Source organism: Capra hircus, unplaced genomic scaffold (assembly GCF_001704415.2).
Source record: "Capra hircus breed San Clemente unplaced genomic scaffold, ASM170441v1, whole genome shotgun sequence".
In the NCBI taxonomy this organism is placed as follows: Eukaryota; Metazoa; Chordata; class Mammalia; order Artiodactyla; family Bovidae; genus Capra; species Capra hircus.
The window spans coordinates 28,024-100,112 of NW_017190142.1; the positions used below are offsets into that span (position 1 = coordinate 28,024).

The following is a 72,089-nucleotide window of genomic DNA, read 5'->3' on the forward strand; positions in this document are numbered from 1 at the left end:
GTGAGGTGGAATACATATTCTTACAATGTAGATACAACAATTGATTGACTATAGACGAATGTAAAGGAGAAAACTGGCATCTTTGCTTAGCCAATAAGATGCTACTATTTAGGTGTATTTGAGAGGTAGCAACAGGGGGCACAACCTTCTTGTTCTTCATGGTGAAATTAGATGGAGGGCTGCACTAGCAAGCTGGGTAGGTTGTATGAAGTTTGTTCATAGATTTTCATTTTGAGGCTATGAAAACTGTCAGTTTGGAGGAAGAGAAATGGCATATCCTATGCTATTTATTCTTTCAGATTCGGTTTTTGATTGAAATTCTAGGTTCTTAGCAGCAGGTAGTTAGCCACGACAGGAAGTAGGAAGGAAAGTAGAGGCCTTGCTGGTCATGAGTGGTCAGCTCTCCCATGTCCCTCCTACTTGTCTGGTCACTTCTTAGTCTCTGCTTTTAGGCCAGACCTAAACCTAACTCCACAGGTGTGCCTTGCTTGGGTTCAGATTGCAACTCGGAGCACAGTAACAGATGAACTACTATAGGCCTGGAGTGTGGGAGCTGGTGGGTGAGTAGAAAGCACCCAGAATTCTCAGCTTGGTTGGTAGGGGCCTCTTAGACATGAAGTGCCAAGATTTTAAACAACTCAAAGCAAGTGTTTCATTCAAGGAGCACTTCCTGGCTACTTGGCCCTGGAGACGCGGGCACAGATGAGGTATAGCATCCTTGCCCCTTTCCTGAGCCACAGTGTTCTGCTCCAGAATCCACAATGTTCCTGTTGCCTCTTGGGCCAAGTTAAAAACTTTAGTAAGGCTCTTCATCAGAGAAGGCGATGGCACCCCACTCCAGTACTCTTGCCTGGAAAATCCCATGGACAGAGGAGCCTGGTAGGCTGCAGTCCATGGGGTCGTGAAGAGTTGGACACGACTGCTCGACTTCCTTTTCACTTTTCACTTTCATGCATTGGAGAAGGAAATAGCCACCCACTCCAGTGTTCTTGCCTGGAGAATTCCAGGGACGGGGGAGCCTGGTGGGCTGCCGTCTATGGGGTCGCACAGAGTCGGACACGACTGAAGTGACTTAGCAGCAGCAGCAAGGGTCTTCATATCAGGCTTTGCCTCTAGACCAGCTTCATTTACTCATTCATTAACATATATTTTCTGAGTACCTCCTGGGTGCCAATTGCTAGGCTTGGTACTGGGAACATAGCATTGAGTAAGACAGACATGGTTCCTCTCCTCATGCAACTAACAGTACAGAGGGAAAGACAATATCATTACAAAAATAATATCATTACTATTAAACAAGAATGATTGTGAGGAAACTGTGCAGGAGTGGAGGGGTGATGCGGGAGCATGGGGCAGAATCCTTCACCTTAGCTGCTTGCCTGTCCCAGACAGCTTGGCTGGAGTGTGGTACTTCTAGAACCCCAACCCTCCCTCCACAGACTGGATCCAGGCCCCTGTGCTCCTTCCTCAGAGGCTTTCTACATGCAGGCCTGCTTCTCACTTGAGGTCTCACCTTTCCTGTTGGGAAGAGACTGGAGATATGAAGGAACATGGAAACGTATGTGTATTCCCTTTACTTCTTCCATGGGATGTGCAGTGTGCCTCTGGCCCTGGGAAGGGAGGAAGGGCTCTGTTCTGAGGTGGCCCCATTGCAAGCTCTTGATGTTTCCTTGATGAAAACCAGGGCCAGCGCTCTGAAGAGGCTGGAGTGAGTAGATTCGGCTGGGGGGAAGGGCATGGGGTTAACGCTGATTTGCTTGCAGTTGAGCTTGTTATTAGAGAGCTCTGAAAGATTCGGGCAGCTTTAGGAACCAGTGTAGTGAGCGCAGCTGACACCAGGCCTGGCCCAGGCCTGCTGCTCTCTGGCAGCGAAGCTTTGCCCACACAGTCTCATTCAATCTGCTGGTACCTCATTTCTTTTTCTCCGGAATGGAGATCAGTTTAAACAGCCCATAGGTTAAGGAAAATTATCCCTGGAGAGCCCAGCCAAGTCCCTACTTCCTGCCAGTCACTGTGTTGGCTCAGATTTAAGTTTGCTGAACAGAGAATTTCAGGTCCTCATTCTACAACTTGATTTTATGGTTCAGAAAAAGGACTATCTTTTGCCCATTTGTTTATTCTTCTTTGAATCAGAACCCAACTTTTCCAGTATCCATGTTCCAATTTACTGAACCAGGGATACCTATTTACTGAAAAGGGTAATCAGATTACTCTTTATTTATTATTTTGGCCACCTGGCATGCGGGAACTTAGTTTCCTGAGCAGGGATCAAATCTATGCCCCCTGCAGTGGAAGCTTGGAGTCTTAACCCCTGGACCACCAGGAAAGCCCCAGATTACTCTTAACTAGTAGTAGAATCTTAAACTGCTTAAGGGGCAATTCTCTGAAAGGAATGAATAAAAACAGGTCACATTCAGGATCATTAGTGCAGACACACGTATTCTGTTCAAGGTGTTTTGCTAAAGGATTATAAGAATGGGAACATTTTTTAGGAGGAAAGACGAGGAGAGAATTACCAGAAGGAAGAAGTGGAACCACACCAAAGTCAAAGAAGTGAGAGGAGAATCAGATGGGAGACTGGGTGTGTTGAAAATAAATGTTCTGAGTGGAAACTGCCCCAGTGCACAAGGACATATGCACACTTGGGGATTCTGATTTTCTGAGGATGCCACTATACCCCACTCTTCTACCTTCTAGAACGGAGAGAAATCAGGACATGACCACAGGGTTGCCAGTACTGAAAGCACACTCCAGGTCCTATACCACTTCCTCAGTGGGCATCCTAGGAGTGCAGGTGAGGCCAGAGATAGAGGTGGTCTCAGCCCAGAGGCCTTACCAGGAAGAAGGGGCCCTGCCCCCCCATTTTTTTTTTTTTTTGCTTAAAATATGGATCTGTGTCCCTCTATCTGGACGGAATCTGCTGTTCCAGAGAATGGGTTTGTTTTCATTCATTCATTCTTTCATTCACTCACTCACTCATTCCAGAGCCTTAATAGTAGTCCAGGACTACTCCCCAGAAACTCTGACCTCCTGAACAGTCGAGTAAGATATTTGGTTCTTTCCCCACTCCTTTCCAAGCTCCTGGGCGGTAGAAGGCTGTGCTCACAGTCTAGTCGTCTAGTCTGTGTGTGGCACTGAGTACATGTTTGGGAAAGGGAATCTTAGAGGAATGAGGTCAGAACTATTCGGCGGGTCTCCGCTGGTTACTAGCTGCTGTAGGCACGGGTGCGCTTGAATTTCTATTATTTACGAAGAAGAAGTTTCAAGTACACACACACTGAAGCAGAAAAGAAATTTAACCGTAAGTACTGGGACTGGAGCTACAACAGGAGGACGTGGGCACACAACACCGAACGAACATCATATACACACCCCACTCTCGCAGACATTCCTTCTTTCGCCCTCCAGCTCGATCTTCTTTACTCCCACTTCCCTTTCCCTCCTCTCCGGGATCAAGCGTTAATCTGTGAATCTCTGACCGCAAAAAAAAAAAAAAAAAAAGTGGGTGGGGGGATCCCGAAGTAGCAGACTGAGGGAAGAGGAGGTGGAGAAAGGCGGGGAGGAGGAGGAGGAGCCCAGCGAGCCAGAGTCAGAGAGACTGGTGGCTCCAGCGAGTGTGCAGCCCTGGGGGGAGTCGGCGCTCCAGGCTGGGAACCCGCCCGCTCGCCAGCCCGCGCCCAGGGGCCTGCTTCACCCGGAGCTGAGGCCGCCGCGCAGGGGCGCTCGGGTCAGGGTCGCCGTTCGGGGCGAGCCGGCCGCGCCGCCAGACTGGTCCCCCGCGCCCACGCCCGGGATGCCGTTCTACAGGCGCACGGTGGTGCCCCAGCGCCTGTGTCCGCGAAACCCGCCACAGCCGCTGACCGAGCTCCGCGACGTGAGCCACCTGGCCGCGCTCAGCGTGCTCCGGCAGCTCGCCGACCTCTGCGGCCACTCGTTGGCTCTGCTCGAGGACCTCGAGGGGCACCTGCTGGCCCTGGGGCGCCGCACCGACAGTCTGTTCCGGCGCACCGTGCGCCTCCGCCGCCGCCTTCCCTACCGCCTGCTCGGCCGGGAGGACCACGAGGAAGAGTTAGGTAAGCCGCGCCAGGGCTGGCGGCCCCGCTTGCACCCCGCCTCTGGGGGCGCCAGCACGCGCCCGCTCTGCGTCCACCCCTCCCCCACCGTCCCCACCCCTCCGCGGCCCTGCCCTCCCTTCCCCTCCGGGAGCGAGGAGATCCCATTTCCCTGACTCCACGCTCGCCGCACTCTGGCTGGAACTTCCTGCCCCTGGACCCGGTCGCGCCGTCCCGAGTGGCCATGTGTCCTAGGGGTTCCCCGCCTTGGGACTGGCGGCCACCTTCTGGGGATTTGGGGAAGGAAGGCAGGGGACCTGCGAGGGTCCCCGGGAGCCGCTGAGTCCCGACCGCTTCGGCGCCGCCCCCAGGCCCGAGGCGTACTCGTCTTCGCGGCGTCGGGAACTAAATGGCCGCGCCGCTGGCGTCTTTGCTCCAGTCTAGGAACTTGGCCACTTCAGAAAGCGCGCCGCAGCAGCCTGCCACCTACGCGGCGGTAGGAGCCCTGCCAGCGGTGCCTCCCGACTTTAAACCTGTACAACTTCGCGCTGGAGCGTGATCGCCGCTCTCGCTCCGAGAAAAGTCTTGAGAGCCCGCCCGCTTCTCTCCGCGAAATAGGGCTGGTGCTCCAGGAGAGGCTGGAGAGGGTGGCGAGGAGGGGAGACTCCCCCTCGCAGCCGGCTTCTCTGACCCTTTACCCCTAGGGTCCTGTTGCACAGACTTGCTTGGGAGAACCGTTTAAAGCAACTGTCATCAGTTTTGTGTTGGACACGACTGAGCGACTTCACTTTAGAAATCACCATGCCTGAGAAACTCGGTGGTGCCCTTACTGAGCACACAGGGCCCGTGAGAGGGCAGGAGGGCAACGCGAGCCCTTGTGCTTTACTATTTTGAACCCCAACACTTTAAACGGGGAATCCTCTGTCCATGGAAATGCCGTGATCCTTTAGAGTGTGGGACTTTTGGTGAAAGCAAGGGGATTGAATGTGTTGGAAATGTTGACCTCAGCTGGGGCATGCCAGGTACCAGGGCCAATTGACAGCACCAGAAAGTTAAGGAGAGAGAAGGAGCAGTGTGGAAAGAAGTTTCAGATGGGAGCAGAATGGCTACTGACTGACTTGTGATTGCAGCTGCTTTGGGAAAGAAGTGTCTGAGTCAGCCCCTCTCCATTGCAGACCTCACCTCGATCCCACCCCTTCCATAGAATAAGAGTCACAGACCCTGGCACCCCTCTTCCAAAAACTCTCTGGTTTCTGAGGTAGATGGTGGAGGTCACTGGGTCCTGTAGGGCAAGGAAGGTGGAAGACACAATTGACTGCCAGATGGAATGTAGACATGGGGCCAGAAACCTCTTCCTGGCAGGGGAGCAGGAAAGCTGGGGCCTTAGGTCTGGTTAATTCTCACTTAAGAGAGAGGGTAAGAAGGTCACTGTTGATTTTTTTCTGGGATCCCACTGACTACCAAGATTAGCCTAGGAGGAATTTGAAAAGTCAGTTTGGGGAGTCATTTTCAAAATGCCCACCTGGCCTGCAGAGAGCCACCTAATGAGCACATCAGGGTGAGTTAAGGACAGTGAGGAAGCTCTGTTTTTCCAACTTGCACCTTTCTGTCTGAGAGCTCTTTCCGTGTGAGGGAAGGAATGGCTTCACCAAGTTGCCTTTGGGCCAGTGACCTGCTGGGTTAGAAAGAGATGGCTTTATGCAATGACTATTTTAAAGGAAGGGAGCAATTTCTTCGGAAAAATTGCATTGGGTTGGCTTCCTTGAAATTTGTAAGAGCTGAGAGAGTGGCTCTCTCTCATCTTTGGGGCAGCTGCTTGCCTTTGAAAGTGTACCTGTCTCTAGGCTCAGAGACATTGAAGGGGCCTGCTGTATAAATGGAACACAGCTACCTTAATTTGGCAAGAAGGTCTGGTTTTCCATTTTCTGGTCTAATGCCCTACTCTAGACTCCCCTTGAGGTTCCCACTGCACACTTTTCAGGAGCTTTGATTGTGCGACACTTAAATTAGGCCTTCTCAGCAATGATCTGAGCACAAGTGCCAAATGCAGAGGGAGTTGGGGAGCATAATCAGTGCACCATCTGGCCACCCCCCATGTTGCTCGGACATAAGCTTCAATAGTGTTCAGCAGATGTATATTATATATTTTGACCCCAACTAAAAATGCTTTTCCCCCCATTGTTGTCAGTTCAGTCGCTCAGTCGTGTCCGACTCTTTGCGACTCCATGAATTCTTCCCTGTTTCTTTTCCTCCTAGCACTCCTACTCTGTTACTGACCATTTTGCTGGTGGTGGGCACTCCCAGTCAACATTTTACCCTATATGTCCTCCATCAGGCTGGATTTCCCCCAAATTCTTGCTCTAGCTATTTTTTTTTGGCCATGAGGTCAGGAAAGAATGGGGAAGGAAAGTTTGGAAGCAACATGGCCAGAGTGAATGACACCTGACAGGCCAGCAGCTTGTAGCCTCCCTGCAGGGACAGTTTGGCTGCCACCTCCAGACTGAGTAATGACAAGTCAGACTGGCCCATAGCCTTCCGGCTTGTGGAGATCAGACTGCAGGCTGAGCTGGGCAGGGAGGCCAGATGGGGGAGAACAGGGAGAGGAGAGGGAGAAAGATAGAGGAGGAGAAAGTTGATGCTAAAGGAGTCCAAGGTGTTCCTTCCTCTCCACAATCAAGGATCATGCCCCCACCATCTTCAAGGTTACAAGGGTGGGACTGGACTGGACTGGTTGCCTGGCAACAGCCTCTCCTCCACTGAAGGCTTTTCTTTGGTAACTTGAACCCCTTTGGGACTGCCCCAGAAGCTCTTGTAACTGGGGGATGGGGTTTGGAAGGAGGAGAGGATGTGCTATAGGACTGCACCAGGTTCCTCTGGTTGTAGATCTGTCGCTGTTGCTGCACCCTTGGCATCACCCTGCGTATAACTTGCATTTTTCCTCACATCTGGCTTTGAATGTGACCCTCTTTATTGCATTCGTGTCCTGGACTTTTTCGTCTCAAGAATGGCATGGTCAAAGCCAGTGGGAAGTCACTGGGTCAGAGCCAGGCATATAGCTCCATGTCTTCTGCCATGTGCTGAGTCAATTCACGCTTTCCAGTTTCTCCCTCAGAGATCTATTTAATGTATGTAGGTGCTTAGCTGCTAATTACAAAAGCAATCAGGCCATTGGCCTGGGGATATAATATCTCCTGTGCAAGCAAGGAAGTCACTGAAGCACAGGACAACACTAGGTATGTTTAATAACACTGGGGAGGTATCTTGTTACACTAGCTGATGAACTTGTGGGAAAGATGCTCTATTCCTTCTTGCAATGATTTTGGCTTGAATACAGCCAGTTGGGTCAATGGTGGAAACTCCCACTTCATCTTTATGTAAAATTCCTGCCTCATGATTTTCCAACTTTGTGGCAACTCTGGCTGCAAATCAGAAAGGACAGCAGGTTTATTTATGTTTAAACCATAATTCCAGCATGAGCAGAGACTGTTGTAAATCTATATGGAGATAAAAAATGAAAACTGAACCTCTAGACTGCAGCCAGTTTACCATTAGATGAAGTATGGTAGACCTTGAATCTGACCATCATGGCTACTGAGGAGGGGCTATGGCCTGCTTGAGAGTTGGATGGAGCAGAGAGAACTTGGGGGACTTGGAAAAGGCACTCTACCAGGGCTCACTTTTGTCTCTCTCCTATCTGTCAGCCCCAGAGACTGTTGGGACAGTTGGTTTGACAGGGTGGGGAGGGGGAGCAAGCCTATTTTCTTTCAAGTAAATACCGTGAAATTCCTGCTTCATGGTATTTCCATGTGTTGAAAACATCTTCTCTGGAAATTTGGACACCAAAATGTCCACTAGAATTTCCTCCACTTTAGAAATGAGAAATTTAATATTTTCCCTTTTTTTAGACACATGAACAGCTAAAGTGATAAAAAACATCAGAATGATGGAAGAGTAGAGTAATAGGAGAGGATTCAAGTTATGGCTCTTGGGCTTAATGTTTATCTTTATGGAGTTGATTAGGTGACAGGAGAAGGGTGGTGAATTTGCATCATTTGTCCCTGTATTTCTCTGGCTTGGGTGGAGTGGAGTTTATGCTATGTGGCATGAACAATTTGGTCATTAACCGTTATGGGCACCATAATACTTCTCTATTTTCTTCTCAGGAAAGGGTAGGGACTTATCTAAAGGCACCCAGATGGATCAGGATCTTTTGTAGCTTTAAGTGCTGGAAAGATCATAGTGCCTCTTCGTACCTAATTCTAAATGAAAACAATACTAAACCTGCAAATAAAATCTTATTTTGAAGGATTACTCAGAGCTCCACTTGTATGTTGAAAATAAAATAGCTTCTTATTAGATTCTTTCATTCTCTCTCTCTTTTGTACTCCTGTTTTTGGTGCCCTAAGCATGGACATAATCTGCTTCTTGGGGAATGTGGCACTGCTTAGGTCACAGTGCAGGTCAGTGGCAGGAGGCCTTGATCTAGAAGCCAGGGCTTCTGCCATCCAAACCAGTACTCTGCCTTCTGTAAGGATGCTAAGTTCAAAGTCAGCTGTTCATTGAGAGTCACTGCTGCGGCATTTTTTTCTAGCTGGGACTAGTTTAGGATGAGGAATAGCTCTTGCTACCTTTGGGAACTGAGGGATCTGGAGAACAGGCCTCCTGGGGTTTCTACAGTTGGGACTTGGGGGTGAGATGGAGGCAGAGGGGAGAAAGGAAGATCAACCTTGCATCATGTAAAGAATAGATGTGAGGCAACAGGATCCCTTGCTAAAACAGTCTTCGTGAAGTGTTCAGTAGGAAATAGCCTTGGAAAAAGGATCTTTAGTTGGGAAGGGATGGCTGGGCCAGTGACCTGACACTGTCCTCTGAAGGTCACCTTTCCACTGAATCTTTCCTTCACAATCCTTCTATCATCTCTATATCTTCTATTTTCCCTAATAGCTTTTAATCCAACTGTGGACACTTCTCATTGCATACCCACATCCTATTTTCTGTTATCACAGCAGAGTCTAGTTGGCATTTCCAAAGGTACTTTTATTAAAAGCCTAGGGGAATGAGAAAATAAAATTATTACCAAAAATGTGTTTAACATACATGTTTCTAAAGTATGAATTTATTCTTCTTCAAAGCTTGAGTAGCTTAACAGACTTACTAGCTTTGCTGCTCTATATATTTTTTCTGAGGGACTCAAATCACCTTTTCCTCAGATCATTGCTTTCTAGCTTTGAAGAAAGGGCACCACTTTGGGTACTGTTTCCTTCACCCAGCACTCACCCTTGTGCTGGGTTTTAGAGACCCACAGATAAATGAGACACAGTCTGTCCCTTCAAAGAGCTCTCAGTTTCAGGGATAGATGTCATCTTGTTTGCCAGCATATCAGCACAGGATGCCTGGGTACCCAGTGTTCTCCTCTAGGTTGAGGAGAGCTGATAACCAGAATCCGGACCCCAGTTAACACGCCATAGGATTTTCCATTCAATCTGGTTTGGGATCCAAGGATGGAATTGGGGTTTTAGAATTCCCTATGGTAAGGGCATGGCAACCCACTCCAGTATTCTTGCCTGGAGAATCCCCATGGACAGAGGAGCCTGGTGGGCTGGCATCCATGGAGTCACAAAAGAGTCGGACCCAACTGAGCGACTAAGCACATGGTAAAAAAAAAAATGATAAGAGTGCTACTGTGAATTCAGCAATGCTTTTACATGAATTTGTAGATTTAAAATTGATTATCTTCTCTTCATACATAGGCTGCTGCTGCTGCTGCTAAGTCGCTTCAGTTGTGTCCGACTCTGTGCGACCCCATAGACGGCAGCCCACTAGGCTCCCCCATCCCTGGGATCTCCAGACAAGAACACTGGAGTGGGTTGCCGTTTCCTTCTCCAATGCATGAAAGTGAAAAGTGAAAATGAATTTGCTCAGTGGTGTCCGACTCTTAGCAACCCCATGGACTGCAGCCTACCAGGCTCCTCTATCCATGGGATTTTCCAGGCAAGAGTACTGGAGTGGGGTGCCATTGCCTTCTCCGTCATACATAGACAGAATAGTGCTTATTCAGTAGATGAATAATACTTGGTGGATCTGCAGACTCATAGACGTCTTGTGATAACTCCTCTAGAGTTATCTGGATGGCCTTCTAGAGTCTTCTACCCTCCTTTGGGAAGCACTGACCTAACCTTCCTGGTTCAAGCTGTCAGCTCTTTCCTGCTCTGGAGAATTCCATGATTTCACTCAGATAAGCCCTCACTGAAGTTTTCAAGTTATAGTACACTGGATGGCAGTATCTTTTCTTCCACTTTATTTATTTACTTTCCTTTCAGTTTTATTGGAATATAATTGACATACAGCACTGCATAAGTTTAGGTGTACAGGATGATTATTTGACTTACATACATCATACAATGAGTAGTATAATGTTTAGTGAACATTCATCGTATCATGTAGATACACAATTAAAGAAAAAAGTATTTCTTCCTTGTGATAAGAACTGTTAGGATTTACTCTCTTAACTTCAGATAGAACAGACAGCAGTGCTAGTTATATGTAACAACTCTAGTACTTATAATTGGAAGTTGGTACCTATAGACCACCTTCATCCAGTTCTCCCTCCTCTCACCCCATCTCCTCTGGTAACCACAAATCTGATCTCTTTTTTTCCTGTGTTTATTTGTATGTTTTTTGAAGTATGATTGACTACAGCACTGTATTAGTTCCTGATGCACAATATAATGATTCCATTTTTCTATACCTTACAAATTGATCCCATGGTAAGTCTAGTTACTATCTGTCACCATACAAAAAAGATATTACATTATTATTGACTCTATTTCCCATCCTGTACATTTTATCCCTGTGATTCCTTTATTTTGTACCTGGAAGTTGGTACCTCTTAATCTCCCTCATCTATTTCACTCATCCCCCCACCTGCTGCCTGCTGGCAACCACCTGTTTATTCTCTGTATCTATGACTCTGTTTCTGTTTCATTACGTTTGTTCATTTGTTTTGTTTTTTAGATTCCACATATAAGTAAAATCGTCTGATATTTGTCTTCTTCTGTATGACTTATTTCATTAAGCATAATATTCTCTTTGGAGAAATACCCAGAAGTGGAATTGCTGGATCATATGGTAGTTCTATTTTTAATGTTTTGAGGAACCTCCATTGGATGGCAGTATCTTAATAGACAAGACTATGCCAATAATGCCACAAACAGGAGATGTGCTGACTGTGTTTGCACAAGGAGGCTTGCAACAAGGTGCTTTGTATGTGAGGCACTGAGTCTGATTGTGTATAAGACCACTAGGCTCAGTCCTTTAACTTGGAAGGTTTGAGCAACCTCTGTCTATCCCTCCTCTATTCCTGCTGTCCCTCCCTCTCTTTCTTTCTAAACTGTAAGCTCCTCAGTAGAAAGTAAGCATCTTCAGGGTGGAGATTTTTCTCTGTCTTTACTGCCCTATCTCCAGTCCCTAAAATAGTGCTTGGCACTTAATACATAGCTATTAAGTTTAATTCCTCCCTTGTTTCTAACCATCACACATGTATTGAGGACCTGACTCTGGGTCTGGCCCTGTGCTGGTCTCTGAGGATATAGAGCCAAGTTAGAGTGCAGCCCCATGGTCCAGCAGAGAGAGCCTGGAGTCATCATACTGTCCAATCATAGGCAAGCCCGGGGGTCATTGGACGACGAAGGAAGCTCACCTAATTCAGCTCAGAGTGAGTTCTGAAGGATGATCTGGAGCTGGCCAATTGAAGAAGGAGGTGGAGGGAATTCCTGGCTCAGGAGGTAGCCTGTGTGAGGCCCTGGATGTGTGAGAGGACTAGTGTGGGGGAGGAACTAACTCAAGTGATTTAGGAGGAGCGGGTACAAGGCACCTCCTGACTCAGAGTGAGCCCTCAGGTGGAGGTGGGGTGGGGAGGTGCTAACACCCTGTTTGCTGACCAAGAAGCTGGATACTGGAGCGTCCTTAGGAAGATTCAAACACAGTTGTAATAGGAACTGCAGATTTTCTTGATCTACATTCAAGTTTTCATTATCCTTGGGCAGATGAGACCTAAGTGACCTTGGCCCTTCCCTGCTTTGCAGAGCCAAGTCCTGGTTCCCCCTAAGACATCCAAGCCAGGAGGCACCCCATGCCACAGTGAGATAGAAACAGGGAGAGAAAGCAAGAATCTACCTGCTTGTTATATCACCAGCTGTGTGGATCCAGTTGCATTCCAGAGCAAAATATATTATTCATGCTCCTGCTTTTTTGCAAGTGGGGACATTTGATGTTTCACTATATGTTTTATTTTATTTTCTTTCTAAATTCTTTCTAGATTCTTAAGAATGGTCTGTGATTCATCTAGGGGAAAATCAGAAAAATATTTTTTTTCCTTTGGAAAATGGATTCAAAGAGGAGATGAGTTTTTAAAATGATTCAGCTGTTTTTATTTTAAGTGCTTTTTTAAAAAAATTTGCTTCTGAGAACAGTGTAATTAACTGCTTGGTAATTTATAGTTTGATTCCCTGTATCTGCGAAATAGTCAAACTCATGTTGTTTCCCCAAACCAGCAGGCCCTAAGGGGAGTGAGGTCTCCTCCACCAGCAGATCTTGGGCGTTCTCTGCTCTCACAGGAGGCTGTGCATCACAGTTTTCAGCAATCCCAGTAGTGTCATTATGTGCTCTTATCGCCCCAGATCCAGTAATTCCATTTCAATGGTAATCCACTCCAGGACTATTGCCTGGAAAATCCCATGGACAGAGGAGCCTGGTAGGCTACAGTCCACAGGGTTGCAAAGAGTCGGACACGACTGAGTGACTTCACTATGCTTAAAGAAATGATCAGATATTGTGGGGAAAATGTTTGTAGATCCTCACTGCATCTTTTGGTTATTTATATTAACCCCCAAATGGAAACAACTTAATGATATGGATATGGTTCTATGAATGGTGACAGGTCGATGTGGTAGAAAACTAGACAACTAAGAAAAATAGTGCTCAAAACAAAAATATGAGGATATGTGGAAATGTGCAAAATGATGCTAAGTGAAAAACCAGGGTATTAAATTGCATGTATGATATTATCCCTTCTCCGGGGATGATAATATCTAAAATAAAGTGCATATATAAAAAGAAACTGGAGAGGTATTGCCAAAATGTTAACAGTGGTTGTTATCTCAGGATGATAACAATGATAGTAAATGATAGCAAAGATAGCAATGGTTGAGATTATGGGAGTGGGTGGATTTTTTTTTCTCATACCTTTCTGTATTTTTTGAAATTTCCTGAGTGAACATGGATTACTTTTAATGACAATGAATGACATGTTAAGGAAAAGAATCTTGGGATTTGAAAGTAGCACCTGTAGTTTTAAGACTGACTTGCCCAGCACTTATATTATTAAGCTGATTTGAGTGTCTCAGAACCACAGTCCCTCATCTGTAAAAGGAGGTTAATGCTCCCCAGGTTAGAAGGCTGTCGTGAAGATCCAGAATAATGTATGGAAAATGTTGGGCCCATATGCCACAATCCTGCACACAATCACTAAATACTAAGAAGATGAAATTCCACAAAACCTTTTGAAATCCCTGGATGAGGATACTGTCAAGATGAAGTTATAATAAAAATATTTCCTAGACAGCTCCGATTTGCAGCCATTCCTCCCTTTCGCAGAATATGTAAAGAATGCCTGCCTGTGTGCTCATGGAGGAGCAGCATCTAGCTTTTGAAGCTCATCTCTCCCAACCCAAGGATTTTCCTTTCCTTTGACTCCTCCCTTCATTCTCCCCCACTGACATCTGTTCACTGCCTCGCCAACCAAGGGGAAAACAGTCTTTGGAACTGAAGCCGAGGCACCACTGAGGGTCTTGGCAGATCTGAGATGTTTATTATCATGGAATATGTGGTGCTGGCTGACCACAAGGACCTGCCAGGCTGGGATGCCAAGGAGAAGCTTTAATGAAGCAGCAGAGGACGGACGCAGGTCGCACAACTAGACAGCATCCCCTGCCTTGGGGCAGAGCCCTTGTCTAAATGTCGAGCTTGCTCCCTGGTCACCTCTTCCCTCAGGACGGCTTCGTGGCTTCTGGCTTGGCTCACCAGTTTTACAGAACCAGCTTGATTTATGGGTGAAGAGCCACCTTCTTCTCACAAAAACTTCTGGGGCCTCAGGATATTTCAGTGACATATTTGGCAACTTGCCTGAGGATCTGTTTCTCACCAGCATGGAATTAGAACCAGTAAGCCCTGATCTCGAAGCCATACAGCTTCAAGGTCATGGGCATACCTTGGGGCTGTCTGCAGCATGCCCAGACCACCAGGCAATTCAGTCATCTCCCTGAGTAGAATCCTTCACACTACTTGTCTGGTTGCATTTTTCACTTTTAAAACTACAGCCAAGAATATAGACCCTAACTGAATTACTTGGAGAGCTTTAAAAAGTTACTAATGCCATGCATGGCCATACCTCATACCAATAAAACCAGAATTTCTGGGAGATGAGGCCCAGGAACCAGGATTTTTAAAAGACCCCCAGGTGATTCTAATGTGCAGACATGGTGAGAACCACTATTGTGGTAAAGATGGTTAAAACTGGAAGGGACCGTCCAGCGTTTGAAAAATTATAATGTATTTGTGGATAATGAGCATGAACTATAATACAGGATTATATTAAAGTAAATGACAAAAATGACCTCATGGATGAACTCATTGTAAGCAATAATAATACCAAGTTAGTACACTTCAAAAAATTTTTAATAATGCATTTTATTTAACCCAGTATATCCAAAACAGTATCATTTTGCCATGCAATCATTATTAAAGTGATTAGCGGTATCTTACATTATTCTTTTGTATTAGGTCTTCTAAACTTAATGTGAATTTTGTACTTACACAACATCTCAGTTCAGTCTAGCTGCCTTTCAAATGCTCCATAGTGCTATGTGGATAGCGCCACTCTAGGGCATGGACTTGCAGACCAACTGGTCTTCTGTATGAATAAAGTATTTAACTCCTAAAAATTGGATAATACACTTTTTTAACTTCATAAGACAACAGAAGAAATTAGAAAAATGAAGCCAGTTAGTTTTATTAATAAAAAGAATAAGTATATGTTAAGGCAAAGTTAAGCATCTTTAATTTTACATTTTTTGGTTATAACATGTCATTAACAACTATTGACCTTCTAGATGAGAACAGTATATTTTATTTTATTTTATTTTTACTCTGTTACCTTTATTTTTTAAAAATTTTTATTTTTACTCTATTTTACTTTACAATACTGTTTTGGTTTTGCCATACATTGGCATGAATCCACCACGGGTGTACATGAGTTCCCAAACATGAACCCCCCCTCCCACCTCCCACCCCATATCATCTCTCTGGATCATCCCCGTGCACCAGCCCCAAGCATCCTGTATCCTGCATTGAACATAGACTGGCGATTCGTTTCTTACATGATAGTATACATGTTTCAATGCCATTCTCCCAAATCATCCCACCCTCTCCCTCTCCCTCAGAGTCCAAAAGTCCGCTCTACACATCTGTGTCTCTTTTGCTGTCTCGCATACAGGGTCATCATTACCATCTCTCTAAATTCCATATATATGTGCTAGTATACTGTATTGGTGTTTTCCTTTCTGGCTTACTTCACTCTGTATAATCGGCTCCAGTTTGATCCATCTCATTAGAACTGATTCAAATGTATTCTTTTTAATGGCTGAGTAATACTCCATTGTGTATATGTACCACCGCTTTCTTATCCATTCATCTGCTGATGGACATCTAGGTTGTTTCCATGCCCTGGCTGTTACAAACAGTGCTGCGATGAACATTGGGGTACATGTGTCTCTTTCTATTCTGGTTTCCTCAGTGTGTATGCCCAGTAGTGGGATTGCTGGGTCATAAGGCAGTTCTATTTGCAATTTTTTAAGGAATCTCCACACTGTTCAAGATGAGAACAGTATATTTTAAAGATTTGTTTATTTATTTAATTAATTTATGGCTGCACTGGGTCTTTGTTGCTGGGTAAGGGCCTTCTCCAGTTGTGGGAAGCAAAGACTACTCTTTAATTGTGGTGCACAGGCTTCTCATTGCAGTGGTTTCTCTTGTGGAGCATGGGCTCTAGGAGCCGGGGCTTCAGCAGTTGCAGAGCATGGGCTCAGTAATTGTGGTACATGGGCTTAGTTATCCTGAGGCATGTGGAATCTTCCAGGACCAGGGATTGAACTTGTGTCCCCTGCATTGGCAGGCAGACTCTCAAGCCCTGGACTACCAGGGAATAGTATTTTTGTTTTCTTACATCATAGCTATTTAATATCACTCTTGATGTTACTGGGTTGGATCCCTGCATCAAGTCAACCTCAACTTGCCTGTCTTTGCAAAAGAATATTAAAATTCCACTCTGCAGAGGGTTGTTGGAGTACAGGGAAAAGGAAGGAAATTTCTACTTTGTAATATTTAGTGTTTCAAATTGGGCTATGCTAGAAATCATAAATAGAAATTGAAATGGTTACCTCTGAATCAATGTCTAGATTGGACTTCATGCTTTCTAGAAGTCTCTTATATTATGCACCATTTCATGCAGGTAGATTATTAGAGCATAATAGTGAGAACAACTGTATAGATTGTTGTGTTTAGTATTTTTCATTTCTTTTTTGCATTTCACCTCACTGCAGGGCATGTGACCTGACCTAGGATTGAACTTGAGTCCCCTGAACTGGCAGCACAGAATCTTAACCACTGTACCACCAGGGAAGTCCCATGTGTTTAGTATTTTTAAACCCATATCTACTCCAGCAAATGCAATTTAGAAGAAAAAGTATTTCTCTTTTTATCCCCTCCATTATCCCAGTAGAAATAGTTTTAGAATGTGGATCTAGGCCAGCAGTTGCCCAGAGAAAGGAAGAGGACTGGTCCAAAGAGGTCCCAGGGTTGGTGGTTGCACTGGCTTCAAGTAGAGAACCTCTCCTGTGGCTGTTCTGAGATCCTGAGACATCCATTTAGGTGACCCTATCATCAGCCCCTGAGAAATGCTGGGACAAGGGTGACAAGTGAGAGGAGAAAACTATGGGGGAGGGACACTTTTAGTGTCCTCTCTCTCTGCTGTGATCAGAGGGGAGAGATACTAAAGGCATCCCCTCTGATTTGTGTCCCCAACAATAGCTGATGCTGATTATGACAAGGCATTGAGAAGAGGCTGCAGCATCTTCAGAGGAATCTGTTTAAGAAGACTGAGGAAAAGTTTTCAGGAAAAGTTCCACTCAAAACGATGCAAATTAAAGGAATGATTCGGTATGAAAAAGTGGAGGGGCGGGGAGGGGAAGAGTAAAACGCCTGGGAAACTTTGCTCTTGAGAGAGACTTGGGGCTTCTGGATAGCAAAGTTTCACTGTATTCCAATTTATAACCTGTTTCACCTTTTGAAATAATGAGTTACATAAGGTTACTCCCCATTGTGAAACAGCACGATGAAATCTTTCCCCCCATAATTCCAAATTACCGAAAGTGGTAGATTTAGGAAACAAATGTTATTGACTGACACAGAGGCTTTACACTTTGTGCCTGTAGTTTCAAAACTGATGCACGTGAGGAGGAGATGGTGGGTGGAAGAGCCAGTGAAGATGAGGAGTCCTTCCATTCCAGTTAGCATGTATTGAGCTGCTGTTAGATGCCAGTGGGAGCTGGTAGCATACATATGGCACATAGGTGTCCCCTCCAGGTAGAGGGGTGACAAAAAGGGTGCCACCTCTGGATGGATCAATGAGGAAAACCCACCCCTTTTGGTGGAACAAAAAGACAAAAGCACATTCTTTGAGCATAGCAATTAGAAAAGATCACTTGTTCTGGTCATAGCTATTTAAAAACAGAGCATCTTCTGGGTGGACCAATTTTGAAATTAATAGTTAAAGTCCATGTGCAATCCGACAGGGCATTGGGTTTGACTTGAATTTTGTCCCCAACTTGAGATCCCTTGGCGGTGCCCTTGTAGGAATACAACTTGCACAAGAGTACAGGTGGTTCTGTGGTGCCTGGGACCAGGCCAGACACCAGGCATACAGATACATGTGAGAGCTAAATCCTGTTCTTGAGAAATTTATAGAACTCCCCCTCCTAACCCCCATCCTCTTTAACTCACTCCATCTGCTGCCAGCTCCACCCATGCTGCATCCTGCTTGGCAGAGCTTCTCTTTATGGTGACAAAACGTCTCCCCTCCAGATGCACAGGCTGCTGTCTGCTGTTAGTGGGGGCTGTGCTGCTCCTGCCTGAGGCTCCAGACTAAATGTCTACTTTCTATGATGAACAACTCAGGGTAATTGTTCGTTGTGAGGGCTTGTTGCTTCTGGGTTCTAGATGGGAAAATATAGACAGCATTTCTTCAATATCTGTTTTAAAACTTGGCTGTGTTCTGTTTAAAATGTGTTTTGAAATGGTGAGTTTGGGTAGAGCTGAGCTATTTTTCACCTTTAATTTTAATATTCTTTAACAAAAGAAAGCAATTTATCGCTAATATGGTGATTTAGAGCCGGCTTCAAGGGCTAATTCCTACCTAGCTCATTGTACTAAGATTGTGCCAGGCCCTCTGCCAAGTACTGGTGACAATGAATTGATAAGACCTACCTTTTGCCCTTGAGTCTTGATATTTAGTTGGGAGGACAGTGGGGAGGGAGATAACCTTACTGCAGGCTACTGGGTATTAGGTGAAAACATAGAGCAGAGGCGAGGGAACCTTCCATAGCCCTTTTCCCTCTTGTCTTTCTGAAAACTTCTGCTCGTACATCCAGGCAGTCGCTCCCTGTTACAGCCTTCTCTGATTCTGCTGTCCTTTGTTTACTTTTGCGACCTTTGTTCCTCCATGTGGCCCCGGTTGGGAGAAGATGGTTGAGGCAGAGACTGCCCACTATGTACTGAAACCTCTTGAATTCATTTTTATTTCCTTTCCTTTACCACCTTTTGAAAGTAACATAACCCTCTTCTTTGAAACTTAGAAGAACTGCCTGGCCATTCCTGGCTCCAAGATGAACTGGAAGCTAGAAGTTAGCATCCTCTCCTGGGAAGAGTAAGAGCCTGTTTTAAAGGTTGTGGGGCTTTGGAAATAAGATAAAACTACTGAGGCCTTCAAATCCTAATAAGTTCAGATGAGTTTGAAGGGTTTCCTCAACCCTAAGGGAACTCAGAGTTACATTATATGGTTGTGGGCTAGTGACATGCCTTTAGAGGTAGGAAGAGGCCCTGGTTATGAACTTGGCTAATTTTGCTCATTTTGCCAAGGGATAATGCCCAATTTCGGTATTTTCTAATGCAAGTAATTTCAGTGTCGAGCCTGTTTACTTTTTGTCGGGAGGATCAAATAAAATCCTATGTGGAAAAGGCTTCACAAGCAAAAAAATCACCCCAAAATATTATGTATTGTCATCCCTGAGAACAAGGACACTGGCCAACTCATCCCTCTTTCCCCAGCATCTAGTCTGGAAGTAGGCACACTGCAAATGTTTGCTGAATGACTAAGTGCTGTAGTAGGAGATAGGTGTTTGTATTTCTCTCTTTTTTTCCTAGGAGTCTACTTTTAATACCAGTAATAACTTTAATGATAATTTCCCAATTATAAAAATATACTTATTTGATGCAGAAAAGTTGGAAGTATAGAAAGCACAAAGAAAAAAATAATAAAACAAAAATCATCCTTGGTATCAACCAGATTGACTACATTCTGATGTATATTCTTCTAATATTTTTCCTTATGAATGTTTCATTTTTGCTTTGTAAGAAAAAGTTATGGTAATACATCCACCCTTTTATAGCCCCTTTCAAATTAATGTATCATTTAAAAATGTTTATATAATATAAATCATATATCTGCTAAGGAGTTATTCAGAATACATAAAGTACTCCCCATAACTCATCAAAGAAACTAAAACCTGTTTCCTTTTCTTTAAACATTTCTATATTGTATAATAAATCTGCTATATTAATGCTTATCTTCAGCTGTTTCATAATTTCTGCCATTACCAATACTCTGAAGCCTGCAATCAGGATGTACCACTGCCAGATCGGTACCTGCAATATGGCCTTTTCCTTAAGGGCTTAGGTCTCCCACTAGACCACTCAAGAGTTGTGTCCCCCAGTGCCTTGGTCGGAGAAGGCAATGGCACCCCACTCCAGTACTCTTGCCTGGAAAATCGCATGGATGGAGGAGCCTGGTGGGCTGCAGTCCATGGAGTCACAAAGAGCTGGACACGACAGAGCGACTTCACTTTCACTTTCCACTTTCATGCATTGGAGAAGGAAATGGCAACCCACTCCAGTGTTCTTGCCTGGAGAATCCCAGGGATGGGGGAGCCTGGTGGGCTGCCGTCTATGGGGTCGCACAGAGTCGGACATGACTGAAGCGACTTAGCAGCAGCAGCAGTGCCTTGGTATCCAGTAAGTGCTGTATACATCTTTGCTGACTGCCAAACAGGGAGAGCTAGTAGAATGTTTTTTGCACTTCTATTTGGCCAATCAAATTACCTCTTGATACCAGAAAGTGACAGATATCACAGCTAGATTACCCCACTTTACTTTTACACTGAGGTGACCCCCTGTTTTTTCTAAATTGAAGAACTTTTGGACAAAAAAAGCCATGGCTTTTATTGTTACTGTTAAGGGCTTACTATGTGCCTGGCAATATGTGAATCATCAATTCATTTATCCTCACAGTGATTTCATAATATAGTTGCCACTATTATCTCCATTTTCTGGTCAAATGAACAGGCTCAGAGAAGAAGAAATAATTTAAGAGTTGTAGAGCCCAAGTTAGGGTAGGATCAAATGGGGGGCTTTCTAGGGAAACTCAGGAGATTCAGCAGGACTGTATTTGGTGGGACTAAAAGGAGAATTAAACTTTGAGGAGTGAGACAGGAAGAGAAAACAGGAAATTGATTTTTTTTTCCTGTGAGATTAACTAGCAGTTTTTGATTTCTTCCTAAATTATGAAGCACTTTTACATATGTTGTCTCATACAGTCCTCATGACAGTCTTGTGAGTTATTACTTTTATTTAAGAAATGAAAGGGGCTTCCCAGGTGGCACAGTGGTAAAAAATCTACCTGTCAATGCAGGAGACACAAGAGACACAGGTTCGATCTCTGGTTTGGGAAGATCCCCTGGAGTAGGAAATGGCAACCTACTCCAGTATTCTTGCCTGGAAAAATCCCATTGACAGAGGAGCCTGGCGGGCTACAGTCCATGGGATCACAAAAAGTCAAACATCATTGAGCACACACGCAAAGATATGAAAATAGATCCAGAGACATTACCACTGATTTCCCTATGAAGACCAATAAACCATTCATTAATTTAATAAAAAACATTAATTGAGTATCTGTTGTGTTCCAGGCACTGTTTTTGTGCTAGAGATACAGCAGTGAACAGACATAAAATTCTTTGTCCTCATGGAGCTAACAAGGTAGATAAACTATGATTTATCTCTTTTCAGTTATCCTCTGTCAAGTAATGGATATTGGTTTGGGTTTTCAACCTTGGCTGTGCTTTAGAATCATCTAGCACATTTTGAAAAAAATCACTGATGCCTGAGCCCCACTCCAGACCAATTAATTCAGAATCTCTGGGAGTGAAGCCTAGGCATTGGATGTATGTGTGTGTGTGTGAATTTATTGTTTAATTGAAGGATAATTGCTTTACAGAATTTTGTTGTATTCTGTCAAACCTGAAAATAAATCAGCCACAGGTATACTTATATCCCCTCCCTTTTGAACCTCCCTCCCATCTTCCTCCCCATCCCACCCCTCTCCCTCCCCATCCCACCCCTCTAGGTTGATGTAGAGCCCCTGTTTGGGTTTCCTGAGCCATACAGCAAGTTCCTGTTGGCCATCTATTTTATATATGGTAATGTAAGTTTACATGTCACTCTCTCCATACATCTCACCCTCTCCTCCCCTCTCTCCATGTCCATAAGTCTATACTCTATGTCAGTTTCTCCATTGCTGCCCTGCAAATAAATTCTTCAGTACCATTTTTCTAGATACTGTATATATGTGTTAGTATGCGATACTTATCTTTCTCTTTCTGACTTACTTCACTCTGTATAATAGGCTCTAGGTTCATCCACCTCATTAGAACTGACTCAAATGCGTTCCTTTTTATGACTGAGTAATATTCCATTGTGTATATGTACCACAACTTCTTTATTCATTCATCTGTCGATGGCCATCTAGGTTGCTTCCGTGTTCTGTATGTGTGTTTTAAATCTGCTCCAGAGGGGTTTTATGTTAAGTCAAGCATGAGAAGCACTGGTTTAGAGCAGTCTTAACTTGCCTTATTAGAATCACCTTGAAAACTTAAAAATATGTAAACCAATGTCTGGACCTCACCTGTGTGCGTGTGTGTGTGTGTGTGTGTGCGCTCAGTCGTGTCCAACTCTTTGTGACCCCATGGACTTTAGCCCGCCAGGCTCCTCTGTCCATGGAATTTTCTAGGCAAGCATACTGGAGTGGGTTGCCATTTTCTACTCCAAGGGATCTTCCTGACCCAGGGATCAAACTCACATCTCTTGTGTTGACAGGCAGATTCATTACCACTGTGCCACCTGGGAAGCCCACTTCACCTCTGGGGTGAATTAAATTAGAATCTCAGTGGTTAATAAAATTATTATTTTATTAATAAAATTATTATTTTATTAATAAAATTTTTATTTTATTTTGTTATTGAAGTATAGTTGATTTGCAATAGCATGTTAGTTTCAGGTGTACAGCAAAGTTATTAAGATATATATATATCTTAATATATATATATCTAGGTTCATCCACCTCATTAGAACTGGCTCAAATGCGTTCCTTTTTATGACTGAGTAATATTCCATTGTGTATATGTACCACAACTTCTTTATTCATTCATCTGTCGATGGCCATCTAGGTTGCTTCCGTGTTCTGTATGTGTGTATCTATGCAACACAGATGGGCATAAAACACATGAAAGGGCAGGATCAGAGGGGAGGACTCAATGGGTTCAGACTGCAAAATTCAACCAGAAGGAAGAAGAAACAAAAATGTCTGCCTTGAAGTTCAAAAGTACCCAGGAGCAGCAGAAAGCATGCTAGAGGAAGGCAGGCTACCACTTGGCCTAATCTCTGCACCTATAATTTGTCTGCACTGGCAGAAGAAAGATGATAATGCTAGTATAGGTAGCATAGTGGCTAAGTTCAGGGACCCTGAGACCACCCTCCCTGGGTTTGAGCCCTCATTCTGCCATTTGCCTTCTTTATGATCCTAGGTAATTTGCCTGACATCTCTTTGCATGTTTCCCAAGCTATAAATTCCATGAATATTATAAGCTTGGCACATAGGAAATTATTTATACAAATATTATAAAGAATTATTTTGATAAGTATCCAGCACTCTGCTTGTATTTGTTCCTTAGTCTTTACATGAAGTAGTCACTTGGTAGATCATGCCTGGTGCCCAGGAACTTCAGAGAGTAGTAAGTGACAGCTTTGTCTGTCATAAAACCTGGCATTGGATTCCATCCTTGACAGGCACAAGGAAGGACAGAGGGAGTGGCATGACCAAAGGCAAGGAGGTAAGGCTGTGGATGGCATTTGGAGGGTTGGGGAAAGCACCTTTTCTCCTCTACTACATTGTAGGGAATCCTTGGGAAGCCCCTCAAACTTAGTGCCAAGGTCAGAGGGCACTTAGTGCTAATGAGCTTCTTTCTGGAAATGTCATGGAAGCAGACAGTGCAGAGAAATGTAAACTCAGGCTGTCATAGCTGGTCAGGCCGTAAGAAGACTATCCAGTCCAAACGTTCATAGCCAGATGGGGAAACTGAGGCCCAGAAAGGTGAAAGGATCAGCCGCAGCAAGCTAGAGGAAACTGTGCTTGGCTTTGTCAGGCTGATATTTCTGCCATGTGGTGATGCATGACAGTGCCTGGGCTGGTTACTGGAGACATCACTCAGTAGTGTCCAAGTCTACTCCTCTAGTACCCAGAAGTCATCTTCAGAACTTGCTTCCACTGGGAATTTGGGTTTAACAGATATACACTACTGTATATAAAATAGATAAACAACAAGGACCTATTGTATAGCACAGGGAACTATATTCTATATCTTATAATAACCTATAATGGAAAAGAATCTGAAAATTATATATATATATATATATATATATATATATATAAATGAATCACTTTGTTGTATACCAGAAGCATTGTAAATCAATTATACTTCAAAAAAATTTTTTCAAAAAAGAAATCCATGTTATTACTGAAAAAAAGAACTTGCTTTCAAGTTTTCTGCTTCATTTCCTTTCCTTTAGTGTCATAGATTAAGACTTGAGCATGAACCTTGGCAGACCTACCAAGGAGGCAACACAGGGTAAGTTGAGAGGAAGACAGGGTAGGGAGAAGGAGAGTCACCCTCTATGACCCATTGGAGTTGCTGATCTTTTTCAGAATATTATTTTTAAATGCATTAGGTAAAATAGACTTATCAAGGAAAACAATTATACTGAAATACAATTATCAAAATATTTTTAAAAATTGTGATATGATAATATGCGTGCTTCTTTGCTAACACATTTTAAATGACAAGATCTAACAGCAGGTTTAATAATTACTGTAATTTTGTAAGTGAAAATTTGAGATTCCTTCAACAACTGTAGATTGATATACAAATCTCTGTGATTTCTATCACAGATATAGTCACAGACACTGCTCATACTTCTGTGATATATTGCCTATAGTCATCATTTCAACAAGAGGGTAGTGGAAGTAAAGAGGTAATTTTTTCACAGACCTCCTAAACTCTCTTCATGTAACTTTTGGGGATCTGTGGACCCCAGGGTAAGAATCCATGCCCTGAGGCAAAGCAAAGCTGGAGAACCAACCCAGTGTGGGTTCTTTATCCTGCTCTAAGAAGTCACTTGGAAAAGAAACTTGACCACCTGGAAACTACATTCAAGATTGTATGTTTTCCCCTAAATTAAAAATACATTAAAAAAAGAATGATATTAAAAAATTGTATGTGTATGTGAACACATAAGTGGGTGGTTGTCATCAGTGCTACTCTCCAGATAGTTCTGTCTCTCCTTCTTCCGGGTACATAGCAGGACTTCCCCTTCCAGTTAAGTGTGGCCGTGTGACTTGCTTCAGCCAGTGAAATATGTCACTCTCCCGCTCCAAAACCTCTTGCAGCTCTTGATCATACTCAGAACAGATTCCACATTCCTTACCATCAGCTGCAGAGCTATCTGTCCTGCCATCATCTCTGACCTTGGCTCCCACTGCTTTCACCCTGGCCTCCCTGGCCAACTGCACTGGCCTCATTTCTGTTCTTCATCAAGCTCATTCATGCCTCAGGATCCTTGCACTAGCTATTCCTTCAGGCTGGAATATTCATCCTCTAAGTCTTAATGTGACAGGCTCATTTTTGATCTTTAGAACTCACCTTCCTCGTTAACACCTTTTTTTTCCCTGAAGGACAGCTTTATTGAGCTATAATTCACATAACTATATAGGATTCCTCCATTTAAAGTGTTCAATTCAGTGACTTTCAGTATATTCACAGAATTGTACAACCACCACCACAATCAATTTTAGAACATTTTCATTACCCCCCAAAGCAACCATGCTTCCCTTAGCAGTCACCTTCCAATTCCCAGCCCCTGGTAAACACTAATCTACTTTCTATGGATTTACCTATTTTGGGGCATTTCATATAAATGGAATCGTACAATATGTGACCTTTTGTGTCTGGCTTCTTTCACTTAGCTTGATGTTTTCAAGGCTCATCCGTGTCATAGCGTGTATATGTGCTTCATTTCTTTTTATGGTGGAATAATAGTCTATTGTATGGCTTTACCGCAGTTTGTTTACATACTCACGTTGAAGGACATTTGGGTGGTTTTTGTCTTTTGGCTATCATGAGTAATGCTCCTGTGAATATTCATGTTCAAAATTTTCTGTATACACATATTTTTATTTCTTTGAGGTCTGAATCTAAGAGTGGAATTGCTGGCTCTTGTGGTAACTGTGTTTAGCCTTTGAAGATCTTGCTTACTGTTTTTCACAAAGGATGCACCATTTTACATTTCTACTAGCAATGTATGAGAATTCTAATTTCTGCATATCCTTGCTATTTCCCTACATCCAATTTCTCTACATCCTTGTTATTGTCCATGTTTTAAAAAATTGTAGTCATTCTAGTGGATGTGATTGATATCTGATCATGGTTTTGATTTGCATTTCCCCTAATGATTAGTAATGTTGAACATTTTTTCATGTGCTTAGTAGCCATTGTATGTCTTTTTGGACAAATATTGATTCAAGGCTTTGTCCATTTTTGAATTGGGTTGTTATTTTGTTTTGGAGTTGTAGTTTTTTAATGTATTCTGGATATTAATCCCTCATCTAACATGATTTATTAATATTTTCTCCATTCTGTGTGTTGTCTTTTTTATTATCTTGATAGTGTCCTTTGATGCAAAAATTTTTTAAATTTTGGTAACATCCAATTTACCTATTTTTTCTTTAGTTGTCCATCCTTTAGGTGTCACATGTAAGAATGTGTTCTCTAATCCAAAGGTACTCAGGTATTCATTTCTATTTCCTTCTAAGAGTTCTATAGTTGAACTCTTACATTTAGGTCTTTGATCCATTTTGAGTTAGTTTTTGTATATGGTGTGAGGAGGCAATGGTCCAATTTCAGTCTTTTGCATGTGGATATCCAGTTGTCCCAGCATCTTTTGTTGAAAAGATTAGTCTTTCCCCATTGATTGGTATTGGCACCCTTGTCAAAAACCAGTTGATCATAAATGTATGGGTTATTTCTGTATTCTAAATTCTATTCCGTTGATCTATTTGTTGTCCTTATGCCGGTAACACACTGTTTTGATTATTATACTTTTGTAGTAAATTTTGAAATTGGGAAGTGTTTTTCCTCCAGCTTCATTCTTCATTTTCAAGATTGTTTTCACTCATGGATCCCTTGGATTTCCACATTAATTTTAAGATTAGTTGGTTCATTTCTGCAAGACTGATTAATTTTGCACTGCTCTTTACTATTTGTCAAGGATATCCACATTCATCTACTCCTTTAACAAATATTGACTAAGTACCTACTATGTGCAAGGCCCTGTGTCAGGTGCTTGGGGACACCGTGGTGAGGAAAGACAGGCATAGTTCTTGCCTTCAGGTCCCTAAGGGTCTAATGGAAGAGGCAGACATTAATCAAATAATCACCAAAATAAACCAAAAGTGACTAACAGAAATAATTGACGTAGTCTCAGAAGATCAAGAAAACCTTTCCTGGTGTATTGAATAAACAATTAGGAAGATGCTTGAAGCTGGAGGGGGATTGATAAGAGTTTTCCAGGCAGCAAGAATACCATATCCAAAGGCTCCATAGCAGGAGGGAGCATGGTACATTCAAGGAACTCTAAGGAAGCACATCTGTTGGATCATAGAAAAAGCAAGGAAATTCCAGAAAAACATCTACTTCTGCTTCATTGACTATGCTAAAGCCTTTGCATGTCTGGATCATAACAAACTGGAAAATTCTTAAAGGGATGGGAGTACCAGAGCATCTTACCTGTCTCTTGAGAAACCTGTATGCAGGTCAAGAAGTGACAGTTAGAAGTGGACATTGAACAATGGACTGGTTCAAAATTGGGAAAGGAGTATGACAAAGCTGTATATTGTCACCCTGTTTATTTAACTTTCTCAGAGTACATCATGTGAAATGCCAGGCTGGATGACTCACAAACTGGAATCAAGATTGCTGGGAGAAACATCAACAACCTCAGATATGCAGATAATACCACTCTAATGGCAGCAATGAAGAACTAAAGAGCCTCTTGATGAGGGTGAAAGAGGAGAGTGAAAAAGCTTGCTTAAAACTCAACATTCAAAAAACTAAGATCATAGAACACATCTCATCACTTTTTGGCAAATAAATGGGCATAAAAGTGGAAGCAGTGACAGATTTTATTTTCCTGGGCTCCAAAATCATCGTGGATGGTGACCACAGCCATGAAATTAAAAGACATTTGCCTCTTGGAAGGAAAGCTATGACAAACCTGGACAGCACTCTTTGCCAACAATGGTCTGTATCATCAAAGCTCTGGTTTCTCCAGTAGTCATGTATAGATGTTAGAGTTGAACCATAAAGAAAGCTGAAGAATTGATGTTTTCGAATTGTGGTGCTAGAGAAGACTCTTGGACTACAAGGAGATCATAAGAGTCAGCCCTAAAGGAAATCAACCCTGAATATTCACTGGAAGAATGGATGCTGAAGCTGAAGCTCTAATACTTTGGCCACCTGATGCGAAGAGCTGACTCGTTGGAAAAGGCCCTGATGCTGGGAAGCATTGAAGGCAGGAAGAGAAGGGGACAACAGAGGATGAGATGGTTGGATGGCATCATAAGCGTGAGTTTGAGCAAACTCTGGGGAGATGGTGAAGGACAGGGAAGCCTGACGTGCAGCAGTCAATGGGGTCACAAATAGTTGGAAACAACTTAGTGACTGAACAAACAAAAACAAAAAGAAGTGAATGTGTTGAGGCACAAGGGAATAAGAGAAAGAGCAGCACTAGATGAAGAAAAGCTGCCTGAGGTTGACCAGTCCCACAGGGTCTGGAGGGCTATGGAAGAAGTCCTAAGATTTTATCCTAAAAGCAATAGGAAGCCAATGAAGCAAAGAAGCAACATGATCTGACTTGATTTCAAAACTTTCACTCTGGCTACTATGCAGAGAACAGACTGAAGGCAGTTGTTCAGAGAAAGAGCAGAGCCAGTAAGGAGGGTAATACTGTAGTTCAAGAGAGAAATGATGGGATTTTCCCAAGGGTTTCTCAAGCTATGAGGGAAACTATGGGGACTTCCCTCATAGCTCAGTTAAAGAATCCACCTGCAATGCAGGAGACGCTGGTTTGATTCCTGGGTCGGGAAGATCTGCTGGAGAAGGGATAAGCTACCCACTCTAGTATTTTTGGGCTTCCCTGGTGGCTCAGCTAGTAAAGAATCTGCCTGCAATGCGGGAGACCTGTGTTTGATCCCTGGGTTGGGAAGATCCCCTGGAAAAGGGAAAGGCTACCCACTCCAGTATTCTGGCCTGGAGAGTTCCATGGACTGTATAGTCCATGAAGTCGCAAAGAGTTGGACACGACTAAGCAACTTTCGCTTTCACTTTCCCAAGGGTGGCAGTGGTGACTCTGGGGAGAAAGTGGACAGATTCACAGGTGCAAAAGTAAATGAGGTTATAGAGACAGCCTTCTCTTAGGGAGGCAACAGGATTTTTGGTCTAGGTGACAGTGTTGGGAGGAATGGTCTTCATCAAGATAAAGAACACTGGAGCATGGGCAGCTTCAGGGAAGGCAGAATCAGTGTTATTGAGTTTGAGGTGACTTGCAGATGTCATTGTTATTTGATCCTTATTCCAAATCATCCTTATGAAGAAGGTATAAAATTCTTGTCCTTATTTTGCAGATGAGGAAACTGAGTACCAGGGAAGCTATTATGGCTTGCCTGTTCTGGACACCTGTGTGCGTGCACATACTAAATCACTTCAGTCATGTCCAACTCTTTGCGACCCTATGGACTGTAGCTCACCAGGCTCCTCTGTTCGTGGGATTCTCCAGGCAAGAATATTGGAGTGGGGTGTCATGCCCTCCTCCAGAGCATCTTCCCAACCTAGGAATTGAACCTGTGTCTCTTATGTCTCCTGCATTCGCAGGCAGGTTCTTTACCACTGGTGCCACCTGGGGTACCTAGTAAGTGGTAAAGCCAGATCAGAATTCCATTACTCTAAGAACAATCAGTGCTCTTTGTTTTCTCTGATAGCAGAACTGACTCAGTAGAAAGGTCCATCCCAAATAGCTTCAAATAATCAGAGAAAATCAATGTTGCAACTTCTCCTCCCCTCCTTGAACCTTTCCCCCATTACAGCAAGCATTTCCCAAACCTCAAAGCCTATACTCCTGAGGAATCCTTGGTCTCCTTTCTACAAACTTTAATCTCCTCAGAATTGCTACCAGCCCCCCTCCAGGAGTGTTTAGAGCTCCCAAGTCCCTGGTTCCGTGACTCATTTGCAGTCCGTGCACAGAGTGCTGCACTACCTCCTTTCCTAGTGACAGTCACCCCGTTCAAAAGAACTTCCTGCTTCTCTGCTATTGCATACTGGCCAGAGAGGTGTCCCATAGACTCTGTGGTTCTAGATAAGGATCATCTGTCAGTTGTCAATATATGGAAAGCTGAAATGCTGAAACATTGAGCCAGAAGATAAATGACCAGAAAATTAACAATGATGACAAGTCAAGGTGTACTCAGTTTTTTTGTCATGTCAAGTAGAGGAGTGTGAGAAGAAGGCATTGAACAGGTGGCAGGAAATGGGGTAGAATGAGATACCAGGAGGAAGGAAAATAAATATGTACATAAATTCAAGGAGAAAATAAAGTGGTTAAAGGCATAGGCTGGGGAGGAAACATCCTAGTTTCAAATCAGGGCTCTGACGTTTACTAGCTGCATGATTGTAGGCAAGTTACTTATTGACTCTAAGTGGAGAGTAGTCCTAACTTTATGGAATTTGTGTGAGGATTATGGAGCGAGCATGCTTGTGATATACTTGCCATAGTGCCTGGCATGTGAAAAGCCCTGGATAACTGTCAGCTGTTATTTTGTTGGTATAAGCCTTTCCTCATTTCTCCTGCCTCTGCTTCCCCTAGCTGTTCCCAGGCAGGTTCACTGTGGCCACCTTGGTTCACCATAGTAACCCCTGAACCAGTCCTGTCTGAGGCAAGGAATATTCCATCAGTTTTAGCAGACCCAGGAGCTGGAGAACCTATGACAACAGCTGGGGTCCTGCATTGGTCCCTGAGTCTTCTTGCTGCCAATTTGATATAAGATTGGGCACCTCTAAGAGTGACCCTTGGAGATCTATGTTGCCTCTTAGTTGTTTCCTCTTCCTTCCTCTCCTTCCCCCAACCTTGCCACCCATACCATGTTGATTCCTACTCCCAAATTCTACATAATCACCCTCCTTTGTACTCCAGTCCTGGCCCACCATCCCAACCCAACTGGACCAAGATCCTGTCCTCTATCCTGGTGTAGGTACAGATTGCCCGACTGCTGAGCAGTCTACCCTCTTGACTCACTTCTATGTGATGCCCCTGCCTGAAGCATACATAACCAGGTCTGTTCATGGTACCCTCTGAGCACTGTGTCCAGTCAGCCAGCTCCCCTCTCCTTCTAGGCCAGTTGTTGAGAGACTCCGTCGTAGTCACAGATTCCTTTGGGAATCAGCTGAAGCAATAATGCTTTCCCCAGAAATATGCATGACTTCAGTGAATCAGTCAGGATAGGCTAAGTTATGATGAAGTAACATACTACAAAATTCTAACTTATGGCAACTATCCAGGGGAGTGGGCTCTGTTCATCATAGTCACTGTGATCCAGGGTGGTAGATGTTCCATTTTGGCTTTTTTTTTTTTTTCCTTTTGATCATGCCGTGATGCTTGTGGGATCTTAGTTCCCCGACCAGTGGTTGAACCTATGCCCTCAGCAGTGAAAGCGCAGAATCCTAACCACTGGACAACCAGGGAATTCTCTGGAGGTTTCATTTTGAACATGTGCCTCCATAATTGCTGCAACAGGAAAAAGAGGCTATGATCTGACTTATATATTTTAAAAGATCCCCCTGAGTGCTGTATAGAGAATGGACTGTAGGGCAGCAAGGGTGGAAATAGGGAGACCAGTGAGGAGGCCTGGTCTGAGTCAAAGATGATGGTGACTTGACCCACACTGATGGAAGTAAAGGTGGGGAGAAATGGAGGGATTTGAGTATATTTTGGAGTAAAGCGGAAAAGATTTTTTAATGGATTGGATGTGGAAAGTAAGGAATATGAGAGAGTCAAGGATGACTGCTAGGTTTTTGGCTTGAATGTGTGGGTAGTTAGATGGTGTCCGTTCTTAACTGACATTGAATCTCAGAATCCTTGAGTTTGTCAAGGCATACCTTGTAATAACTGAGAGGAGTCTCAGCTTGGAGTTCTTTTAGGGTGCACCTCCAGCTGTTTTGTAACTGGCAGGACCTTTTCTGTTTTTCAGGAGAGCTCTTTGATAGTAGATACACATGCCCACAAACACATGCACACCCACATGTTCACAAACATATACACATCCCATGGCACCCACATCACTGTGGCAGCTTTTTCTAGACCTACAATCAATAGTCCAGGGGTCCCTCAGGGGCTCTAAGGTGTCCTTGACAATATTTTTGTTTCTGATAGGAATCAATGTTTTGCTAATGGTTTTTAATTAAAACACAAAAACAATAGCTGCACCCTCTCAGGGCCTCCTCCTGTTTTACTTTTCGGAGGAGGCCAGCAGCAATGAGATACTTAAGTTGTTAGAAGAACCTTTTACACTGTCAGAGTGGTTTCTAACCTTGGGAAATGTGAAAACCATAGTGGTTGTACATTTATTACACCACATGTTCATAAGTCCAAAGTAACAACCTGTGGCTAAGGATAATCGCTAACTAAATGCACATCCTGTCACCTGGGCAGCTCATTAGATGGGGAGAGAGGAGTGGAAAACTGAACTAAAAAGAATGAGTCTTGGTGTGGCATTTAAATCCCGTGTGTGCAGGCGATTTCCCATAACCTGCTTCACCGAAAGAAATACTATCCTCAGCTTTTTCCTCTCAGGGTTCTTCAACTTTTCTGTTTTATTCGCCAGGAATCTTTTGTCCCAGGTGGCAGAGAGGTTTTTCATTTGTGTTTCAATGTTTCGAGGACGCCAACTATATAGAATTTTTCCTCTCACAGAGAGTTCCAATTTCTCTGAAAGAGAACAGTTCTTCAGGCAACTTCTAGAAAAACTGACACAGTTTTACGAGAAGGTCTCCTCTGCTCATGTGGAGCCGTGCTGCATGCTGCGAACATGGGCTGCCTTTTTTCGAGACCACTGGACTTATACAAATATGCAGCCATGGTAAATTGGAAGAGCTGGGAAAAAAAAAAAAGAAATAAAGTCCTGAGCCTTTGGAGTGGGAGCACTGACTCCAAGACCCTAGACTACCAGAGAACTAACCCTAGGTAGTATGAAACAGTGAGAACTCACACAAGGAAACCAGTTGAATACAAGACCCGGCATCATTCAACCACCAGTAGCACCCTGTGCAGGACACATCATCTAAACCACAAACAAAATAAAAATACCAAACCCAATCATCAGCAGACAGGATTACCACCTTACTCAGCCTTGCCCATCAGAGAAAAAACAAACAAACAAACAAAACTCAGCACAAATCTCATCCTATACGAAGCTTACACAAACCACTGGACCAATGTTAGGAGGGCAGAAACCAAAAGGAAGAAAGAATTCAACCTTGAAGCCTGGGAAAAGGAGACCTCAAACACAATAAGTTAAAAAAATAATGAAAAGGCAGAGCAATACTACACAATGAAGGAACAAACTTGAAACACAGAAGTGCAAATAAATGAGGAAATAGGCAAATTCCCTGAAAAAGAATTCAGAATAATGATAGTAAAGATGATCAAAAACCTTGAAAAGAAAATGGACAAAATGCAAGAATCAATTAACAAAGACATAGAAGAATTAAAGAATAAACATACAGAGAAAAACAACACAATTACTGAAATTAAAAATACTCTAGAAGGAACCAATAGCAGGATATCTGAAGCAGAAGAACGAATCAGTGAGCTGGAAGATAAAATGGTGGAAATAACTTCTGAAGAGCAGAATAAAGTAAAAGGAATGAAAAGAACTGAGGATAGTCTCAGAGACCTCTGGAGAAATATCAAATGCACCAACATTCGAATTAAAGGGTCCCAGAAGAAGAAGAGAAAAAGAAAGGGTATGAGAAAATTTTTGAAGAGATTATAGTTGAAAATTTCCCCAGAAAAGGAAATAGTCAATCAAGTCCAAGAAACGCAAAGAGTCCCATACAGGATAAACCCAAGGAGAAACATGCCAAGACACATGCTAATCAAACTAACAAAGACTAAACACAAAGAATGAATATTAAAAGCAGCAAGGGAAAAGCAACAAGTAACATACAAGGGAAACCTCATACGTTTAACAACTGTTCTTTCAGCAGAGACTCCAGAAAGGAACGGCAGGATATATTTAAAGTACTGAAAGGGAAAAATCTACAACCAAGATTACTGTACCTGACAAGGATCTCATTTAAAATTGATGGAGAAATAAAAAGCTTTTCAGACAAGCAAAAGTTAAGAGAATTCAGTACCACCAAACCAGCTTTACAACAAATGTTAAAGGGACTAACAGTCAAGAAATACAAGAGAAGAAAAAGGATCTACAAAATCAACCCCAAACAATTAAGAAAATAACAATAGGAACATATATATCAATAATTACTTTAAATGTAAATGGATTAAATGCTCCAACCAAAAGACACAGACTGGCTGAATGGATACAAAAACAAGACCCATATACATGCTGTCTACAAGAAACCCACTTCAGAACTCAAGACACATATAGACTGAAAATGAGAGGATGGAAAAGTACATTCCATGAAATGGGAAGCAAAAGAAAGCTGGAGTAACAATCCTCATATCAAACAAAATACCTTAAAATAAAGAAGATTGCAAGAGATAAGGAAGGACAGTACATAATGATCAAGGAGTCAATCCAAGAGGAAGACATAACAATTGTAAATATCTATGCACTCAACACAGGAGCACCTCAGTATATAAGATAAACACTAACAGACATAAAAGGACAAATAGACAGTAACACAAAAATAGAAGGAGACTTTAACACCCCACTCACACCAATGGACAGATCATCAAAACAGAAAATTAATAAGGAAACATAATTCTTAAATGATACATTAGATGAGATGGATCTCATTGATATCTTCAGGACATTCCATCCAAATGCAGAAGAATACACCTTCTTCTCAAGTGCACATGTAACATTCTCCAGGATAGACCACATCTTGGGTCACAAATCAAACCTTAGTAAATTTAAGAAAATTGAAATCATATCAAGCATCTTCTCTGACCACAATGCTATGAGACTAGGCATCAATTATAAGAAAAAAACTGTAAGAAACACAGACACCTGAAGATTAAACAACACGTTTCTAAATAACCAACAGGTTACTGAAGAAATCAAAAGGGAAATTAAAAAATTTCTAGGAACATATGACAATGAAAACACAACTCAAAACCTATGGGATTCAGTAAAAGCAGTTCTAAGAGGGAAGTTTATAGCAACACAATCCTACCTCAAGAAACAAGAAAAACATCGAATAAATGATCTTTACACCTAAAACAACTGGAAAAAGAAGAACAGAAACCCCCAAAATTAGTAGAACGAAAGAAATCACAAAGATGCAAGCAGAAATAAATGAAAAAGAAAAATAAACAATAGTAAAGACTGATAAAATTAAAAGCTGGTTCTTTGAAAAGAAAAACAAAATTGAAAAACCTTTAGCCAGACTTATCAAGAAAAAAAGAGAGAAGAATCAAGTCAACAAAATTAGAAATGAAAAAGGAGAGGTTACAACAGACAATGCAGAAATACAAAGGATTATAAGAGACTATTATGAACAACTATATGGCAGTAAAATGGTTAACCTGGAGGAAATGGACAGATTCACAGAAAAGTTCAATCTTCCAAGACTAATCCAGGAAGAAATAGAAATTGTGAACAACCCAGTTACAAGCACTGAAATTGAAGCTGTGATCAAAAATCTCCCAAAAAACAAAAGCCCAAGGCCAGATGGCTTCACAGGAGCATTCTATCAAACATTTAGAGAAGGGCTAATGCCTATCCATCTAAATTTTTTTCCAAAACTCTCAGAGGAAGGAGCACTTCCAAACTCATTCTACGAGGCCACCATCACCCTGATACCAAAACCAGACAAAGATAACACAAAAAAAGAAAACTACAGGCCAATATCACTGATGAACATAGATGCAAAAATCCTCAACAAAAATTTATCAAACAGAATTCAGCAACACATCAAAAAGCTCATACACCATGATGAAGTTGGGCTTATTCCAAGAATGCAAGGATTCTTCAATATACGCAAATCAGTCAATGTGATACACCATATTAACAAATTGAAAGGTAAAAATCATATGATAATCTCAATAGATGCAGAAAAAGCCTTTGACAAAATTCAGCACCCATTTATGATTAAAACTCTTCAAAAAATGGGCGCAGAAGGAACCTACCTCAACATAGTAAAGGCCATATATGCTAAGCCTACAGCAAACATTATTCTCAGTGGTGAAAAACTGAAGGTATTCCCCCTAAGATCAGGAACAAGACAAGGGTATCTGCTTTCACCTCTATTTTTCAACATAGTACTGGAAGTCCTAGCTACAGCAATCAGAGAAGAAAAAGAAATAAAAGGAATCCAGATTGGAAAAGAAGTAAAGCTCTCACTGTTTGCAGATGGCATGATACTGTACATAGGAAACCCTAAAGATAGTATCAGAAAATTAATAGAGCTAATCAGTGAATTTAGCAAAGTTTCAGGATATGAAATCAATACACAGAAATTACTTGCATTTCTATATACTAACAATGAAAAATCAAAAAGAGAAGTTAAGGAATCAATCCCATTCACCACTGCAACAAAAAGAATTAAGTATCTAGGAATAAACTTACCTAAGGAACAAAAGAACTGTATACAGAAAAGTATAAGACACTGATAAAAGAAATCAAAGATGACATAAACAGATGGAGAGATATTCCATATTCCCGGGTATGAAGAATCCATATTGTGAAAATGACAATACTACCAAATGCAGTCTACAGATTCAGTGCAATCCCTATCAAATTACCAATGGCATTTTTCACAGAACTAGGACAAAAAATTTCACAATTCATATGGAAACACAAAAGACCCCAAATAGCCAAAGCAGTCTTTTTTTTGTTGTTGTTTTTTGAGGGTTTATTTACAAAGCAGTCTTGAGAGAGAAGAATGGAGCTACAGGAATCAAGCTTCCTGACTTCATATTATACTACAAAGATACAGTCATCAAGACAGTATGGCACTGGCACAAACACAGAAATATAGACCAATGGAACAAAATAGGAACCCCAGAAATAAACCCATGCACCTATGGGTACCTTATTTTTGACAAAGGAAGCAAAAATATACAATGTGGCAAAGATAGCCTCTTCAATAAATGGTGCTGGGAAAACTGGACAGCTACATGTAAAAGAATGAAATTAGAACACTTCCTAACACCATACACAAAGATAAACTCAAAATGGATTCTAGACCTAAATGTAAGACCAGAAACTATAAAACTCTTAGAGGAAAACATAGGCAGAACACTTGATGACATAAATCGCAAGATCCTCTGTGACCCACCTCCTAGAGGAGTGGAAATAAAAACAAAAGTAAACAAATGGGACGTGATTAAACTTAAAAGCTTTTGCAGAGCAAAGGAAACTCTAAGCAAGGTGAAAAGACAACCCTCAGAATGGGAGAAAAGAAAAGCAAATGTAACAACTGACAAAGGATTGATTTCCAAAATATACAAACAGCTCACACAACTCTATACCAGAAAAACAGAACCCAATCAAAGAGTGGGAAAAAGACTTAAACAGACATTTCTCCAAAAAATACATACAGATGGCTAACAAACACATGAAAAGATGCTCAACATTGCTCATCATTAGAGAAATGCAAATCAAAATCACAATGAGTTCACCTCACACCAGTCAGAATGGCCATCATCAAAAATTCTACAAAGAATAAATGCTGGAGAGAGTGTGGAGAAAAGGGAACACTCTTGCACTATTTGTGGGAATGGAAATTGATACAGCCACTATGGAAGACAGTATGGAGATTCCTTAAAAAACTGGGAATAAAACCACCATATGACCCAGCAATCCCACTCCTAGGCATATACCCTGAAGAAACCAAAATTGAAAAAACACATGTAATCCATTGTTCATTGCAGCACTATTTACTATAGCTAGAACATGGAAGCAACCTAGATGTCCATCGACAGATGAATGGATAAAGAAGTTGTGGTACATATACACAATGGAGTATTACTCAGCCATAAAAAGGAATGCATTTGAGTCACTTCTGATGAGGTGGATGAGCCTAGAACCTATTATACAGAGTGAAGTGGGTCAGAAAGAGAAAGATAAATATATTCTAACATACATATACAGAATCTAGAAAAATGTTACTGAAGATTTTATTTACAGGGCAACAATAGAGAAGCAGACATAGAGAATAGACTTATGGACATGGGGAGAGGGCAGGAGAGGGTGAGATATATGGAGAGAGTAACATGGAAACTTACATTACCATGTGTAAAATAGATAGCCAACAAGAATTTGCTGTATGGCTCAGGAAACTCAAATAGGGGCTCTGTATCAACCTGGAGGGATGGGATGGGGAGGAAGATGGGAGTGAGATTCAAAAGGGAGGAGATATAAGTATACCTGTGGCTGATTCATGTTGAGCTTTGACAGAAAACAACAAAATTCTGTAAAGCAAATATCGTTCAATAAAAAAAAATAAATTAAAAAACAAAACAAGAAAAAAAAGAATGAGTCTTGGTCACTGACCGGTTGGTTCCAGGCAGGGTTGAATCTGACTAAGGATCACCTCTCAGCTCAGTGTTTCCAGGGCCTGAGGGTGGGAGTTTGCATCAGTGAGGCCAATGGGTCCTAATGGACTCAGTGCGGATGCTGGTTGCCCAAATTTTTCTTGGAAAAGACCAACAGGGCAGTCGTTCAGCCTATGTGCTTGAGCGGCAGTAGACCAAAAGGACGGCCTGAGACAGGGAGGAGTGAGCCTTAGCCTTACAACCCCACTGGGAAGCAGTTTCTTTGCTACAAAAAGCCAAGGGCATTTGTGAGAGGCCAGAGGCTTCACATAATTAAAAACCAGAGTACTGTGGAGGCGAGTGAATCTGTCTCTTGCCTGGAAGAGGGAGAAATGTGTGATGTGCCTCTCTTCCTTCCTACCACGATTGTTTGTGTCCCAAGTGGAAATTCTGAAAGCCAAGTGTCACTATGAGTGTTTTACAGAGGTAAAGACATTTTGGTTACATACAACTTCTATGAGATAGGTATCACTACCCCATTTTACAGAGGGAAAAATGCAGTAGAGAAAAATACGGAGAGAGGAATTGATTTGCCTGGGGCTACATAGGGCTTCTCTTGTGGCTCAGCTGGTAAAGACTCCACATAGCTACCAAGTGGCTGACCTGAGCTTTGAATCTGGGTTTCCGAGCTCTGGATAACACGATGATGCGTATTCCTGGGCATGGTGAGAGGCCACTGTGCTCCCAAAGTCTAGAGACAGGAGTAGGAGGCCTGGCTCCCTCCCTGCTCTGCACTGACTACTTGTCAGTCAGCTTGGGACCTAAGGTGGCCTTCAGGGTCCTTTCCAGCCCTAGGACTCAACAACTCTCTAAATCCCCAGACCTGTGTCCCATCTAGAAATGTAGGCAGTGGATTAGCAGATGACCTCTAAGAGGCTTGCTAGCCCTGACATTCTATAGACTTGGAATGGGCAAAGATCCCAATAGTTTTCAATGTGTGATCCATTGAGCCTTCAAGAGTCCCTCAGACTCCAGGGCTGCCATGAGCAATTCTCATCTTGTCTTTTATATTGGAGAGCTACAGGTGATTTTGTTTGCAAAAAAGGATGATGTTCCTAAAAACAAGCAAAACTAAGTAAAATAGAACATTTAAAGTCCCTGAACTAGAACAATGAATGAGAGACAAGTTTGAATGAAGGTAGCCACCAGTAGTGAGAATGGTGATGGTGGTGTGTGTGTGGTAGTGGATGGGGTGGGGGTAGTTTGGACTGAGAGAAGAAAAAGAAGAATTTAAAATGAGAAAAAATAAGATTAGAGCTTTAGTACAAGTCAGTTGCCATTTTGAAAAAGGGAGAGTATATATGTATAACTGAGTCACTTTGCTGTACAGTAGAGGTTAACACATCATTGTAAATTAGTTCAGGATTGGGAACACGTGTATACCTGTGGCAGATTCATGTTGATGTATGGCAAAACCAATACAATATTGTGAAGTTAAAAAATTTCCAGTGTTTTTCTGCTTGCAGCCTCACTATAGCATACTTATAAGTGTGATTGTTCTAAGTGTTATTGTTCCTATTTTGAAGATGAAGACATTGAGACTCAGAGAGACAAAATGACTTATCCAAGATTATATAACAAGTAAGTTGTGTTGCTGGAATTCAAACCCAGCTCTGTTTGACCTCAAAACACACTCTGTCTGTTAGGAGCTCCCTCCCTATAAGAGGGTTGATGAGTTACAGATCTGTGTACTAGGGACACCCAGCACCTTCCCTTGGTAGGAGTCAGAGACCTGAAAGTGCCTAGGGAGAACCAGGAGGCAGAACTCATGTTCTTAGTGATTTAAGGGACTTGAGAGAGGGGGCTGCAGCCAGGAATGGAGAAGCAGGAGAAGAGAAATCTGCAGTTCTCCAGGGCTGGAGAGTCAGAGCTAGGCTAAGAAGGGCCTGGATCTGGTCCTGGACTTAAGGATTTAGAACCTCTTAGGACCTGTGTCCTTAACTGGGTCAGGTTTAGTTTAGACTCTTGGGCTATGCTATGTATTTTGGAATTGCTTGTTGCATTCCAAGGTCATCACACTTGTGGTAAAGTATTTTACCCTAAATTTATCAATTTGCTAATATAACAAACATGCAAGAACCCACTTCTCAAATAATGTTCTAGAACATTGCTAATAACATATTACCAATGTGCTAAGTATTTTTGTGGTTGTCATTTTGCTAAATAATTGTCTTTCTTTTCAGTCCAGTGGTTATGGTTTCCCTTCCTTGATAATGACAAACCTTAAAGGGAAGATTTAGCTTATGTACCAGTCAGAACGAGCTAGGTTGTGCCACAGTAACAGACAACTCAGAATCTTAGTGGTTCCTAACAACACAGGCCAATTCTGGGCTCTCACTACATGTCTATGACAAAATGTTTCAGCCTGGAAGTGATATATTTTAATTCTGTGCCATGGACAGAACTCTTCATATGGACCTACGAAACTGTAATTGGCTATCTTACCTTGTACCCCAAAGGCAAAGAGCTGAGAATATTTGGAGAACAGTACTTAAAGACCATCACAGCCCACTTGCCCACTGTGATATAGCACGACATGACCTGCCTCAATCTGAAAGTTCTGGAAGAAAGGGATTGCATGAGGCAGGGTTGAGGAAGCCTACCTGAGTTTCAGCTATCTCTGCTTCCCTTTAAATGATACTGGTAAGGCAAGCTGCTCCATTCTGCACCCATTTCCCAGCCAGAGCACTTTTCTCCTTGGAAGTTCCCATTCCTTTCTGTTTCCTTCTGTCAGTGTTCCATTGGCTCAAAGCCCAACAGGGCATTTGACTGTAGAATCTGACTGGCATCTCACATGAGGTCTCACTTTGGCTTCTTCTCCCATGCATGATGCCTGAGATAATCAAGGCACTGCAGCTACCTCCCCTGGAGTGACACTTGAGTTGCCTGTGGTGGGACTGGATGTTGTACAGAGCGGGGCGGGGAGGAGAGATGGGCTGCATGAGTCATCATTGTTATTTCCGTTGCATTCCCATTGATCTCACAAGGCTATTAAAAGAGTCAGTAGCTAACACATAGCTAGATTCCAGTTCTAAAAGCCAAGGGATAACTAAAATTCATAATGTAAAGCAAGTCCAGGAAATGGAGTGAAGGGAGAACATTTCCCTACTCCTGGGAAGGAAGATATGGCCTGATAGCCCAGGACACGTATCCTTAGCTTCTGAGCACAGGACCTGTGTCAGGAAGCTGGCCCCAGGTCTCAGCCTCCTACGGGTGCTTCTGCATACCACTGTGTGTTGCCTGGAGAAAGGCAAAAGAAGAGAGAAGCTTGGTGTGGCTTATATGTGCATGGCATTTACCAAACTGTGCCAAGCTTTGGTGGGGTACAGAGGTGATCAAGACAAAGTCCTGGTCTTGCAAAGCTTATGTCTAGTAGAGGAAGAAAATGATTAAACAGATAATATAGGGCACGAGCAATGCTCTGATCAGGATGGGTACAAGGTAATAAAGGAATGGGACCTGAGCTAGACCTGGGGAGTCACGGTAAGCTTCCTAGAGGAGTAGTCCCTCAGCTAAACAAAGAACAGAAGGATAAGTAGGTGTTATCCAGGTGAAGGCAGGTGAGAAGGAAGAAAGTTAGGCGGTAGAGAGGAGCAGGAAGATACAAGCTTAGAGATGCAGGCAGAGGCTGGATCATGAAGGACCATGGATAACATGTGAAGGATCTTGGCCATTATCCCAAGGGCAGTGGGGAGCTATGGAATGGTTTGCCATTTGGATCAGAATTGCCTTTCAGAAGTATGACTATGGAAGCAGCGTGGAAGATGGATTGGGAGGCTGTGATACTGGTGGTTGAGAGTCCAGGTGAGAAGTGATGGTGACCTAGTTAAGATAGTTGTAGTGGGACTGGAGAGAGATGGATGGATCTGAGGCACATTTAGATGGGAGCTAGATTATCTGAAGAAACATATATGGACAGTAAAAAAAAAGTCAGGACAACTGGATAGCAGTGATAAGAGTATAGGGTGATAGTTAACAGCAGTGATTCTGAAGCAGACTGCCACTGATTAGCTGTGTGACCTTGCACGAATTCCTTAACCTCTCTGTGCTTCAGTCTCCTTACCTGTAAAATGAGATTATTAATATTATCCTTCTTATAACAATTAAGTGAAACAGTATATAAAGTGCTTTGAACTTTACCTGGAGCATGAGACGTATTCAGTAAATATTAGCTATTATTACAGGCAACGTGGAGGAGGAATAGGCTTCAAAGGAATGATGAGTTCAGTTTTGGGCATACCAACTCTAGCTTGCCTGTGAGACACTCAAGTGAAAATTGGACATATGAATCTGTGGCTCAGGAGCTATAAATATATATTTCTAGAAATTATTTATTTGAGACCCATCAGCTCATTGAAACCTTGGGAGATTATGCAGGGAGAAATCATAGGGAAGAAAAGGAGGCCTAGGAGTGAGCCCTGAACACTCTCAACCTTTGTGGGATGGATAGAGATTAAAGAGACCAATGCAGAGGCTGAGCAGCAACCAGAGAAGGCGGAGAAAAGCCAGGGCAGGGCACAGCATCTCAGAAGCCAAAATAAGAGAATGTTTCAAGATGGTAGCTGTGGCCAATGGTGATGATGCTTTGGAGAGGCTGATAGAAGAGAAGATCTGAGAAACTACAATGGGAGGGCTAAATGACTCTTGTTTTTCCCAAGTAGCAGTGGGAGGTGGTTGGTGACAAATTTCAGTGGAGCAGTGGGACTGGATGTCAGATTACACTGACTGGAAGAGTGGGAGTGAGGAAATGGAGATAGCAAGTGTAGACAGCTCCTTCCAGAAGTTTTATCTGTGAAAAGAAGTATGAGCAGATAACTTGAGGGCTATGGGGGAAGGGAGGGTATACTTCAGTGCTGAGGGGGAGGAGGCCAGTAGTAGAGATGGGAGATACAGGTGGGAAAGGGAAGGATTGACAATTGAGGTTCCTGAGATGGTTGGTGGGAGGAGATGGAATGCAGAGCACAAGTGGGGTCAGTCTCAGGCCGGAGGAATTGGAGAGGAAAGGAGGAAAGCATGGACGTGGTGAGTGAGCTCGTAGATTTCCTTATGGAACATTACTGCCTGTGGCTTCTCTTTTTCTGTGAAGTTGAGTGGGGAGGATATGACAGGACTAGAAGTTTGTGGATGAAAGTGGAGGCCATGGTAGTCAGAGAGCCACTGGAGAGAATGGAAGGAAGGGAGAACCCAACAGAGGCTCAAAGAAAGGTTGCCCAGTCATACTGAGTGCCCAGGGGTAGTCGAGACCATGAACTTATCATGCTTCCCACGTGCAAAGTTGGGCTGTTTTCTCCAAGCAGCACTTAGTGGTCCTAGGATAGGAAGAGAAAGGGTAGATAATTGGTTTGGTTCGAGGCTTGGAAATTTGCAAGATGGATATGATGGATGGACAATGGTGTCAGAAAGGTAAGGACATTGGCGAGAGAATTTTAAATGGCTGACTTGCAATTCCCATGCTCTTTGATTTAGAAGCTCCTGTTCTTGCTGCAGCAATAATTTCCCTCTACCCTCACTCTGTTTCATAGCTTCTGTTTCACTCAAGGCTCTTACACTGCCTCGTGGCTTCTGCCTCAGGTCGCTGTCTCTCTGTCCGTGTGTCTGCTTCTGCTCCCATTACTGACTGAGGACCCTGTCCTTGTCTCATGTCCAGATTCCACAGGAGAGACAATCTGAGTGATTCTGTTAGTCACTATCTTCCATATTTGGCAGATAGTTCAGGCTACCTTCTAGGCTGCTGGCCAACTTTTTCTGCTCTGATTCAAGGATCTGTGTTTGGTCCAGCCAGTGGTATCTAATGTCAACATTCTTCCGAAGGTTTTGTGGGTAAGACAGGCAGAATGGTTAAGGATTTGGGCTCTGGAACCAGAATTCCAAGGACTGTATAGTCCATGGGGTCGCAAAGACTTGGACACGACCGAGCAACTTTCACTGGAACCAGATGCCTAGGCTTAAATCCAGGCCTTCTCACTTACTGGGACACCTTGGGCAATTCACCTCTCTGATTCCCAGTTTCCTTATTCCTTAAATGAGTTCAGTCCGAGTACTTGCCTTATGAGTTCTTTGTGAAAATGAAATAATACATGAAAAGCACCCAGCACAGTACCTGGCATATAGTTATTTTCCTATAAACATTTCTTCTTTGTCTTATTGTTTTTATTATTTTACCATGAAGGCAGGGACTCAGAGCCTGATAGATTTTAGACACTAGGGGAGGCGAGATTTGAACGCCACCAGAATTGAATGAGCACAGTATTTTTTCCTTCATTCCGGCTCTTTGCCATTTTCTGGTCTCCTGACCTTCCCTCAGGGAATGTTTGTCACCCTGTGATCGCTAAAGGCCCAAAGCTTTCAGACTGCCGAGTCTGCCGTGAGCTGAGCACTGAGCTGCTGGGTCTGCTCATCATCAGCCTGGGAGGAATCCTGGCAGCCTGACCTCTCCAGCTCAGTCCTTGGTTTCTATGAGTCATGCTCCTCTTATGCTAAGCCCAGCTCAGATTTGGAAGGGGGCTAGGGGAGTGGGGGTGGAGTGAGGGGAAGAAAGGGAGGAGGAAGGCAGCAACTTAGCCTCTTTCTGGGTTTGTTGGTTAACTCAAGTTGTAGGAATCTTTCCTTCTGATGAGGGGATTTGAGGCCCCTCTGTGATCAGACTGCTGTTGAGGAGAGCCTTCACCTGGTTTGTGTGGCCGGAGATGCCTGCTGAGTAAGCAGCCTCCCCAGGCATCCTGACAGTCAGGACCTTGCTTCTCCATCTCTCTCTCCCCTACAGCTTGACCCAGATGGCTAGAGATTTTTTTCCGAGAAAAGAATGCAAATTGCCGATGTGAGAGAAAGGGATGGATTCAAGAGGCCCATTGCACAGAGATTAGGCTCTTAGAAATGCCCCCACCCTCCTGAAACAGGTCCCTGATGACTTGTGTCTGAGCTAGTGTTTTCCCAAGGATGGTGGGCAGGCCACTGGTGGTACATGGTATACTTTCAGGTGGTATATAACTTCAATAGCCATGGATTTCTTTTAAGGTGTTTTAGAAAAATATAATTAGCACATAAAAATTGGTGCTTTCAAGCATATTATTGCTTAGAACCATGCTGATGTTTTAAAAAAGGAAGTTTATTTAAAGAAAAATATTAAGACAGTAGTATAGGTGTTAAGCCTGTGGCAGAAGTCATGAAAGTAGTATATAGAAGACTGAAGATTGGGGAACAGTGGTCTTGACCAAATCATGTTGCTTTTTATTCTGCCTCTTCTGCCCCTGCACCCCAATTTGGGGCTTCAGCCTTGGGAATTGTCTAATAGACATATTAATCTGCCTAATCAACCATCATCTCAACAGATCAAAGTCAAATCTCATCTCCTTTCCTGAACTTCCTGGTCTCTGTTGAGAGTTCTTGTGTTCTCTCTCTCTCTCTCTGGATAGTGGATGGAGATATCTGACTCCACTCTCTTCCTTTTACAGGTTCAATTACTGACCAAGTCCTTATTTATTCTCCTTTCAGACTAACTCTTGCACTGGGTCCCTTTCAAATGTTACCAACCATTTGAGTGTACCAGCCTCAGTCTACACCACACCATCCAATCTATCTTCTTCCAGCATAACTTTTGCCGTGAATTTCAGCCAGATTGGTTCTGCAGTGAGTATTAGAACATGGCCAGACTCATAAATGAACAGTTCTCAGTCCTCGGAATATAGCCTCAGCTTAAGATCCGCTCAGATCTCCCATTTCCTTTCTAGGATCCACGCAGGTCTTTGCTGTTCTTCAGATATGCTGTGCTTATTTCTAGTTCCGGCCCTTTCCTATATACCTTGACTAAATTAGTTTCCTGAGTCCTTTATATCTGGTCACTTACTTATATTTCACATAGTGCTATTTGTGAGGTGCATGTGTGTGTGTGTGTGTGTGTGTGTGTGTGTGTTTTGTGTGTGTATGTCTCCCTAAGTAGACTCAGCTTTCTGAGGTAAAGGAGTGTGTTTTCCATTTCTTTGGTAACCTCACTGGTGCTTCAAAAAGTGCTGGGTGCATGGTAGGTACAGTTGGATATGCTTTGGGATGCAGGTAACAGAAAACCCAACCTATAGTGGCTTAAACAAATAGAAGTTTATTTTTTTCACATAATAAAAAATTTAGAGGCAAGTGTTTGCCTGCTCCACAATCCATAGTGAATTGGCTTTCACCCTTGTTGCCTCATGGTCACAAAATGCCTGCTGCATCTCTGGCTATCTAGCATTTGCATTCTAGCAGGAAGAAGGAGGAAGGGGCAAAGCTCTCCTCCCTGGCTGATTTTGTCCTGTTATTCAGGATGAGGAGACTTTCCCAGGATACTAGTACATCCCATTAGCCAGAACTGTGTCATGTGCTCACTCTTAGACTGATAATTGGTTTAGACCACTTATAATTCAAACCTGGGGCTGGAACTGGCAAAGATCCTTTCATATCTGGATCTTTACCAGCTACCTGAACAAACTGATGTTCTGTTAGCAAGTACAAAGGAGAGGGGAGTGGCTGTTAGGCAACTGTCAGTATCTACCAATAAACTCAACAAATGCTAGTTTAGAGAAACAAGTAGCCTGCTTCAATTTTGATGTGGAAGACCTGAGACCAAGAGATTTCCAGAAAGAGCCATTTTCTCAGTGCCCACACAATTGCACCTAAGGGTCCTCATCTCTCATTTGAAAGGTCAGATGGATTATGTGGGCCCTCTGAGTTTGGCTTTTTCTCAGCGTAAAGGAAGACTCTGGTGGAGTGTGGTAAGGTCTCATTCTGTTATTGCCATGCAAGTAGTTTCTCCCTGTGGCTCTACTTCAAGGCTTGAGGTGGCAGTGAATGGTAGGCCTGTTTCTCCATGGCGGAAATCATTCCTGCCTTTGGATCTTTGATTTTCTTATATGTTTTCTGAAGTATTTCTGAAATTGAATTCACCTCCAGAGAAAAAATATCCAGAAGAAGAAATTTCCCAAAGTAAGTTATACAAAGCACTATTAATTATTTGCTATTTATTATAGCAACAAATAGAAATGACCCAAATAGCCAATTATAGAGATTTGGCTAAGCAGACTGTGAGTTTTTTTTTTATTTATTTTAGTACATTCAGCTATGATATGGTCATGAAATCTGACAACTTCTGAACTCTGCTGTTATGAGAAAATATTTGTACAGAATAATGCTAAGTGAAAAAGCAAAATAGTAGGTACCTATTTATTGGACAAAATGCACATGTGACATGTATCAGAGGACAACTTTCCGATTTTGAGTCAAAGAGGCATTGGGCATATTTATTGAATGTCAACACAGAGGCAGTTGGGAGTCAATTGGAAGTTCCAGTTCAGCTGGAGTTTAGAAGTGGGAGATGGGGCATCTGAAACTATTCCCTTCTTTCACCATAAAGACAGAAAGCTTGAGATGGAGCTTGAACTAGACTTTTCTCTGCTAGACAGAGCAGACTACACTCTGCGTTGGGAGAGTCCTCCACAGCCTCTGCATATCCACCTCACTGCAGAGAAGATCCCTTTCTTTTATCTCACAGCTGACAAAGCATTTTCACGTCTCATTCCCATTCCAGAAGTGTGTGCATTACTGTGTGGGGACCCAGTGTGAGTTCCTTCGTGAGGTTTCTTGGCACAGGCTGTGTGCCCCTCCCCATCAGCCAAAGTTTACACTATAAATATCTGGATGGGGTGAAAAGCAAAGCCAGACCTCCAACCTGGGGCTGGTCCACTGGAGGCTGAGCCAAGGGTGTGTTGTTGATACAGAAGATAGTTCTCTCCCAAGAGTTTACTGAAGGGGATTATTTTTGCTGGGTCAGGTTTTCCAGCTTTATTCAAGAGACTGAAGACAGGCGGGGGAAGCAGGATGGGTGTGGATATGGGCTAGCAGGGAGGAGAGACTTGTTTTTCTCTCTTCTTCTGACCAGTAATCCAATAATAGCTGCCATTTATTGAGTGCTTTCTCTGTGTTGTGTGCTGTATGTATGTTATCTCATTTAATCCTCATGACAGCTTGGCAAAATATTGCCCTCCCATTTTACAGCTGAGGAAACAGGCTCAGAGAGAACCTACCCAAGGTCACTTACCTAGGGAATGGTGAAGTCAGGATTTTCTGACAATCCCTGTGCTGTATGCTAGACATGCAGCTGTGAACAAGGGCAGGTCACTGCCTTCAGCAGCTTCAGCAGCCATGGGAGTATGTGTTACAGACAAGTATGCAGGCAGGGATAGAACAGGGTGGCACATACTGTGATGGAGAAGAAATTGATGCTATGGGAGCACAGAGGAGGGGCATCCCTCACAGCCATGGGCAGGAGGTGGGGAGGCAACAAAGGCTTTCCAGAGGAAGTAATGACTGCGCTGGATCTGGAGGAGGAGCAGGAGTCAGCCTAGTGAAAGCCATGGTAGGAAAAAAATGATCCAATAGAAAGCATAGTTTTGAAAAGGGCCTGATCAAGAGAGAACACAGTGCTTTGAGAAGCCATTGAGCGTGGTTGAGTATGGCTGGAGCAGGCTGAGAGATGAGACCTAGGAGCTAGGCAGGGACTATGTGGTAGAGTGCCCCGGGAGCCACGGAGAGGAGTTTGGATTTCACTCTAGGAGTGATGAGGAGTCTGCAGAGGGCTTTATGCTGGACAGTAATGAGATCTGATTGGCATTCCCTTTGGCTCAGTCTGGTCGCTGGTGTGGAGAATGGTTTATAAGGGATCAAGAGTGAAAGTGGGCATATCACAATGGTGACTTAGCTTGGGGTGAGAGAACCAAGGAAGACAGATTTGGGGCTTATATCTCAGGTAGAGCTGATAGCACTTCCTGGTGGGTTTGAAGTAGGAGGAGAGAAGGAGGGAGGAGTCAAGTCAGGTCAGTTAGGCTCCACAGACCTCAGCTTTTCTTCTCTCCCCAAAGAGGCTGAAGTTGAGGGCTTCCTACAGCCAAACTGGAGGTCTGGCATCTTGGAACTCTCTGGGAAACAAGTGTGTTCTTGTGTGAACACCTTATATACTTATAAGTGGTGGCTCAGACGGTAAAGCGTCTGCCTGCAGTGCAGGAGACCTGGGTTCGATCCCTGAGTTGGGAAGATCCCCTGGAGAAGGAAACGGCAACCCACTCCAGTACTCTAGCCTGGAAAATTCCATGGACTGAGAGGCTCCTCGGAGCCTGGTAGGCTACAGTCCATGGGGTCGCAAAGAGTTGGACATGACTGAGCGATTTCACTTTACTTTACTTTATATACTTATATACCTTATTTGCCCAGCACTGCTTGAGTGCTTTAGAAATATTTGCTTATTTAGTTCTCATTGTTGTTGTTTTAGTCACTAAATCGTGTTTGACTCTTTGCGAGCCCACGGACTGCATAACTCTCATAACAACTGTTTTTTATTGTCTCGGTTTTCCAGATATGGAAACTGGGGCACAGAGAGACAGGTAACTGGACCAAGGTCATAGAGCTTTAGGTTAGTGGCAGAGCTGGGATTCAAACTCAAGTAGCTTCACTCTGGGGTTCTCTGCTGCCTCTTCTGTGGAGTCATTCATTCATGTATTTGTTCACACATTCAGTATTTTCCTCAGGAATTATTGAGGGTATAATATGTGCTAGAAACCAGACCCAGTCTCTCCTCAGGGAGCTCATAGTCCCATGGAGGAGGCAGATAATAGCCAAATAATTACAGACAAATGTAGACACGCTAGGGGAGCCTATATAATAAGGGATTTGACAGGGAAGTCAGAGAAGGCTTCTCTGAGGGAGATGAGATGAAATATGAAGGATGAATAGGAGTTAATTAGCAAATAAGGGAAGGAAGAGACAGAAGAAAGAGCATATGCATGACTCTGTGGTGGAAGGGAACACAGTGTATTCAGGTGGCTGGAGGAATGAGAGGCACACATGCGAGGGAGACCTGAAGCCCTCACACAGGCGAGGCCTGCAGGCCTCTTTTAGTCTTGCCCTTGAATGTTTCCAAGCAGGGGATGACATGTTCACATTATGAACTGATCCCTCTGATCACTGTAGCTTCAGTGTTGTGATTGCTTAGGAGGAGACCAGTCCAGGGGTAATTGCCACAGTCCAGTGGAGAGATCTAGAGTGGTGGTTTAGACTTAGGTGATAACTTAGGGGCCACAGAATGATTCAAGAGCTACTGAGGAAGAAAAATCAATAGAATCTGGGGACAGACTGAGTGTGAGGATTAAAGAGATAGAGAAGGAGACGTCCAGAAAGGCTCCCAGTGATCTGTCTTGCACATCCTTGTAGATAGAGGGTTATATTCTGGAGAACCCAGAAAATGGGGTTTTATGAAGAATGATCATGCCTTCAGTTTGGGGCATGTTAATTTTGAGTTGCCATTGAACCATCCAAGAGTAGGGAGCAAGTAAGCAGCAGGCTATTCAGCTATGTGGACTTCGAGTTTAGAGGAGAGGGCTGAGTGGATTCAGAGGTGCTCTGGAGCTGGCTCTCATTAGCTCTTGCAAGCCGGTTGTTTAAATACTGAGCAATTTTGCAAGCTGGTTATCAAACCATTGGTTACTTCAGATTGGTTATAATGAAAGTGTTTATAGCAAGGAAGGAAGTTGGCAAATGCTACATATTAGTATCCCCTCCCCTACCCCTGTCCCAACTAGTTTAGCAGAACACCAGTGGTTGAAGTCCACATATAGAGATGCCCAGCTGTGATTGTGAGAGGATCGTAGAGGGATGCAGTACAGTGTGAAGCCTAGGACCAAGCCTTGGTGAATGGCGAGATTTGGGTAGAAAATGATGAGCTCACAAAAGAGACTAAAACAGAGTCGTCATCTGGCTTCACATTCACATCTGTCTTATCTTTTCCAGCTCTACTACTGCCACCTTGGTTGGAGCCCATATTGTTTCACATCTGGGCTGTTCAAATAATCTTCACACCATTATTTTCATTTCTCAAGTCTTACTCAAATGTCTCTTATAGCTTTTCTGCTAACTGGATAATGGGGTAAGTAAAATAATTTGATTGGAGCAGGGTGTGAATTTTGTAGAAGAGTGTGGGTTTTAAAGCATTCACTCCCATTCTGTCACTTGCTAGCTCTGTGAATTGAGCAAGATTTCTGATCTCTCTGAGCTTCAGTTTCTTCATGGGTAAAATGGGGCTAGTATTACCCATCTTGCTCCAGAGTTGTGAGACTCCATGGAAACTACACATGTGATCAGGCACCCAGAACAGGGCCTTTCTTTTCTATGTGCATTGTCAGTGGAAAGGTTGCCAAGAATTTTCCCATATGGTAGCTGGTCTCAACAGGAAAACTTACTAGAGACTTGATGCTGCTGCTGCTGCTAAGTCGCTCAGTCGTGTCCGACTCTTAGTGACCCCATGGACTGCAGCCTAACAAGCTCCTCTGTCCATGGGATTTTCCAGGCAAGAGTACTAGAGTGGGGGTGCCATTGCCTTCTCTGACTAGAGACTTGAGGACTTGGCAAACCTCCATCCTCAGCTTCAGACCCTTCACCTAGGCACCTAACTTCCCTCACTCCCCTTGTTTTCTGTTCCAACTCCTCCTTCCCTTTCATTCTGACAAAATTAAATGATGGCCCCTTTATCTGCTCTCTTTTGTCCCATTGCTCAGCCTTCTCACATACCAGGAGTGAAGGATTCCTGTCCCTTGCCGCTCACCAGATCTCTTCCTCTTCTCACTCAAGCTGGCCCTTGACTCTTGGTCCTCCAAGAAGCTTTCTTTGGCCGTGAGCCTCCCTTCCTAACCTTGTCCTCCAGATACACTTATCCTTTGCTCTCAGAAACAGGCCAAAAGGACAGGGATGAACTGTACTAAATGTTAAGGGACACAATTCCCGAGCACTTTTCTTGTGCTCTGAAGAAGACTGCAGTGGGGCTGGGAGGCATGGGCGCTTGCTTGTTGGCAGTGGGGCTGTTTACCACATCCTTGATGTTTTGAAGATGAAAAGGAACTGAGGAAACTAATATTTATTGAATGCCTACTAGATTCCTGGCCTCATGCTAAGAGCCTTCATAAGTTGCATCATTCCTTGTCACAACAACCTTGAGAGATGGTGATGCAATCCCAGTTATCTGTAGTTTCCTTGCTTCCCCGTGAGCTCTGTGAGGATGTGGGACGTGCCGTCTTCATTTTTGCATCTGACAGAACAATATTGTCCTCAGTAGAAGTCTGTCCTCAATAAATGCTTGTTAAGTTGCACTGTGCTGAGGCCTAGGAGATCATGGATTTAGGATTTTACCTACTTGTGTGGCTTTGGGTAAGTGATTTCATTTTTCTGAGCCTCAGTTTCCTCTTGGATAAAGTGGGAATAATGAGACCTCCAAGGCAGGGGATAGTGAGAATGTATAGGTAGCTCTGCAAACTTCAGTGTGTGCTTTGTGTACTGTGCTAAGTTGCTTCAACCTTGAGATGAACTCTTTGAGAGTTCAACTCTTTGAGATGTCCAACTCTTTGAGACCTCTATGGACTTTAGCCTGCCAGGCTCCTCTATCCATGGGATTCTCCAGGCAAGAATATTAGAGTGGGCTGCCAAGCCCTGCTCCAGTGAATCTTCCTGGCCCAGGGATTGAACTCACGTCCTTTATGTCTCCTGCATTGGTAGATGGATTCTTTACCGCTAGCACCACCTTCAGAGTGCCATCCAAATGTGGGGGAAGTGTTCACCTGTCTTCCAAGACAAGCTTTTATTTACTTGGTGTCTAGGCCTGTAGTTCAGTTCCCAAATGCAACTTGGTGCTCATCTTTCATAAAATTTTCACTCTTCTGGGCTAAAAATGAGAAAAATGATGATGTGATTTTTCATGAAGTCAAATGCATTCAGTTTTTTAAATTCCAAAATTGTCATTCCAACATTTTTATGTTAAAACATCCTCTTGTTTATGAAATTTCTTTTTGAAGATTTGTTGATGTGGACCATTTTAAAAGTCTACTGAGTTTGTTACAATATTGCTGTTGTTTTATGTCTTGTGTTTTTGGCCCTAAGGCCTGTGGGATCTCAGGTCCCTGACCAGGGATTGAACCCACACCCCCTGCATCGTAAGGCGAAGTCTTAACCACTAAATCTCCAGGGAAGTCCCGTATTAAATCTTGATTATATTAAATAGAAGTTTAAAAAATGCCTTCACTTGTTCAAATAAAATGTTAGCACTGCTCTGTCAGAGCCCCTGTGACAGAGATCATTCAGGGTGCTGAGAGAGAGGACCCTTGGCTGGGCTTAGCTGAGAAAGGCTTTGGGATAGGTTTCTGGGAGTAGAGGAGATCTGAGAAGATTTAGCAGAGTATGTTAGGTGACGAAAGGAGAGAAAGTTATAAACCAGGGATTGGGCCAGAATGAACCCAAAAGGCTATGGGAACCTGCACAGTCTGGGTACCACCCAGTAGCTTAACACCTCTGAACTTCCCTGGCTGGAGGTATTAGGATGGAGGAGTGAGTTGCTTTGTCCCAGACTTGCTTGGCTCACATTTAGGGATATAAAACTCCAGGTCACTGCACCAGGCAATAACAAGTTTTCTCACCCCAGCCCAAAGGTGACTGCTCCTTGTCGTTTACTCAGATAATCACTGCCACACTTGCATCAGATCTCCAACTTGCCTTCAAACTTGGTGTACTCTCCACCCCCACTGCTACTTGGGAAAAACAAGAGTCATTTAGCCCTGCCTGCAAGCAAGAAGGCCAAGATCCCACAGCCTGAGTGTGCAAGCTCATTGGAGAATCAGAATCCCTCCTCCACTTCCATACACCAAGCCACACACAGGGAGCAGAGACCAGGGATGGGGGGCTGTTTATTTCTTTTTTTCCAGGATGCCACATTGCAGACCTGGGGATTGGGGAGGGGTCAGCACACTTCCCCATGTCCTGCTGTGTGACCTGTGGCCTCTCCAGATGACACCACTTGCCTACCGTCCAGCAGCAGGAGGCCTCAGGTGGCCAGGAGGATCAGGCCATCCACAGGGGCAGAGAACAGACAGCATGCTCACCTGAGCATGCGCTTTGGCATTCCAAGTGGTGGATCTGGATTATTCATTTCTTGAATTTCTGCAGACCTCTCCTCCATCCATCAGAGTATTTTTTTCCACCTGGAATCCTTTGGCCAGTAGGTGTAGCCACTAGTTTGTCCAGCCAGGGATGTATGCCAGATGCCTGCTGTCTGCCCAGCTGGCTCAGGCAAGAGGCAAAGGCTAGCTTCCAGAGGAAGAGGCAGGCAAGGAGGAGAGGCTGAAGAGCTGCAGCAGCAGCGGCCAGTCCCAATGCCCAGCCAGACCAGCAGCAGACAGCATTCCCAGCTCCCCGTTCAGGGCAGGTTGCCATGGTATTTTGCCTGATGGTGCAGTGGGACTGGAAACAGAGCAGAGCAGTTAGTGAGCCCTGAGGGTAGAGAATTGGGGGAGGGGTTTAAAAAGTGGAGGAGAACTGGACTTTTTGCTCCAGTTCCAGCTGGAGTTTGCATTAGAAACTAGGTGGCTGCTACAGGGAGACATCTTTGTGTCCGTCTGCCCCCAGGGATTCCTGCCACTCTAAGTGCCCAGCAGTGGCACGTGCTTTACAGCTTCCTAAGGGCCTGGGTGAGCATGTGTGCCACAGTTCTGCTCCTACCTGCAACATGGTGGGGTCCTTCTTGTGGCTTATAAGCTCTCCCCATCCATGTGACCTGACTTGCATAGCCCTGTCATTCCCGCACTAAGCCATTTGGCCTTTCACATCCTCTTGATTTCTGGCATATCCGGTCATTGGGCAGCAGCCTGTAGCATGGTCGGGAGAGGGGTTAATGCTCATTTTGATGGTAGCATTCAAGTTGAGTCCAGAGTCCTGAGCTTGGTATTCAAAGACTTCAACAATTCATCCTTTACAATGTTTTCAGTTGTATTTGTGTGTTTGACATCTCACAGACACCAATGTGGTGTGAAATTCTATTTGCCAGTTGCTAATTTCCAACTCTATGGGTCTAAATATATTTGGATGATCAATATTTGGTATACTAATCAGTCTTTTGTGGTCACATGTCCAAGTCTTTCTTGCACTGACAGCCTGTGTAAACCAATTTGCTCAGATTTTAGATGTAAAGCTGACACAAAGCTCTGCTATAAGAAAAAGAGCCTTAAGGGGCTGGATTATTCCATGTCCCTTCTCTTCATCTGTCTTTATTACTAGGCAGGCACATTCTTTTTGTGTGTGTGATAAAACATACATAACATATAATGTACCATTTTAAGTGCTTTTAAGTGTACAATTCAGTGGCATTGAATACATTCAGTGTTTGTGTATCTGTTTCCAGAAAAATTTTATCTTCCAAAACTGAAACTCTACCCACTAAACAGTAACACTCCATTTCCTCCTCCCCTCAACCTCTTATAAACCACTATTGTACTTTCTGACTTGATGAATTTAGCTCTTCTGTGTACCTCATATAAGTGGAACCATACAACACATGTCCTTTTGTGTCTGACATTTATTTTCCTGTTTAACTTTATTTATTTTTTTAATTGAAGGATAATTGCTTTACAAAATTTTGTTGTTTTCTGTCAAACCTCAACATGAATCAGCCATCATTTCAGTTCAGTCGCTCAGTCATGTCCGACTCTTTGTGACCCCATGAACTGCAGCACGCCAGGCCTCCCTGTCCATCACCAACTCCTGGAGTCCACCCAAACCCATGTCCATCGAGTTGGTGATGCCATCCAACCATCTCATCCTCTGTCGTCCCCTTCTCCTCCTGCCCTCAATCCTTCCCAGCATCAGGGTCTTTTCCAATGAATCAGCTCTTCGCATCAGGTGGCCAAAGTATTGGAGTTTCAGCTTCAACATCAGTCCTTCCAATGAACATCCAGGACTGATCTCCTTTAGGATGGACAGGTCAGCCATAGATATACACTTATCCCCTCCCTTTTGAACCTCCCTCCCAACTCCCTCCGCATCCCACCCCTCTAGGTTGATACAGAGTGCCTGTTTGAGCTTCCTGAGCCATACAGCAAATTCCTGTTAGCTATCTACTTTATGTATGGTAATGTAAGTTTCCATGTTACTCCAATAAGAAAATCACTCGAGTAGATTGACATAGCCACTATCATGTAAGAATTAAAGATTTTAAAATTAAAAAAATAAAACCACAATATTGTAAAGTAATTATCCTCCAATTAAAATAAATTAATTTAAAAAAATAAAAGATAAAAAAAAAACTAGGAATAAAGCTACCATATGACCCAACAATCCCAACTACTGGGCATATTCCCTGAGAAAATCATAACTGAAAAAGACATGTACCCCAGTGTTCCTTGCAGCACTATTTACAATAGCTGGAACATGGAAGCAACCTAGAGGTCCATTCAGAGATGAATGGGTTAAGAAGCTGTGGTATGTATATACAATGGAATATTACTCAACCATAAAAAGGAATGCATTTGAGTCAGTTCTAATGAGGTGGATAATGATACAGAGTGTATCTAATGATACAGAGTGAAGTAAGTCAGAGAGAGAAAAACAAATATCGTATATTAACACATATATGTCGAATCTAGAAAGATAGTACTGATGAAGCTATTTGGAGGGCAGCAATGGAGATGCAGACACAGAAAACAGATTTATGGACACAGAGGGGGAAGGAGAGAGTGGGACAAATGGAGGGAGTAGCGTGGAAACATGTACGCTACCATATGTAAAATGGATAGCCAGTGGGAATTTGCTGTATGGCTCAGGGAGCTCAAACCAGTGCTCTGTGACAACCTAGTGGGATGTTGTGGGAGGTGGGAGGGAGGTTCAAGAGGGAGGGGACATATGTACACCTATGGCTGATTCATGTTGGTGTATGGCAGAAACCAACACAATATTGTAAAGCAGTTATCCTCCAATTACAAATAAATAAATTAAAAAAGAAAATTGCTTGAATTTGCTTTTTGTCTAACATCATTTCCCTAGTCTTAGATAGATATAAACAGCCAGTAATAAGTCATTAGTGAAAAAACATAATGTGAGAATGTGCGTTAAAATGATGTCTAACATAACCACATTTATGAAGAATGTATTCCAGTATCAAACAGCAAAGGTCAACAATGCAAAACCATGATTACTTTTGTACCACCATAATAGCATTATTGTAGCATGTGTCAGAATTTCCTTCCTTTTAAAGACTGAATAATATTCCACAGTGTGTGTATACCACACTGTGTTTATCCTTTGCTGGGTACTTGAATTGCTTCCACTTCTTGCCTATTGTGAATAATGCTGCTTTGAACATGGGTGTGCAAATATCTGTTTTTGAGTCCCTGTTTTCAATTCTTTGGGGATATTTTTGAGGACACCCCCCCCCAAACAGTTCTCAACAGTGGCTGTATCACTTCACATTGCCACCAGTGATCCACTGCAAGAGTTCCAGTTTCTCTACACCTTCACCAACACTTAACATTTTTTACCTTAAAAAAAAAAAATAGCTACCCTAATGGGTGTAAAGTGGTACCTCGTTGTGATTTGGAATTTCATTTCCCTAATGACTAGTCATGTTGAGCATCTTTTCATGTGTTGGACAGGTAAGTTTTTGGCTTGCCTATGGTGGTTTAGTTGCTAAGTCGTGTCTGACTTTTGCAACCGCATGGACTGGGAACCTATCAGGCTCCTCTGTTCATGGGATTCTCCAGGCAAGAATACTGGAGTGGGTAGCCATTTCCTTCTCCAGTGTATCTTCTCTATGAGACTGTGCATTTAGCTTTGATTTTCAGGCACACTTGGAAGTTGAACATGCCCATTGTTTTGTAGGTTAGAATTACCTTGACTTAAAGAAGTCTTTGTTGTACAGTCAGTTACCACTGTACTCTCCACACACTTTGACGACCGCAAGCCTGCAGCCAGTGAGTCCTGCAGTCTTCAACTCTGACCATGGTTGTAGACCTAGACTTCCCCAACTCTAGATGTCTCTGATTCTCTGTTTTCTATGATCTCTGGCCCATATAGTCCCACCTACCGTGACAGCCAGCCAGCCATCCTGGAGAGGAAGAGACTCAGGGATTGGAGAAGAAGAGAAAAGGTAGGAAGTGGCAGATTTCTTTGAACACATTATCTGGTTAAAAGAGTAGACAAATCTCTTCTTCCTTCCATGCAAAAAGCCTATTTGTGTTTGTCAATCAAGTAGTTCTGTGCCTTTCTTGAAACCCGCTTGATCCCTATTAGCATAAGGTGAAGAATAGAAAAAAATAGATCTATAGAGGGTAGCTATCAAAATGCCAAAATTTGTCACTAAAGATGTTGTCCATGAGCTTCCTTTGCTATGTGATTTCTGAATGAATGTAAAGACCTGGTGACCCTCATAAAAACAGAAGAACAAAAAGGAAACCCCTTTTTGAGTGTTTCCAGGTGGAGAAGGGATGCATTTTTTCAGTTTTATCTTCCTCCTGGAATCCTGGCACTGACTCTGCTGTTCACAGTATGCCAGGTGGCCTCAGGGTGGGGGAGCTGGTCCTAGCCCACCTGAGGACCAGACCTACATCTGGCATTCTCAACAGGAAATTTATAAAATACTAGAGAAGAGGAAGAAGGAAATCATTGTAAAAATACAATTGTTGTGGCTGTTCAGTCACCCAGTTGTGTCCAACTCTGCAACCCCAGGGTCTGCAGCACACCAGGCTTCCCTGTCCCTCACCATCTCCCAAAGTTTGCCCAAGTTCATGTCCATTGCATCAGTGATGCCATTTGTGATCCCCTTCAGGGATCACTGCCTTGTCGTGGCAAAGGGCTTGCATAATTCAGTGAAGCTATGAGCCATGCTGTGTAGGGCCACCCATGATGGATGGGTCATAGTGGAGAGTTCTGACAAAACAAGATCCACTGGAGTAGGGAATGGCAAACCACCCCAGTATACTTGCCGTGAGAACCTTATGAACTGTATAAAAAGACAAAAAATACAATTAGCAACCTATTAAATAAACAAGTTTCCTGAGTGCAGGTTTTGGATCTGATAGGGATGCAATCTGAACCAGCAAGAGCCAGGGCACTGCAGCTGCTCCCTCACCTGCTGGCCTTCTGGCCTAGCTCTCTGCCTATCCCCAAGGGGTAGGTACCATCTAACTTCCCATAATCTGAAAGGAGATTCCAGGGCAAGACCCAAAGACACCATGTTCCAAGTCAGCTGTTCATCAGAACCTTCCCACTCCAGCATGGTTTTCTGTTTGAGCAGAAGCTCAGCTGCCAGGAGTATCTTGGAGGAGGCTTCATCCTCAAGGCAATCATCTTGTTCTTTAGAGTTAACTTCCCAAAATGAGCCTGTCTTGCTCTGGGAGTAGGGGTACAGTTCATGCTTTAAGATGGGACATGAATAAATATTTTTATTTTAATAGCAATGTGTTTGTTTTCATGGTTTCCTTTAATTTAGCACACTCTATAGTGGCTTTCCAATTTACATGACTGATGCACAATTTCTTTGAGTGAAAGAGTGAGAAATTTAAAGGAAAATATGTGTTAAATAATAGTTCAGGTTGTATGTGGCTAACAATAAAAATTGAGAAGGTAACCCACAGGTGACTGGAGATTGGGACACACTGCCTTAGAGTGACCTGCCTTTCTAAAAAGAACCTTATGAGCAGACAGTTGCCAGGATTGTGTGACAGGATTCACCAGCATTTGGTTCTGGGAGCCTTCCCATTTCTGGATCTCCGGTGACTGGCAAACCTAGAACAGATTTATTAATCAATTACATCTATTAGATCTACTAATAGTCTCCTCAATGTGCATGGATAACTAGGCCATTGACTATGTTTTGTTTTCTCATTAGCTTCCTCTAATGCTTTCCTTGCTGAAATTCAGGGAGGAAGTGGTGGTGATTGAACCTCAGATTACTCTGCTTTGGTTGAATCTCTTCCCTTTTAATAGTTTACCTCCCAACCCCTGCCTAGACTCTCCGGAAAGAAGATTTTTCTAATCTTTTCCTTTTTTAATATACATGATCCCACTAGTGCTTATCCTCCTAAAACATGACATGGGACACATTCTTAAACATTGTTTGGCCTAAAGAAATCTATGCTTGGCTTGGATGCTTTTGCTCACGAGATGACATTTTGTGCCATTGTGTCATGGGCATCCCCTGGCAGCCATTCTAGGCACAAGGGGAAGGAACTGAGGAAGCTAGCATCTATTGAGTCCCTCCCAGGAGCCAGGCACCACACTGGGCTTCCATCTAATTGAGCTCTTTGAATTCTCCTGCCAGTCCATCAAGTATTCTTTGATACTTGAGGAAACTGAGGCTCAGAGAAGCTCAGTAATTTGCCCCAGATTCCTTGACTCACATGAGCTTTGCACTGCCTCCATAGGGGCCTGCCCTATTCTGCCCCATGCATGCTGCTGCCGCTGCTGTTGGGAAGACTAACAAAAGGTCTCAGCACAAGGGCTTTCTCTTTTGCCTGCAACAACAATGAGCTGGAGGGGGAAAACAGTTGATTAAAGTTGAATTTGTTCTAGTGGGAAACTGGCAAGAGCACCTCTGGAGAGCCTCAGGCTCAGCCCCTGACAGGCTGGGCCCGGCAGGCTGTCAGGATGTAGCCTGGAGCCTGTCTTCCCTTCCAGGCCCTCCCTTTATCTTCCTGCTCTCTCTCACTGCCTTCTGCTCCCTGACCTTACTGCCCCCTCCATGGGAGCTGGAAAGCAAGCTACTCCGAAGGAAATGGCTTTTGTTATTTAACCTGGACAAACGTCTCCTTGTGCCTTCTCTGGAAATCTACTCATGGCTGGGACTGGGGTCACCCTAATGTTGTTTGTTTATTTTGTTGGGGGCCTAAAAGCAAAGCAAAGGAAGCTTCTTACATACATCATTGGCTTGGTCCCCACTTCCATTCCAAGAACTAATTTTAACCCAATTCTTTAATTAAATTTATTTATTGAAGTATAGTTGATTTACACTGTTGTACAGCAAACTTATACAGTATAACTGTACAGTAAAGTAATTCAGTTGTTTTCTTGTTGGTGTTAAGTTGTGTATGACTCTTTGTGACCCCGTGACAGTAGCATGCCAGGCTTGTCTGTCCTCTTCTGTCTCCTGGAGTTTGTTCAAATTGTGTCCATTGAGTTGCTGATGCTATATAACCATCTCATCTTCTGCCGCCCCCTTCTCCTTTTACTTTCAATCTTTCCCCATATCAGGGTCTTTCCCAATGAGTCGGCTCTTCGCATAATGTGGCCAAAGTATTGGAGCTTCAGGTTCAACATCAGTCCTTCCAATGAATATTCAGAGTTGATCTTCTTTAGGATTGACTGGTTTGATCTCCTTGGTGTCCAAAGGACTCTCAAGAGTCTTCTCCAGCACCACAGTTTGGAAGCATCAATTCTTTGGAGCTCAGCTTTCTTTATGGTCTGACTCTGACATCCATACATGACTACTGGAAAAACCATAGCTTTGACTATACAGACATTTGTTGGCAAAGTGATGTCTCTGCTTTTTAATACACTGTCTAGGTTTGTCAAAGCTTTCCTTCCAAGGAGCAAGTGTCCTTTAATTTCATGGTTGTCACCGTCTGCAGTGTTTTTTGAGCCCAAGAAAATAAAATCTGTCACGACTTCCACTTCTTCCTCTTCTATTTGCCATGAAGTGTGGGACCAGATGCCATGGTCTTAGTTTGTTGAATGTTGAGTTTTAAACCAACTTTTTCACTCTCCTCTTTCAACCTTATCAAGAGGCTCTTTAGTTTCGTCATCTGCATATCTCAGGTTGTATGCTGGTCATATGAATTAAATTCACCCATTTCCATCCATTTTAGTTCACCGAATCCTAAAATGTCAATGTTCATTCTTACCATCTCCTGCTTGACCATGTCCAATTTACCTTGATTCATCAACCTGACATTCCATGTTCCTATGCAATATTGTTCTTTATACCATCAGACTTTCACCACTAGACACATCCACAACTGGGCATTGTTTGAACTTTGGTCCAGCCACTTCATTCTTTCTAGAGCTATTAGTAATTCCCCTCTGCTCTCCCCAGTAGCATACTGGACATCTTCTGACCTGGAGGGCTCATATTCCAGTGTCATATCTTTTTGCCTTTTTATGCTATTCATGAGATTCTCCAAGCAAGAATACTGGAGTGGATTGCCATTTCAGTTATATATACATTGTTTTTATATTTTCCTTTTCTTTTTGTAATTGAGATATAATTGACATATAACATTGTATTGGTTATATGTACAACCAGTGTTAGAGGTACAACCTAATGATTCAGCATTTGTATATATTGCAAAATGATCACCACAATAAGTCTAGTTAACATCTGCTGCTGCTGCTGCTGCTATTAACATCTACCATTATTCTTATAAAACATAGGTGATAAATACACAGACCCTTAGCCTGGCATTGAAAGCTATCAACAAGTGGGTCCCAAGCTTCATTCCCAGTCTTGTCATCCACTATTTCCTTACATAATCCTCATTTGCCTGCTGACCAAAATACCCATCATGGCCCAAAGACCCATGGCTTTCTGGCCTCTTTGCTCTTCCTGCCTCTACCTATTAAGCAGCTTCATGGAGTAGTAAGAAGGGTTAGATCTGTAACCCTGGGTTGAATGTCGTACCTCCCAGGCTCATTCCCCCATGAGGTTCAGGTTCCTTGTCTCTAAAATGAGGATTATGCTACAGCCCACCTACCTTTTATTTATTTATTTATTTTACTTTATTATTACTATTTTTAATATAAATTTATTTATTTTAATTGGAGGTTAATTACTTTACAATATTTTATTGGTTTTTCCATATATTAACATGAATATATATGGAATTTAGAATGATGGTAACGATAACCCTGTATGCGAGACAGCAAAAGAGGCACAGATGTATAGTTCATTCTTTTGGACTCTGTGGGAGAGGGAGAGGGTGGGATGATTTGGGAGAATGGCATTGAAACGTGTAATATCATATATGAAACAAATCACCAGTCCAGGTTTGATGCATGATACTGGGTGCTTGGGGCTGGTGCACTGGGATGACCCAGAGGGATGGTACGGGGAGGCAGGAGGGAGGGGGGTTCATGTATACCACCTACCTTTTAAAATGGTTGTATGATGAGACAGAATTATATGAAAACCTCTTTGGAAAAGGTAAGTGAAAGAAAATGTTAGTCCGTCAGACATGTCCAACTCTTTGCGACCCCATGGACTGTCACCCACCAGGCTCCTCTGTCCAGGCAAGAATACTAGAGTGGGTTCCCATGCCCTTCTCCAAGGGATCTCCCCAACCCAGGGATCAAACCTGCATCTCAGTCCGCTCCATTGGCAGGCAGATTCTATACCACTAGTGCCACCTAGGAATCCCTTAAGTGTCCAGGAGTGCCCCTGGGAAGCCCCTAAGTGTCCTAAGGTAGGACTGGCAAAGATACGATATGTATGACTACATCCCTCCAGCCCCCACCTGCCTACCCATGGATTACATGACAAACTGGTTTGGGCACATTTTCCTGCTGAACCTAGATACAGCCTCAGAATCCTTCTCAACACAGTACCCCAAGCAGTTACTGTCAGTCAGTCAGAGTTGCCAACAAGCTGAAATCTATTTGCCACCCTTCTAGAAAACTGTTCAATGGAGGTGTAGGGAAGGATTCAGACAGCAGTGCATTGAAGTGTCTGAGAAATGAAAAGGTCAAGGTGGTGAAGAAAAAAAGAGATCTTAAGAAGTTTAGCAGTGAAGGAATAGAACCCACGTCTTCTTCATTGCAGGTGGATTCTTCACCATCTGAGCCACCAGGGAATTTGTAAAACACCATCTACATGCCATTTCATGTTGTTAAGGGACAATGACTTATCTTTTAGGACTCAGCTCTATGCTGCAATCCTATGAAAGCTCCCACGCGGCCCTGGGTGAAAGCGAGCGCACTCTTTCTGTAATGCTCCAGAGCCTTCATGGCGTGCATCACATTTTGCCCACTGTGTCCCAGGCTGAGAGCGCACGTGGAGATCGGAGAAGTGGCTTAAGCATCTTCATTTTCCAAAAGGCCCAACCTTGCACATAGGCACATTCTCAAAAAGTATTTGTTGAACTGGGGAAAAGAAGAAAGAAAAAGCCAATTCTGCAGCTTGGAAGCTAATCTTAGGTACCACATATATGTCCCTCAGGGAGCTGTGAGGTGAGGGAAGATGACATGGAGTGGAAGTGAGATAGCTATAGGTGATAGCATTCTTTTGAATGACTTAACTAGTTTTATCATTCATCTGGTGAAGAACTCATCTGTCAGTGAAGGAGACACAAGAGATGTGGGTTCGATCCCTGGGTAGGGAATATCCCCTGGAGAAGAAAATGCCAACCTGTTCCAGTATTCATGCCTGGAAAATCCCATAGACAGAAGATCCTGGTGGACTCTACAGTCCATGGGGTCTCAAAGAGTCAGACATGACTGAGTGTGTATGCACGTATGCATGTATTGACTCCTAAATTTTTTGAATTTTCATTCAATTCGAGCTACAGGTTTCCTGAGAATCTTTAGGGAGAAAGAATTCAGAAGAGTTAGTTCTGCGCCTATCCCTGACTGGCTGCCATGTCACCCAGGGGTGAGCCAAAGAACAGGATACAGCCTGAGGACAGTGCTGCGTGGGCCCCATACTCTGCAGCCACTGAGGAGCAGAGAGGAGCCTCAGGCTTTCAGGGGCCCAGATACAACAACTTCCAAGAAAGCTGCCTGTAGTGCCTCCATGAAACAAAGTGGAAGGAATACTGATCGTGAACAACAAAGCTGCTTTGTAGCTTCATTAGCATTATTCAGGCCCTGCAAAGTTCTTCATGAGGTACATTTGACTGCCAGTAAATTACACATATTTAAAGGCTGATGAGTTTTGATATATATATGCACACATAAACTCATCATGATGATTAAGATAATGAACATTTCCATTGTCGCCAAATTTCTTCTTGTTGGTCACCTTTAATCTTTCTTCACAGCCTAAGTTGAGGGAAAGAACATAGGTCTATCGGTGATGAGCTCTTCTTAAGTTAGGAAACTCTTAGAAGCAGTGGCTTTGGCTTTTGGGTACTGGGGCCAGTAGCCCCTCAAAAGTCGGTTCTTCACAAAAGCTAGTTTTTGTTGTGCTTGTTAGAGGGATATTCGTCAGGTACTGTTTTGTTTGGGTGACCTGAGGCAGGCTTTACTCTCTCTGGGCTTCAGTTTTTCTGTCATTATAATGAGATGGTTGGACAAGATCTAAGGTTCCTATCATTACAGGACATTTCTATGACAATCTTTTCTAAATAGCAATTTTTCAAAGAACTGTATAAAAGAAGTGGAATCGCTCTTCTTTGTTTTCTCATGCCTTAAATTACATTCTGGCAGGTTCCTGGCTGATGACTGGAGTGCTGCAGGATTTTGAGTGGGTTATTAATCCTATTTTACAGATGAGGAAACTGAAGCTCAGAAAGGAGAGATAATCTGCTCATAGTTAATAAATAGTTAAGCTGAGATGTGAATCCAGCCCTGACTCCTAATGCAGCGCTCTGGGCACTGCTCCATACTCCATTCAAAGATAATATTCTTTTTTTTTTTTCTAGTTTTTTATTTTTTAAATTTTAAAATCTTTAATTCTTACATGCATTCCCAAACATGAACCCCCCTCCCACCTCCCTCCCCATAACATCTCTCTGGGTCATCCCCATGCACCAGCCCCAAGCATGCTGTATCCTGCGTCAGACATAGACTGGCGATTCAATTCTTCCATGATAGTATACATGTTAGAATGCATAAATGCTTAATTCTTTCCATGTTGCTTCGACGAGTTAGGGTCCTTGAACCCAGCAGATAGTGCTGCTTTCCTCCTGGCTCAGTGTGGGGCCATAGCTCACCTCTGCAGGCCTCTGGTGGGGATAAGGAGCAAAAGAATGGGCTCCCCTGCCCTCCTAAATCACCAGATCAAGCCATAGAATAGGAGACTTATATTTTCTTAGACTAGAGGTTTCCAGAAAGCAGAAACTCTCTGGGCATGTAATTCACTGTATGCAGTCTCCTCCGACCATGTGTGGGGCAAATGTTCAGTAACCCTTGGAGAGGGGTGCATGGTGGGAAAGGATGGAAATATTGGAATTAGGAAGGAGCTCTATCTGGGACTCTCTGTCTCATTTGTTGCCCCAAGGGTACAACCCTCCAAGGGGGCCTGGTATGGGCTGGAGTGGAGTAGTGCTGGGCTGAGCTGCACAGTCACTTCGGAACAAGCACATGCTCCTGACAGCTGCATCTTTTATAGCTCCCTAGAGGAAGGGAGGAGGGCGAGTTATTTCCCCTCCTTTTAGAGACCACCCCCCTGCATACTTCACCCAGGGTTAAGTGGGAAAAGAGTACCTTGGGGACACTTCTCAGCTAAGGGGAACATGAAGTGGTAGTAGTGTCCCAACAGGCCCAGGGTGTCTAATTCCTGAGTATTCAGCAAGTACCTAAAATTGGTGGTAGGTAAATATTTGTTGACTAAATGAATGAACTCTTACTCCATGGCAGGCACTGTGGGGGGTACAGAGGTGAACTGGCCCCTATCCCTGACTATAATAAAGAAGGAGGAATAAGACAAACACATAAATAACCATTACACATGACAGAATGTGATAAATGCCTTAGGAGAGGAACAATGAAGAGATGGAGAAGAGAGAGGCTCACATCTGGCAGTGGTGGGGGAAGGGGCTCCAGAGAAAACTTCCTGCTTGAGGTGACATTCAAGCTGATCTTGAATAGGCACTAGGATTTCTATAGTGGATCATGAATGTTTATGTGCTGGGGGTGGGGAGCCAGGGTAAGCTGCATTCCAGGCCCCAGCAGCAGGCTTAGGGCCAGAAAGCTCCCTGAGGATATCCTCAGAGAGCTCAGAGAACTGCAAATCACTGCTAATCCCAGAGTCTCAGTAGAGCTGAGGAGTTGAACACCCCTTTCCCATCACACCTTCATCTGAGCCCCCAAGTAGCCAAATGGATTTAGCTGGACCCTTGGCTAGCCCAAGCCGGAAGTAGTGGCCAATCCTGATGGTCTGGTAATAGTTTTCTCATAAAAGTTTTCCTTCCCAGCTCATCACATTGCTAGAAACAATAAAGGTCCTGGGTTGGGAGAAAGCCACACAGGGAATAACAGTTGCTGGCTCAATTCATCCATCATTTATATGTCTGAGATAGGCCATTGTTGGGCAGCAGTGGGGCCGACTGGGGACAGGGGAAGAGACCATCATGTTTTATGAGGTTGCTCACTGGGCTGTCCCCAGACTACAGAGTGAGGAGTTAGATAGCAACATTCCTAGTTGTGTTATCCGTAGGCATGTGCCTGGAAAGATAATCCAGCCCTTTCTCTGCTCTCTGCCTTTTCCCCTGTTTCCTAATTTGTGTCTAAAGGAAGTTAGCTGCTATTAAGTGGTAAACTGAATAGTTTCACTTGACATGGGACAGGATGTTGGATTCAATTCAGCAGACGCTTTCGAATATAGTATCTCATTGAGTCTTCGAAACAACTTTATAAAGTAGGAGTTGTTTTCACTTTGCAGAAGCTGAGTTTAAGTGACCTGCCAAGGGCACACAGCTAGGAAAGTGAACTTTGAGCTCAGGTCTCCTAACTTCTCTCAGCTGCAGAGGCTAAAGGCTAAGAGTCATCAAACTAATTACAAATATAAAAATCCAGGGACTGTACAAAGGGAAAAAAAGGGTAAATGCAAGAGTTAGGCAAGTACCAGGCCACAGTGTGCCTCCATGGAGAATAAATTGATCAATGATGGAATAGAAAACTGAAGACTTCAATTCCAGAATGGAGAGGTCTAGAAGGTGCCAAAGGATAACGAAGAAGGTGGAAATGGAGCCTCTGGGTTTTCACCTGCCCACAGTTCTACAGCTATACAGCCACAGCTCTGTTCATCTCCTCAAGACTGGGAAGTTGGCCAAGGGTAGCCCCCAGAGAGGAGCCATTTACCCTAAGCAATTTTAATCCACAAATATGTATTGCCTGTACAAGAGTCAGGGCTAGTATATTTGTGGAATATATTTATACCAAAAATGTAGCCTGCTCTTAATTATTTTTAGCAGTTTTATTGAGGTGTAATTTATATACCATAAAATTCTCCTACTTAAAGTGTACAGTTCAAAGGTTCTTACTATATTTAAAGAGTTGTGTAACCATCACCACAGGCATTTTTAAAATACTTTCATTACCCTTAAAATAAATACTGTACCCTTTAGCCATCACTCCCAACCCCTCACCCTCCCCTACCCCTCCCCTCGCCAGTACCAGGCAATGATTTACTCTGCTTCCTACCTCTCTGGATTTGCCCGTTCAGGGTATTTCAAATAAATAATATTATATAATATGTCTTCTTTTGTAAATGGCTTCTTTCACTTAGCATAAGGTTTCTGAGATTCATCCATGATGTTGGATGTATTAGTATTTCATTCCTTTATTTTTGCTGAAAGATATTCAATTATATGGATATATAATTTGAAGACCTTTGAATTGGCAAGTTTTTGCATGGATATATGTTGTCAATTCTCTTTGAACCTAGGAGTGGAATTTCTGGGTTATGTGGTAACTCTTTCAGGGAACTGCCAAACTGTTTTCCAAAGTGGCTGTGCCATTTCTCTGTCTCCTTTTCAGTACATGCTACTGAGTTTTGTTTTAATTATAACCATCCCTGTGGGCATTGTTACAGTGGAAGTGAAAAATAAAAATAGATTTAAGGGACTAGATCTGATAGATAGAGTGCCTGATGAACTATGGACAAAGGTTCGTGACATTGTACAGGAGACAGGGATTAAGACCATCCCCAAGAAAAAGAAATGCAAAAAAGCAAAATGGCTGTCTGAGGAGGCCTTACAAATACCTGTGAGAACATGAGAAGTGAAAAGCAAAGGAGAAAAGGAAAGATATACCCATTTAAATGCAGAGTTCCAAAGAATAGCAAGGAGAGATAAGAAAGCCTTCCTCAGTGATCAATGCAAAGAAATAGAGGAAAAAATAGAATTGGAAAGACTAGAGATTCCTTCAAGAAAATTAGAGATACTAAGGGAACATTTCATGCAAACATGAGCTCAATAAAGGTCAGAAATGCTATGGACCTAACAGAAGCAGAAGATATTAAGAAGAGGTGGCAAGAATACACCAAAGAACCATACAAAAAAGATCTTAATGATCCAGATAATCACAATGGTGTGATCACTCACCTAGAGCCAGACATCCTGCAATGTGAAGTCAAGTGGGCCTTAGGAACCATCACTATGAACAAAGCTAGTGGAGGTAATGGAATTCCAGTTGAGCTATTTCAAATCCTAAAAGATGATGCTATGAAAATGCTGCACTCAATATGCCAGCAAATTTGGAAAACTCAGCAGTGGCCACAGGACTGGAAAAGGTCAGTTTTCATTCCAATCCCAAAGAAAGGCAATGCCAAAGAATGCTCAAACTACCACACAATTGCACTCATCTCACACGCTAGTAAAGTAATGCTCAAAATTCTCCAAGCCAGGCTTCAACAGTACGTGAACCGTGAACTTCCAGATGTTCAAGCTGGTTTTAGCAAAAGCAGAGGAACCAGAGATCAAATTGCCAACATCTGCTGGATCATCAAAAAAGCAAGAGAGTTCCAGAAAAGCATCTGTGTCTGCTTTATTGACTATGTGTGGATCACCACAAACTGTAGAACATTCTGAAAGAGATGGGAATACCAGACCACCTGACCTGCCTCTTGAGAAATCTTTATGCAGGTCAAGAAGCAACAGTTAGAACTGGACATGGAACAACAGACTGGTTCCAAATAGGAAAAGGAGTATTTCAAGGGTGTATATTGTCTCTCTGCTTATTTAACTTATATGCAGAATACATCATGAGAAACGCTGGACTGGATGAAGCACAGGCTGGAATCAAGATTGCCAGGAGAAATATTGATAACAGATATGCAGATGACACCACCCTTATTGCAGAAAGCGAAGAACTAAAGAGCCTCTTGATGAAAGTGAAAGGGGAGAGTGAAAAAGTTGGCTTCAAGTTCAACATTCAGAAAACTAAGATCATGGCATCTGGTCCCATCGCTTCATGGCGAATAGATGGGGAAACAGTGGCAGACTATTTTCTTGGGCTCCAAAATCACTGCAGATGGTGACTGCAGCCATGAAATTAAAAGATGCTTACTCCTTGGAAGAAAAACTATGACCAACCTAGACAGAATATTAAAAGGCAGAGACATTACTTTGCCAACAAAGGTCCCTCCAGGCAAGGTTATGGTTTTTCCAGAGTTGGAGTATAAAGAAAGCTGAGGTCCAAAGAATTGATGCTTTTGAACTGTGGTGTTGGAGAAGACTCTTGACAATCCCTTGGACTGCAAGGAGATCCAACCAGTCCATTCTAAAGGAGATCAGTCCTGAATGTTCATTGGAAGGACTGATGTTGAAGCTGAAACTTCAATACTTTTGGCCACGTGATGTGAAGAACTGACTCATTGGAAAAGACCCTGATGCTGGGAGGGATTGGGGGCAGGAGGAGAAGGGGACGACAGAGGATGAGATGGCTGGATGGCATCACTGACTCAATGGACATGAGTTTGAGTAAACTCTGGGAGTTGGTGATGGACAGGGAAGCCTGGCGTGCTGCAGTCCATGGGGTCGAAAAGAGTTGGACACGACTGAGCGACTGAACTGAACTGAACTGTGGGCATTGTACTTTTGATTTGCATATTCCTAATGAGTTATGTGGAGAAGGCAATGGCAACCCACTCCAGTATTCTTGCCTGGAAAATCCCATGGGTGGAGGAGCCTGGTAGGCTGCAGTCCATGGTGTCGCAAAGAGTCAGACACGACTGAGCGACTTCACTTTCACTTTTTGCTTTCATGCATTGGAGAAGGAAATGGCAACCCACTCCAGTATTCTTGCCTGGAGAATCCCAGGGACGGTGGGCTGCTCTCTGTCGGGTCGCACAGAGTCGGACATGACTGAAGTGACTTAGCAGCAATGAGTTATGATGTTAAGCATCTTTCATGTGTTTGTTGGCCATATATATATATTTGGAGAACTATGTATTCAAATCATTTGCCCGTTTAAAATTGGGTGACTTGTCTTTTTATTGCTGAGTTGTAATTGTTCTTTGTATATTCTGGATACTAGACCCTAATCAGATATATAAGTTGCAGATATTTCCTTCATTCTGTGAGTTGTCCTTTCACTCTCTTTTGGTTACTTTTGATACACAAAAAATTTTTTATCAAGTCCAGTTTATTATTTCTTTTGTTGCTTATGCTTTTGGTGTCATATTTAAGAATCCATTGCTAAATCCATAATCATGGAGATTTACCTCTATGTTTTCTTGTAATAACTTTATAATTTTAGCTCTCATATTTTGGTCTTTAATTCATTTTGAATTAATTTTTGTATATGGTATGAGGTAGGAGTTCAACTTTATTCTTTTGCTTGTGGCTATACGGTTGTTCCAGCACCATTTGTTGAAAAGACTATATTTATCCCATTGAGTGGTGGTGACACTGTTATTAAAATCAGTTGTCCATGTATGTTTGGGTTTATTATTGC

General features: G+C 43.1%; 1 protein-coding gene across 1 annotated transcript; it reads left to right on the forward strand.

The window, feature by feature from the left end:
* The first annotated feature begins 2,475 nt into the window (after nucleotides 1-2,475).
* LOC108634816 lies at nucleotides 2,476-58,762 on the forward strand. The gene is made up of 3 exons (XM_018045091.1): nucleotides 2,476-2,553; nucleotides 3,503-4,073; nucleotides 58,557-58,762. Exons 1-3 carry the CDS (start codon nucleotides 2,476-2,478, stop codon nucleotides 58,631-58,633), a joined length of 726 nt encoding a protein of 241 aa, XP_017900580.1. The 3' UTR covers nucleotides 58,634-58,762.
* The last annotated feature ends 13,327 nt before the right edge of the window (nucleotides 58,763-72,089 follow it).

Excerpts from the sequence above, each read along its gene's own strand:
- LOC108634816 (XM_018045091.1), top strand. The coding sequence starts at position 2,476 with ATGGGAACATTTTTTAGGAGGAAAGACGAGGAGAGAATTACCAGAAGG. Across the intron at positions 2,554-3,502 it reads ACCACACCAAAGTCAAAGAA|TGGGTGGGGGGATCCCGAAG; the intron begins GTGAGAGGAGAA and ends AAAAAAAAAAAG. Across the intron at positions 4,074-58,556 it reads GGACCACGAGGAAGAGTTAG|TCCCACCTACCGTGACAGCC; the intron begins GTAAGCCGCGCC and ends TGGCCCATATAG.